This window comes from Ornithorhynchus anatinus, chromosome 17 (assembly GCF_004115215.2).
Source record: "Ornithorhynchus anatinus isolate Pmale09 chromosome 17, mOrnAna1.pri.v4, whole genome shotgun sequence".
Classification (NCBI taxonomy): Eukaryota; Metazoa; Chordata; class Mammalia; order Monotremata; family Ornithorhynchidae; genus Ornithorhynchus; species Ornithorhynchus anatinus.
The window spans coordinates 42,459,027-42,531,115 of record NC_041744.1 but is presented as its reverse complement, the minus strand read 5'-3'; the positions used below and the strand labels follow the sequence as shown (position 1 = coordinate 42,531,115).

The 72,089-nt window shown below is 43.3% G+C and overlaps 2 protein-coding genes across 2 annotated transcripts in view; one reads left to right on the top strand and one right to left on the bottom strand.

Annotated features, from left to right (window-relative positions):
* Nucleotides 1-7,468, top strand: part of LOC114817955 (natural killer cells antigen CD94-like) — a 17,558-nt gene extending 10,090 nt beyond the window's left edge. Inside the window, exons 5-7 of the mRNA XM_029082672.2 lie at nt 1,164-1,291; nt 3,504-3,610; nt 7,125-7,468. Of these exons, the coding sequence (XP_028938505.2) occupies nt 1,164-1,291; nt 3,504-3,610; nt 7,125-7,236 (347 nt within the window). The 3' untranslated portion in view covers nt 7,237-7,468. The remainder of the gene's footprint in view (nt 1-1,163; nt 1,292-3,503; nt 3,611-7,124) is intronic.
* A 6,385-nt stretch (nt 7,469-13,853) lies between these two features.
* Nucleotides 13,854-42,120, bottom strand: LOC114817932 (killer cell lectin-like receptor subfamily B member 1B allele B). Its single transcript, XM_029082603.2, has 8 exons — nt 41,969-42,120; nt 31,086-31,185; nt 23,385-23,593; nt 22,157-22,252; nt 20,951-21,046; nt 18,477-18,604; nt 17,201-17,301; nt 13,854-14,491 (listed from the first exon to the last, which is right to left on the bottom strand). The coding sequence occupies exons 3-8, from the start codon at nt 23,590-23,592 to the stop codon at nt 14,335-14,337; spliced, it is 786 nt and encodes a 261-aa protein (XP_028938436.1). The 5' UTR covers nt 23,593; nt 31,086-31,185; nt 41,969-42,120; the 3' UTR covers nt 13,854-14,334.
* Nucleotides 42,121-72,089: the final 29,969 nt, after the last annotated feature.

Here is a 72,089-nt window from a genome sequence, read left to right as displayed (position 1 = left end):
CTGGGACATGGGACATTTCCAGGTGGCTTATCATCCTTTCCTGATATAAAATCAGAAAATAAATCAAAGGGAGGAAATGAATCACCTTGGTTTCTGTTCTTACAAGGCTTCCCCTTTACATCTTAGACACCTGGAATTCAGAATTTTCCTGCAGAAAATAAACCTGCTGAGTTGGTTTAGCCCTCTCATCTCCCCATCCTCCTCCCCATCTCACCTCACAGTGGAAGGAAGACAAGCAGATTGGGTGACCATCTTAAAGCGTTATTCCCTATTGCTTTACATATGTGTTTCACCCTACCGGTATAACATAGTACCGGGTTAACATAAGTGGCTTGGTTTGCTTTGATCTGGTCTCGGTCTCTGCCTCTACCATCCATCTTCTGCCCTCTATCCCCTGCCTCCTGCAGTTCATGCACACATAGTTCTTTTGCTTTCTGTTGTGACTCCTCAGGCAGGGCTGGGGAAATTTCCAAAATAATCCTGGAGAGTCAGGGGGAGCGGCCCACAGCTGCTCAGAACAGAAGCCACGGGGGCTTTTGCCTTGTCTTCACTCAGGGCTGTGAAGTGGCAGTTACTTAATTTAGCTCAGATGGTGAGCACTGTTTATCTAATATGCAATAATTTATATTACACCCAGTGGGGTGGTCCACACCCCATTCTATCTTGGCCCTTTCCCAATCAATACACATGGGCTTCTCTGTCTTTTGTCAGTGAGCTATTTAGCAAGCCAAAGTAACTAATCAGCCAAGCTTCCTTATCCTTTGTAGTGGTTTGTGTGATATTATGTCTCATTTTCCCTACTTCTGCACATCCTGAACCATTACCCAATGACAATTCTACCAGAATGGGGAGAAAGAAGGAAAGGGGGGCAAAAGATAAACCAATAGATTAGGGTCTAGTCTATTTGGGCATTGAGAGACCTTTAGGATGAAAAAAAACACGTTGTAGGGAGTTAGCCAAAGAGTCCAGGTAGCTGAATTATCATCTTTGTAGGCTCTCACCCAAGTCTCCCAAGTTGCAATGGAAACAAGCAAAGATGTTTCCAGTGGTGACTGGAGGGTTTGGGATGGTCTGGGAACCAAGATGGCCTCCCTCAAGCAGGAATAGAAATGAACATGGACTTGTTTTTGTTTTCTATAAAATTGTTGTCAAATCCAAAAAAGGAAACTGGACCTGCATGACAAAGAATTGTTACCACTTCTCCACTAGAAAGGACACCTGGGTCAACTGCAAAAAATACTGCTCCATACTGTCTAAAGATCTGCTGAAGATAGACAGCAAGGATGAACTGGTAAAGTGTGGGTTTCTATTCCTGGGGGCACCACATCAATTTTAATGCTTTTCCCTTCTCTTTTCCTTTGAAGTTTCATACCATTTTAGCCTATGTATATCACAGCAGAGTCTAAGGATTAGACTCACCCCTGTAAAACAGTTGGGATTCTACCCACTGAGACTTAATGTAACATTAATTGAGCATCACTCAGTACTCCAGGGTGATGTTCAGTGAATGCTGTTGACTAGTCAATACTACTGACTAACAGCCTCGGGCCCCAGCCATAAAATAACAGGACCTCAGATCTCCAAGGACATTGCAATCTGATTATGAGGCAATAAGGCATGAGGACCATAGTGGAATGCGGTGTCAGCTTAAGTAGGAGAGACCTCACACCTCTGTTTAAGGATCCCTCTAACTGACTATAAGTTCAATTCAATTCAATTCAATAGTATTTATTGAGCGCTTACTATGTGCAGAGCACTGTACTAAGCGCTTGGGATGAACAAGTCGGCAACAGATAGAGACAGTCCCTGCCGTTTGACGGGCTTACAGTCTAATCGGGGGAGACGGACAGACAAGAACAATGGCACTAAACAGCGTCAAGGGGAAGAACATCTCTTAAAAACAATGGCAACTAAATAGAATCAAGGCGATGTACAATTCATTAACAAAATAAATAGGGTAACGAAAATATATACAGTTGAGTTGACTATACAGTTGACTATATGATACAGTTGACTATAAGTGGAAGAAGGCAGTGGTAAACCACTTCCATACTTTCTTACCAAGAAAACTCTATGGATATACAAACCAGAACAACTACAGATATGGCAGAAGATAGGACATTCTCTAGAAAATATGTCCATAGAGTCACTATACTCTCTCAGGATTGCACCTGTAGAGTTTCCAGTACTCTACCAGTCTTAACTATGGGAAGGAGAGTTGAGCAGCAGCATACCCATTCCATTCCTTCCTTAATCCATTCATTCAATTGTATTTACTGAGCGCTTACTGTGTGCAGAGCACTGTACTAAGCACTTGGAAAGTACAGTATAGCAATAAAGAGGAACAATCCCTGCCCACAATGGAGGCAGGGGAGGGAGGGGGAACGGACATCAAAACAAGTAAATAAGCATCAATATAAATAAGTAGAAATATAGATATATGCATATATACAGAAGTGCTGCGGTGCAGGGATGGGAGAAGAGCAAAGGGACAGAGTTGAAGTGACGTGGAAGGAAGGGGAGCTGAGGAGAAGGGGGATTGGTCTGGGAAGGCCTCTTGGAGGCAGTGTGCTTTCAGGAGGACTTTGAAGAGGGAAAGAGTGATAATTTGGTGGGTTTGAGGAGGGAAAGCATTCCAGGCCACGGGTAGGACGTGGGCCAGGGGTTGGTGTCAAGACAGGAGAGATTGAGGGACAGTGAAAAAATTAACACCAGAGGAGCCAAGTGTGGGGGCTGAGATGTAGAAGGAGAGAAGGGAGGTAAGGTAAGAAGGGGCATGGTGAGGGACACCTGTAAAGCCAATAGTGAGGAGTTTTTGTTTGATACGGAGGCTGATAGGCAACCACTGGAGATTTTTGAGGAGGGGGGTAATGTGTTCTGAACATTTCTGTAGAAATACAATCTGGGCAGCAGAGTGAAATATGGACTGAAGTGGGGGAGAGGCAGGCGGTTAGGCGATGGCTAGCAAGTGGAAAGTAATCTGCTACAAGTCAAAACTCACCTGTGCTGGGCAGCAGCAGCATGGGAGATAGTCGAGGGCAGAGACTCAAGTTTACTGTGCAGAAGAAGACAGTGATAAACTATTTCTGTATTTTTACCAAGAAAACTCTCTAGATCCATTACCAGAATGATTGCAGATGGAGATGGGGCATCCTGGGAGAGATGGGTCCATGAGGTGGCTATGGGTTGGAGAAGACTCAACAGCATAAAGACTCACTGTGGATCAGAAAGGTCTTGACAGCATTTGATGATGATGAGCTGACTGTAAAGCAGCTTTGAATTTCATGATGTTCTATAGGATTTCCATAGCTTGAAAGAAAATGTAGCAGCTGTGATGTGACCACCCCAGTAAAAGGAGAAAGATTTTTTTTTTTCAGAGAGGGGGCATGGTGGGCACTGATTTTCTGTAGAAGGGAAGCATGGGAGTGAATATGGGGCCTTCATCTTTACTTTTCCACCTTACCCAGGACACAGAGTTAGATGACGATTCTTTTCCATTTCAGATGGCCATACAATCCAAAATGAATCACTTTCACTGGATCGGTTTAACAAGAGCAAGAGATAAGAGCAGCTGGAATTGGCAAGATTGCTCACCTCTTTCTCTTGACCTGTGAGTTTCTGGCCCATATCCCATATCCTCAATTTAGTCCATATCTCTGGCTCCACGGCCCTGGTCATGACACACACGGTTTTCTGAGACCACTTATCTGTTGCCCTTCTTGTTTCCGGCCTCCAACTTTACCGAAATTTACTGCCGACTGAAAAATCCTCTTTTCCTGCTACATCGATCCTGTCATCCTCTATTTTAAAGTCTTGTATTTGCTGCCTTTTCAAACATCATTATCCAGCTATGGTCCTTGAGCTCCACTATAGACTGTAAGGTCCTTGTAGGTAAGGTATGTGTCTACCAGTACTGTTGTATTGCATCCCCCCAAGCACTTAATACAGAGCTTGTACACAGTAAGTGCTCAGGCTCCCTCTAAATTAAGCCCACCTCCCACCTACCATTCCCCTATAGACTTCTTAAGGTACCTTCACTCTCTCTCCTCCAATTCGTTTCTTGATCCCCTTTGATCTGAGTCCTGTCCCCTTTACCCCATAAAACTGCCCTCTCATATATCACTAATGACCCCCTTCTTGACAAATCCAACTGCCTTTACATCATCCTAATCCTCCTTGACCACTCAGCTGCTTTAAACATGGTAGATTGCTCACTTCTCCTAGAAACATTATCTAGCCTTGGCTTCTCTGACTTTCCTGGTACTCCTCCTATCTCCCTGGCTGTTGGTTCTCAGTCTCACAGGCTTCTTCTGCCTCCCACTCCCTTGACTGTGGCTATTCCTCAAGGCCAGACTACTTCTTTTGTTTTGTTCTATTTTGCTTTGCTGTCTGTCTCCCCCATTTAGACTATGAGCCCGTTATCGGGCAGGGATTGTCTCTATCTGTTGCCCAATTGTACATTCCAAGCGCTTAGTACAGTGTTCTGCACATAGTAAGCGCTCAATAAATACGATTGAATGAATTGAATGAATGAATAAACTGTCAGGGTTTTCAAAGTTGGAAGACAAGGAGGATTTGAGGTTGCTACTGAGGGAGTGAATTGCTGGAACAGGGAGAATGGTTGAGTGATCACCTGAGATGGGAAAACTAGGAGGAGGAGTGGGTTTAGGGGGAAAGATGAGTGGTCCTACTTTGGACATACTGAGTTGTGGTGCCAGAGGGACAACCATGCAGAGATATCTTGGAGGAAAGATGGTTGCAGGATTGCAGGCTAGAAGAGAGGTCAGGGCTAGAGAGATAGATTTGTAAGTCACCTGCAAAGTGGTGGTAATCATGGTCATGTGAACCGATGATCAATCAATCATATTTATTGAGCACTTTCTGCGAGCAGAGAACTGTACTAAGTGCTTGGGATAGTACAGTATAACAGAGTTGGTAGACACATTCTCTGCCAACAACGAGTTTATAGTCCAGATGGGAAGACAGACATTAAAATTAAGGGTACAAATCCAAGTGAAGGGTGATGTGAAAGGGAGAGAGAGTAGGAGAAATGAAGTCTTAGTCGAAAAAGTTGTCTTGGAGGAGATATGATTGTAATAAGGATTTGAAGGTGGGGAGACTGATTATCTGTCGGATATGAAGTGGGAGGATGTTCCAGGCCAGAAGCAGGATGTGGGCAAGAGGTCTGTAGCGAGCTAGACAAGATCGAGGTACAGTGAATACGTTGGTGTTAAAGGAGCAAAGTGAATGGACTGGGTTATACTAGAAAATCATTGAGGTGAAGATCAGATAGAAAGGGGCAAAGTTATTGAGTGCTTTAAAGCCAACTGTAAGGAGTTTCTGTTTGACAAGCCAGTGGATGGGCAACCACTGAAGGTCCTGGTGGAATGGAGAGACATAAGCTCAATTGTTTTTTCAGAATAACGATCCAGGCAGCAGAGTGTAGTATGGACTCTGGAGTGGGGAGAGACAGGAGGCAGGGAGGTCAGCGAGGAGGCTGATGTGATAGTTAAAGTAGGAAAGGATAAGTTCTTTGATCATTATAGTAGCGGTTTGTATGGAAAGGATAGGATGGATTTAGTGATGTTGTGAAGGTCAAACTGACAGGATTTAGTAATGGATTAAATAAGAGAGTTGGATGAGAGAGAGGAGCCAGGGAAAAGGCCAAGGTTATGGGCTCGTCAGACAGGGAGGATGGTAGTGCCACTGATGAGAAATTCAGGGGGAGGACAGGGTTTGTGTGGGCAAATGGGGAATTTGGTTTAGCATATGTTAAGTTTGAGGTGTCAGCAAGACAAACAAGTAGGGATGTCCTGAAGGCAGAAGAAAATATAAGCCTGCAGAGAAGAAGAGCAATCAGTGCTGGAAATGTAGATTTGGGGTCATCTACATGAAGATAGTAGTCGAAGTTATGAGAATGAATGACTTCTCCAAGAAAGTGGGTGTAGATGGAGAAGGGGAGGGGATCCAGAACTGAGCTTTGAGTCTTACAGTTCCTCCAACAGACAGTCCTGGTACAAACTCATATCACATTGCAGCTAGAATATTGTTATTAGTCTCCTTTTTTCGCCTCATTGTCTTCTGTCTCTTCCCTCATCCAATCTTTTTTACCCACTGTTGTACAGATCATCTTCCTAAAGTGTCACCTGGCCCACATTTCTCCTTTCTCCAAATGCCACCCTGCATCAAGTAAAAACTTCTCACAATCAGCTTCAAGGCTCACCACCAATTAACTGTTCACTTTACCCATTACTCTGAACCCTCACTCTCTTCATTCCTTCAAACAGCACGTTGCTCTTGACTTTGACCCTCTATTCCTTTACTTTTGCTATTCTCCAAGCTTGGAACTTTCCCTACCTCTCCCCTATTTTCCTACCACAGCTTTCCCCACATTCAAAGCCCTCTTCAAATCCCAACTCCTAAAACAAGGCTTCCCTGATTAATTCTCGGGACCCCAAGTCATATAAATCCATCAGTTATTTTTTTTAAATGGCATTTGTTAAGTGCTTACCATGTGCCAGGCATTCAACTGAAAGCTAGGGTAGATACAAGATAAACAGGTTGCATAGGGTCCCTGTCCCACATAGGGCTCACAGTCTTAATCCTGATTTTAAAGATAAGGTAACTGAGGCACAGAGAAGTTAAATGACTTGCCTAAGATCACACAGCAGACAAGTGGTGGAGCTGGAATTAGGACCTGGGTCCTCTAACTTGTAGGACCATGCTTTTTCCACTTGGCAACTTTGCTTCTCATTTGTAGCATGGTTGCACTTATTGATATCCATTCTCAGCCCTTGTGTGTGTCTATGAGGATACATGAACACACAGTCATATCCATTCAACTGTTCGTCCAAATGTCTATCACAATTTCCCTATTTTAAAATAGTTTTTATGTCTGAGTCCCCTGTTAGAGAGTAAGCTCCTTATGGGCAGAGAACTTGCCCCCTTGTTTTTGTTTTTCCCAAGCTCTCGATACAGTAAATCCCACTTAGTGTTCAATTCCTACTTTTACTATTACCTCCATCTCCATTTGTTCTACTATGTAGACCTAGTGTTAATAATTCTGGTCTTTTCTTTTGATGCCAAGATGTTTTGTTAATACTGTATATTTTCCTATTCCATAGGGGTCTGACTGAGTCATCTAATGATAATAAATGTGCAATTATAAGTCCATCAGTTGTCTCTGCTGTACAGTGCACATCTAAGTTCTTCTGTCTGTGTGAGGATAATCATTAAAGAGTCTCGTACTGAAAAGGGAAGCAGGTCAGAGACATGAAGATCTTTATACTACAGTGTCTCCAGACTGGAATTCCTTGAAAGTATCAATTTCTCTTCAAAATCTTCAGAAATCCAGCAAGTTATCAAGTGATCAGTATCCTTTTCTCCTATTCTTTATTGTTTTTACTTTTTGCCTCCCCTTCTACCTGCTTATGAAGTGGAATAATAAACACTGTACCATGTTCCTAAAGATTTTATCATTGTGTTCATTAAGTCACTCTGAGCGCAGCTGAGGAGATCCCACAGTTCTCAAAGCTTCTTGGCCTGCTTATCCTTCTTGTGGGATGGACTTGATTCAGGTAAGAAGGGCTATTTTCCAAGCTTTCATTTTTACCCTCATTCAATCCACATGTTCAATCTGTCACTAAATCCTGTCTGTTCAGCCTTCATAGCATCACTAAAATCTGTGCTTTCCTCTCCATCCAAACTGCTACCATGTTAATAATAATAATAATCATGGTATTTGTTAAGCACTTACTATGTGCCGGACACTAAGTGCTGGGGTGTATACAAACAAATCGGGTTGGAGAGTTCCTGTCCCACATGGAGCTCACAGTCTTAAATACCCATTTTACAGATGAGAGAACTGCAGCACAGAGAAGTGAAGTGACTTGCCCAAGGTCACCCCGCAGACAAGTGGAGGAGCCAGGATTAGAATCCATGACCTTCAGACTCCCAGGCTGGTGCTCTATCCACTAAGGCATTTATATTATCTCACCTTGGTAACTAACTCAGCCTCCTTGCTGACCTCCCTGCCTCACTCTCTCTCCCCACTCGAATCCATAGTTCATTCTACTGCCCAGGTCATTTTTCTACAAAACTGTTCAGTCCATGTTTCTCCATTCCTCAAGAATCTCCTTATCAGAGGCTTTAAATCACTCTATCACATTGCCCCACTCCTCCCTTTCCTTCCTAATTTCCTAGTACAGTCCAACCCACACTCTTCGCTCCCATAATGTCAACTTACTCACTGTGCCTCAATTTCTTCTCTCTCACCATTGACCTCTCTCTCTCATCCTGCCTCTTGCCTGGAACATCCTCCCTATTCATATCTAAAAGACACTCTCCCCAACTTCAAAAATTAGGAAATCTTATCTCTTCCAAGAAGCCTTCCCCAAATAAGCTCTCATTTTGTCTTCTGCATCACTCTCCAACTTGGATTTTCACCCTTTATTCACCCCTCCTTCAGGCCCAGAGCACTTACGTACATATCCATAAATTTATTTATTTATGTCATTGTCTGTCTCCCCCTCTAGACTCTAAGCTCGCTGTGGGCAGGGGATGAGTCTACCAATTGTATTATATTGTACTCTCCCAAATATTTAGCATAGTGCTCTGCAAATAGTAAATGCTCAATAAATATGATTGAGTGACTGATTGATTGACCCTCCAGTTCCATACTGTATCTTCACAGATATAATGGGTGGCCTTGGAATATCCCGATCTTCTATGATGGTCACAGAGATTCGAGGTAATCTAATGATTGTGATATTTACATAGAACTTACTCTGCGCCCAACAGTGTACTAAATGCTGTGGTAGATTCAAGATGATAGGTTTGGACAGAATCCCTGTACTACATGAGGCTCACAATCTAAGTAGAACCAGAATTTCATCCCCGTTTGACAGATCAGGAACCTGAGGAACAGAGAAGTGAGGAAAGAATGTGAGAAACTAACAAAAGAGATGTTGGCAGGTTTTTTTTTTCATAATTGATTCTTCTTTTTCAAAACCACTCGTAATGCCCTCAGCCTCAGTAGAATTTACTGAGCTCCTATTTTGTGCTCCTATTTAGTTCTGCCACCTGTCTGCTGAGTGATCTTGGTCAAGTCACTTAACTCCTCTGTCCCTCAGTTTCTTCATCTGTAACATGGGGCAAGTGACTTACATTCTCTGTGCCTCAGTTATCTCATCTGTAAAATGGGGATTAAGACTGTGAGCCCCATGTGGGATGTGGACTGTGTCCAACCTGATTAGTTTGTATTTACCCCAGTGCTTCAAACAAGTTCCTGACATATAGTAAGTCCTTAACAAATATCATAAAATAAAATATAGGGAAACACACACCATTTCCTACCTCTGGGCAGAAGAACTAGAAAAGTAATGAAAAGGGTAATTCAATTATTCTGGAGGCAGGGGCTGGGGTAGGGTGGGGGCTGAGGATGGACATTATTGCTCTGCCTCCAGGTTCATCATTTCCCTTGGACAGTTTGGAAAATAAGCAAAAATGTAATTTAGATAAAGCTTTCTCCTGAAGGAGATTAATCTTTCTCATTTGTATCCACATGGAGCATGGATCATATCTACCAACTCTATTGTTGGTACTCAGCTCTCAGTAAATGCTACAAAGTTAGATGAGAAGATTTCTGAAATTAATTTTTATTTTCTTCAAGTAATAGTGCGACTCTAGGTTTTCCCCAACAATAAAAATGCACTGAGGAGAGGGATGATACTTTTTCCATCTTCTATGCCATGCCTCAACCCCCTCAAAAAGTGCTGACTTTTAACACACATTCTCCAATTGGAATCTTCTATGAAATTCAGGAAACCCAACTTTGGGGTGACTGAGAAAATGGCTCTAAACCATTCAATCCATCCTTTCATCGATTGTGTTTATTTAGCACTTACTCTGGGCAGAGTCTGGTATTAAACACTTGGGATAATGTGATAGAGTTAATAGGCATAATCCCCATTCCTTCGGAGGAGCCAAACATTAAAATAATTTACAGATACAGAAAGCAATAGACTTAAAGGAGATGAACATTCAGATCCACTGAACCTTATTTTTCAATTCTCTACAAAGCATGAACTGTATTGTCTAGAGTTCTGATCTTTCTGCAGGTGTCCTTGAATTCTGATCTGACCCAGGAGTTCCTCAATGGCTGAAGGGAATGTGTCAATCTAGGAAGAAAGTAGGTGGCCTAGTAGAAAGAGCACAGGCTTAGGAGTCAGAGACCTGGGTTCTAATCCCCGTTCTGCCACTTGCTTGCTGTGTGACCGTGGGCAAGTCACTTTACTTCTCTGAGCCTCAGTTCTCCTGTTCTCCTTCCTACTTAGACTCTGAGCCCTATTCGAGACAGGGACTAGATCAACTTAATTAACTGCTATCTACTCTAGTGCTTAGAATAGTGTTTGTCATAGAGTAAGTGCTTAACCAATACCATAAAAAGGGAAAACCCCTAATAAAGTCTTTTCTGCAAAGCTCCTTGTCTCCAGTGTCTTCCCCGATTAATCTGTTCAACCATTAATTTCAAAATATGTTTTTTGAGTTACCCCTTCACTGCATCAAGATCTTGGCTCAGTGGAAAGAGCCCGGACTGGGGAGTCAGAGGTCATGGGTTCAAATTCCTGCTCTTCCACTTGTCAGCTGTGTGACTGTGGGCAAGTCACTTCACTTCTCTGAGCCTCAGTTACCTCATCTGTAAAAGGGGATGAAGACTGTGAGCCTCACGTGGGACAACACGATTACCCTGTATCTACCCCAGTGCTTAGAACTGTGCTCTGCACATAGTAAGCGCTTAACAAATACCAACATTATTATTACTTCTTGTACAAGGCCATAAACAATTTGGGGTCAGTGTGTTAGCCACATCAGTGACAAGAAAAGGCAAATATACGATCTGTGGTTTTCTATTCCTGGAGTGGCAAAAAGGTAAGCTAAATGAAACGTTGATTTTTCCAACTTTAAAATGACTTTGTCTTCTATAAATGCAAATGTGTCCAGTGGATCTAGGGATAATATAAACAAAGCTTCAAAGATGTTTGGGAAATTGCTGAATGAGATGACAGCCAAAGATCCTATTAGATAGTGGACATTTTGGAGGGAGACTGTTCTAGGGACATGTCCTCTCCAGCCGGTCTCTTGCACTATGTGCTGCTGAGAACAGGTGTATTGGATTAGAGTGTTTGGATGACTCAACACAAACCACTAATAATAACCAGAACATTTGTTGAACGCTTACTATATGCCAAGCATTGTATTAAGTGCCCTTTCTGCTCCATCCAAACTGCTACTATGCTGATCAAAGAACTTATCCTATCCCAGCCTCCTTGCTGAGCTTCCTGCCTCCTGTCTCTCCCCATTCCAGATCTGATTGATTTTTCTAAAACCCACTTCTGCATCAAATAGAAATTCCTTACCAATGGCTTTAAAGCACTCAATCAACTTGCTCCTTCCTACCTCTCCTTGCTACTTTTCTCCTGTGCAACCTGAACACTTCACTCCTCTAATGTCAACCTACTCACTGTACCTCTATCTTATCCGTCTCACCTCTGACCTCTCGACCACTTCCTGCCTCTTGCCAGGAACGCCCTCCCTCTTCATATGTCAGAAAATTACTGTCTCTACCTTCAAAGCCTTATTGAAGGCAACTCTCCTCCTAGAGGCCTTCCTTGACTAAGCCCTCATTTCCTCTTCTTCCACTCCCTTCTGCATCACCCTAACTTCCTTTATTCACTTCCCCACGGCCCACCCCAGACCTGCATCATTTTTGTACATATATGCAATTTTATTTCTTTATATTAATAGCTGTCTCCCCTCTAGTCTGTTAGCTCACTGTGGGCAAGGAATGTGCCTGTTATATTGTTTTGCTGTACTCTCCCAAGTACTCTGTAGCACTCAGTGCTCTGCAAACAGTAAGCCCTCAATAAATTCAACTGATTGATTGACTGGAATAGATTCAAGGTAATCAAGTTAGAAACACTCTTATCCACATGGGGTTCACAGTCCAAGAGGGAAAGAGAACAGTTATTTCTCTAAGAGGCACTTAGAAGTTAAATGACTCACTCATGTTCCCAACCAACAGACCAGTGGTAGAGCTGGGATTAGAACCCAGGTCCTCTGACTCCCTGGCCCAGATTCTCTTCCAGTAGACCATGCTGCTTCCCTTCAGCACATCCACAAATGCAACAGAAGTGCATTTCCTGCTGGTGCTGAGCAGTGCTCACCTGAAGAGCAAGGCATTGGAATTTTTTTTTTTACCTATTTCCACAGACACAGAGAGCAAGAGATTCTATTTCAAAGACTCTGGCACTCAAAGGTGCTGTATGGCCATCAGCATTATCATGTTCAGACCGAAGGATGATACTTTATAAGGGGAGCCTCACTAAGGCAAATCTCATTTATTTTGTGGACATTTTGAAAATTGACAGTCTGAAAAAAAGCTGAAAATTCTCTCGGAGAGGTTGATAATCACTTCAGGGAATTAAGTTGCCCATATAAACATGACATAAAACTGGTATATAAGTTTCACTTCCACAAATCTGGATGTGTTTCCCATTTAGTGACAGCTTTCCCTGGAAATTGAAAATTCCTGGGTAAGTTTGTAGACCAGTCTCTCTGGCAAGAACTGGGGAGACAAATGCTCTTAGAATCCACAGGTTACTTTAGAGAAAGTCACTGTAAAAACTAGTTTCTGCACATCAACCTTGGTCCAGTTGTTTCATTCTTCCTGAATCTCGACAACTAGAAATTCAATCAATCAGTGATGAATTGAGAACACTTCTTGCAGGAGTTGTAGCTGGTCAACCCAGTATGTAGGGACATCAAGCCATCAAGAAATTCTCAATTTATTCAAAATGTCCTCAAAGGAAATACTCTAAGAAGAGACAGCTCCCTTTACAAATTTCAGTGAAGCAATGGGGCTTAATGGAAAGAGCATGGTGGGCCTTGGAGTCAGAAGACCTGGATTCTAATCCTGGCTATACCACCTATAATAATAATAATAATAATAATAATAATAATAATGTTTGTATTTGTTAAGCGCTTACTATGTGCAGAGCACTGTTCTAAGCAGTGGGGTAGATACAGGGTAATCAAGTTGTCCCACGGGAGACTCACAGTTAATCCCCATTTTACAGATGAGGTAACTGAGGCACAGAGAAGTTAAGTGACTTGCCCATAGTTACACAGCTGACAAGTGGTAGAGCCGGGAGTCGAACCCATGACCTCTGACTCCAAAGCCCACGCTCTTTCCACTGATCCACGCTGCTTCTCATTCTTCTGCTGCTTCTCTACTTATCTGCTGTGTGACATTGGAAAAGTCACTTAACTTCTCTGTGCCCAAGTTTCCTCATCTGCAAAATGGGGATTAAATCCTACTTTTCTCCTACTTAGACTGAGTCTCATGTGGAACATGGACTGTGCCCAACGTGAATTACTTTTACCGACCCCAGTGCTTAGTCCAAAGCTTGGCAAGTAATGAGCATTTAACAAGTACCTTATTGGACTCTAGACTGTAAGCTTTTTATGGGCAGAGCATATCTGCTAATTTCATTGCTTTGTAGTTGCTCAAGACCTTAGTACAGTGCTCTGCACAAAGTAAGCACTCAATAAATACCATTGATTGGATTGCTATTATTACTATATTATTACTATAATTTTCACTTTAATTTAATTCTGAGAACTGGTCAAGGGCATGGGCCAGTTTTCACCATTTCTTATTTCAGACAGGTGACCCTGGCCTAAGACAGGGTTTAAGGTTAGAAATCATGGACATACATTTTTACATGTATTTGAAGAGGGGCCCAGTAAAATATCCTGAGCTGACAAACAGAATGAGAAATGTACGCTTAGTTGACTTCTTTATTTTCAACCACTTGTATACTGAGCTTACAAAATAGAGTAACATGCAATTAACTTGTGTTGCATTTAATCTGGAAAAGCACTAGGATCTTATTTTGTATTATTTGTTTATATCAGAGACATCAGATTATCCAGATTGTCCCAGGATGTGGTTCAGGATTTAACTCAGTTATGATCAGCAAAAATTTCCAACACTTATCCATTATGGTACACCAGACTCAGGAATGGTCAGTACAGTGATAAGGAAGATGTTTTTAATGGAATAGCTGGGTGTCTCAGAGCTCAATGCTGAATATTTTAAAGAGTGGTGAACTCTAAGAGCATTTCCCAGCTCTAATCCTTTGCAACATAGGTTCTCAATTCAATTTCTTTAATTTAAAGGGTGCCCCTCAAGATAAAAGCAGAGCAGGCAAATGAGAAAAGATGAAATTTCTGCAGTGGTCCTAGTTTTGTCACCCTTCAGGAACCAAATGCTCATATCTTGGTCTGGAGCTCATTTTTGGGAATAATCTTTGTAGGAAGAGCATTCCTCTCACACATACAAGAGTATGTGGAAGAACATTTAATTGCAGAGATTCTTGTTGGGCTTAAAAATGCACAATGACCATCTCCACTGGTCACACTGAAGTTTCTGTAAGAAAGAATAAAGAACATAACATTATCTTCGTTCTAAAAGAAAAGACACAGTAACCCCTAACTCAGTAACACATTCCCAGGGAATGTATATGAATTAAAGAAGAGGGATGTTTGAAAAGATGGGTGTCTGAGGTAGAAAAGCTTTTTAAAAGGTCTCAAAATTATTTGATACCACTGTAATTTCTTGACTTGATCCTTTCCTGAGGCAGGGTACCCTGTCCATGGCTTGAATGTCTTTGATAAGACTTTGAGGGAGAAGTATTCATTCAGTCAGTCATTTATTCAGTCATATTTATTGAGTGCTTACTGTGTGCAGAGCACCATACTGAGCACTTGGGAGACTACAATATAATAATAGACACACTCTCTGCTCACAACGAGCTTACAGTATAGAAGGGGAGACAGATATTAATCTAAAATAAATCAATAAATAAATAAGTTCTGTGGGACGAGTGGGAGAATGAAACAGGGAACAAATAAAGGTGACACGGAAGGGAGTGAAAGAAGAGGAAAGGAAGGGCTCAGTCAGGGAAGGTGTCTTGGAGGAGGTGTGCCTTCGATAAGGCTTTGAAGTTGGGGAGAGTCATTGTCAGATATGAGGAGGGAGGGCATTCCAGGCCTGAGCCAGGATGTGGGCGAGAGGTCGCCAGCGAGATAGATGAGATCGAGTTACAGTGAGAAGATTAACATTAGAGGAACTAAGTGTGCAGGCTGGGTGGTAGTAATAGAGTGTGTGGACTGTGAACCTAAACTATCATGGTGGAGAGCAAATGGACTCCGCAATTCTTGAAGCCTACTACTTAGCTAAATGTCTTCTGAGGAAGGAGGAAAGGAATATGGGAGGGGATCATGTCTACTAATTTTATTGGACTCTCCCAAGTCCTAAGTTCAGTAGGTGTCTAAAAAATACAGCTAATCAATCATTTGATTGAATATGAAAGGTAGAACAGGAAGCAAAACTTCACCCAAATGAGGTTGAAGGCGATGGTCTACAGATACCTCTAGACACTTTCATTCATTCAATAGTATTTATTGAGTGCTTACTATGTGCAGAGCATTGTACTAAGCACTTGGGATGAACAAGTCGGCAACAGATAGAGACAGTCCCTGCCGTTTGACGGGCTTACAGTCTAATCGGGGGAGATGGACAGACAAGAACAATGGCAATAAACAGAGTCAAGGGGAAGAACATCTCGTAAAAACAATGGCAACTAAATAGAATCAAGGCGATGTACAATTCATTAACAAAATAAATAGGGTAACGAAAATATATACAGTTGAGCGGACGAGTACAGTGCTGTGGGGATGGGAAGGGAGAGGTGGAGGAGCAGAGGGAAAAGGGGAAAATGAGGGTTTAGCTGCGGAGAGGTAAAGGGGGGATGGCAGAGGGAGTAGAGGGAGAAGAGGAGCTCAGTCTGGGAACGCCTCTTGGAGGAGGTGAGTTTTAAGTAGGGTTTTGAAGAGGGAAAGAGAATCAGTTTGGCGGAGGTGAGGAGGGAGGGCGTTCCGGGACCGCGGGAGGACATGACCCGGGGGTCGACGGCGGGATAGGCGAGACCGAGGGACGGTGAGGAGGTGGGCGGCAGAGGAGCGGAGCGTGCGGGGTGGGCGGTAGAAAGAGAGAAGGGAGGAGAGGTAGGAAGGGGCAAGGTGATGGAGAGCCTTGAAGCCTAGAGTGAGGAGTTTTTGTTTGGAGCGGAGGTCGATAGGCAACCACTGGAGTTGTTTAAGAAGGGGAGTGACATGCCCAGATCGTTTCTGCAGGAAGATGAGCCGGGCAGCGGAGTGAAGAATAGACTGGAGCAGGGCGAGAGAGGAGGAATGGAGGTCAGAGAGAAGGCTGACACAGTAGTCTAGCCGGGATATAACGAGAGCCCGTAACAGTAGGGTAGCTGTTTGGGTGGAGAGAAAAGGGCGGATCTTGGCGATATTGTAGAGGTGAAACCGGCAGGTCTTGGTAACAGATAGGATGTGTGGGGTGAACGAGAGAGACGAGTCAAGGATGACACCGAGATTGCGGTGATTGCGATTGCGATTGAGATTGAGATTGCGAGATAGAGAACACTTCTAGTTCTCTAGACTGTCTGCCAATGTAGGCTGGGAGCATGTCTACCAACTGGGTTGTATTGTATTCTCCTAAGTGCTCAGTACAGTGTTCTGCACATAGTAAGCACTCAATAAACACCATTGACCAATTTGCTTGTCACCAATTTATTTTTATGCTCCCTAGAGCATGAAGGTGCACCCTTAATGGTAGATCCCCTGGGGTCTGAAGTTTCTCAAGAAAGGAATGAAGTGAAATGGAATCTTTCCTTCCAAGTTACACAATAATAATAATAATGTTGGTATTTGTTAAGCACTTACTATGTGCAGAGCACTGTTCTAAGCTCTGGGGAAGATACAGGGTGATCAGGTTGTCCCACGTGAGGCTCACAGTCTTCATCCCCATTTTACAGATAAGGTAACTGAGGCACAGAGAAGTGAAGTGACTTGCCCACAGTCACACAGCTGCCAAGTGGCAGAGCTGGAATTCAAACCCATGACCTCTGACACCCAAGCCCGCGCTCTTTCCACTGAGCCACGCTGCTTCCCATCTATGCCAGAGCTTGTGCTGGAGAGTTCCCCTCCCTGTTGCTGCCTCACGTCACTGAACAAGAAACAGAAATAAAGTAATTAAGACATGATGTGAAAAACCTAGACTTACATGTCTTTAGAAAGCAGTGACCCATCCTGCCATTTCCATGTGCCTTCCTTATAGGATAATCCAATCCAGTGAAAGTGATTGGCTTTGGATTCCATAGCCACCTGAAAGCAAATCCAAATCATCACCTAATGGCTCTATTTCATTCAGTCCTATTTACTGAGCACTTACTGTGTGCAGAGCACTGTACTGAGCACTTGGGAGAGTACAGTACAACAATAAATTGACACAACCCTGCCCAAAACGAGGTTACAGATTGTACTCTCCCAAGAGCGGAGTTCCCTCTGCACACATTAAGCGGTCAATAAATGTGATTGATTTATCATCCTTCTCATTCCCTATAGGAGAGAAAGTCTAAGCATGATGTGTATATGCTCACCCACTTCACACCTACCACTGGGCATTTGCTTCCCTTGCTTGCTGCTCTTTTAATAATAATTATAATATTTGTTGAGCACTCACCATGTGCCAAGCACTGTTCTAAGCACTGGGGTAGATATAAACCTGTCCCATGTGGGGCTCACAGTCTTACTCCCCATTTTACAGCTGAGGTAACTGAGGCACAGAGAAGTTAAGTGGCTTGTCCAAGGTCACACAACAAACAAAATTATTCCAAAATTATCTCAATTTTCCTAAAATGATCTATCTCCAAAATTATCTAGGCCCATCACCTAGCCTTCCTCATTTCCCCTCCCATTTTCCCAGAGATTCATTTTTCACAACTAAGGAAAATTCTCAGGAGCCAACAACCAGACTTAGCATTTGCAGGAATTTAAACCCGTTCTCGGAATTAATTGAACACTACCTATTTTATATATGTTTTACCTCCTGCTCCCTCTATTTGTAAAGAATTTATGTCTACCTTTCACTCCTTTTGGATTACAAGTCCCCCCGAAGGCAGAGACCAGTTCCTCTGTTTCTAAGTACATCCTCACCAGAGTCAGGACAGAGTCGGTGCTTAATCAGTGCCAGGGATGAATTAGTTGGGGTTTCAAAATCACTTTATGGGACTAGAAAGATCTTGTTAAGGATCAGGAAATTCTCTCCCCTTGCATTCTATTTCAATTACATTTATGATTATTGCCTCCTCCAGCCAAAACCCAGAATGCAGTGACACATGAAGAACGCTCTGAAGTATTTCTTCTTTGAACATTTCTAATTTGTGGTTTAATTCCTTGGAAAACCCCAACTGCATTTCAGTAGTCAGGTGAATTCCCAGGTGCCGAAACCAGATGCTCTAATTATTCGAGAATCCCCAGAGTAAGAGCAGACACCCTACCCGTTCATCCTTGCTGTCTATCTTCAGCATATCGTAACCCAGTTCACGGCAGTATATCACACAGTTTGGCCAGGATTTTTTTATAGCAGAAAAGTGATAGCAATTCTCTTCAATACAAGTCCAGTTTCCTTTGTGAGGTTTCCAGCGATTCCATAGGAAAACAAAACACATTTCTAAAGTCATTTTTGGTTTCTCGGGTTTCATCTTAGTTCCCTAGGGCCAAGTCCTGTTGGGAGATTGCTCATGAAAAACGCTCATTGCCTCCCAGGGTCAAAGGGGATGGAATAAAAGCTCAAGGTTGCTCTAGAAGGGAGCGTGTGACTCAGGTTCCATATCTGTAAAATGAGAATTTACCTATTCTCACTTTTCCTTAGAGTGTGAGCCCCATGTGAGCAGTGTGGCTCAGGGGAAAGAGCCTGGGCTTTGGAGTCAGAGGTCATGGGTTCGAATCCCAGCTCTGCCACTTGGTAGCTGTGTGACTGTGGGCAAGTCACTTCACTTCTCTGTGCCTCAGTTACCTCATCTGTAAAATGGGGATTAACTGTGAGCCTCACCTGGGACAACTTGATTACCCAGAATCTACCCCAGCACTTAGAACAGTGCTCTACACAGAGTAAGCGCTTAACAAATATCAACATTATTATTATTATTATGTGGGACTGTATCTGATCTGACTGAGGGGAGCAGCATGACCTAGTGGCAAGAACACGGGCTTGTGAATCAGAGGTCATGGGTTCTAATCCCAGTTTCTCCACTTGTCTGCTCTATGACTTTGAACAGGTCACTTAACTTCACTGTGCCTCAGTTACCTCATCTGTAAAATGGGGATTGAGACTGTGAGCCCCATGTGGGACAATCTGATTACCTGGTATTTATCCCAGTGCTTAGAACAGTGGTTGGCACACAGTAAACCCTTAATAAATATCATTTTTACTACTATTATTATCTTGTATCTACTCCCAACATTTAGTACAGTGCTAGATACTTAGTTTTTGTTTTGTTTTGTTTATGGTATTTGTCAAGCGCTTGCTATGTGCCAGGGACTCACAGTACTAAGCTTTGGGGTAGATATAAGATAATCAGGTTGGACACAGTCCGTGTCCCAAGTGGGACTGACAGTCTTAATCCCTATTTGACGGTTGAGGTAACTAAGGCAAAGAGAAGTGAAGTGACAGCAGACAAATTGTAGAGGTGGGATTAGAATCCAGGTCCTCTGACTCCTCGGCCCATGCTCGATCCACTAGGCCACTTTGATTATTATCATTATTATTATTACTATTACCATTTTAGCCTCAAGCTTCTCTATTTTGACCCAAGATTCCATGACTAGATGATTGAAGTTACAATAGTTTCAGAATCCCCAAATCAGATTTTTGTCCTGCTGTTACTGCACAAGTAAATTTTCCAATACTCAATCAGTCAAACAATTGTATTTATTGAGTGATGCATGCATGAAAATGCAAATTTGGAAGGCAGTGGAACTTTTCTATATTGATTAAAGTAAACTTGGTATTACTTAAGCTAGTAATTAATATTCATTCCGTGCTCATATGAAGCATGCCCCCTACTTGGATAATACTTAGATTACAAGACTCATGTAGGACAGGGACTGGGTCCAAACTGATTAACTTGAATCTACCCCAACGCTGAGAATAGTGCTAGACACTTAGACCTTAAACTCGCTGTGGGCAGGGAATGTGTCTGTTATATTGTTATATTCTTCTCTCCACACACACTAAGCACTCAATAAATATGATTGACTGGCTGACTTAGCTCTTAACAATTGTAATTAACAGTAATAATGATAATAATAACATTTACATTATATGGAAAATAGACAGGATTAGGCCTCAGAACTCAACCCCAATCTGATTTGGAGATCTCCATTGGCGGTCTTTTGAATGGCAATCCCTTCTCATATTAAGTGGAAACTCCTGACAACTGGCTGTAAGGCAGTCCATAAGCTCTCTCCCTCTTACTATCTACTCTATTCCCACTACACCCCAACTCACACTCTTTGCTTCTCCCAAGTTAACCTACTCAAGGTGCCTCATTCTCTTCTCTCCCACTTGTAACCCTTGCTCCTGCCTCACCTCTTGCCTGGAATCCTTTCCCCACGGAGACCTGCCAGACTACCAAAGTCCTTCTGAAATCCCATCGCCTCCAGGAGAATTTCCCAGTTAATTTTTCTTCCCTCCAGGTAACATCCTACCAATCGTTCCCTCAGCACTTCACCCCTGTATCACCTATGCATTGTATCTACTGACTTAGACATTTTACTTTCAAAGCATTTACTCCTCCACAAACCTATCTTTCCAGTGTAATCAATTTTGTCTTTCTCCAGTTAAATTTTGAATTCCTTGAGAGTAGGGATCATGTATTCTGATTCTATCGAATTTTCCCAAGTGCTTAGTACAGTGCTCTGCACACAGTAGGTACTCGATAGATACCACTGATTGATTGTTTGACTGTACCTGTGCTCTTCAGTGCTTTGACAATGCTACTAATCTCATGTTGAAGATGATCTCTCATTTTGATGAGGATATCCAGATCCTTCTTCTGTTGCTGAACTGAAATGAGTAATGAAAATTTATAACTGGGTGCAATGGTGGGATTTTTCAATGGGAGCCAACAGTAACCAAAAGCTCAAGGACCAAGGAAGACAGAATGATTGTTCCATTAAAATAACAATGTGAAACAGCTGCAATCTGCCTGCTGGAATCCATAGAGAGCTGCAAATGATACTTGGGCCAACCTCCCTCCTCCCTCCAACTACGGGGGAACCAGGGTACCAGGGGAGTGAAGACTGTTGTGCTTTTTAAACAAGGATGGCTGGCTGAAACAAGAAGGAACTTGAGGATTCCCCACTCCAGAGACTGTTTAATCTGCCCCCTTAACACTATTCATTCTGGACTGTTGAGAATTAATAATTGATGGTGGTATTTCATCTTCCCCCACTTAGACAACTAGGTCCAAGCCCCTTGTGGGACTATGCCCAAATGGATTACCTAATATATTTATTTAAAGAAGCAGAAAGGCCTACTGAAAAGAGCATGGGCCTCGGAGCCAGGAGACCTGGATTCTAAACCCTACTCTACCACTTGCCTCGTGTGTGACCTTGGAAAAGTCACTTAACTTCTCTGTACCGCAGTTCTCACAACTCTAAAATGTGGATAAGATACCTCTTGCTTCTCTCCTTTAGACTGTGAACCCCTTATGGAAGAGAGGCTGTGTCTGACCTGATTAGAGTAGGTGATTAACAAATACTAGTATCATTATTATTATTAATGGTATTTGTTAAGCATTTTTTCATGGTATTTATTAAGCACTTACTGTATGCTTAAGGCACTGTTCTAAGCACTGGGGTAGATAAAAACTAATCAGGTTGGACTATTCCACGTCCACATAGGCCTCACAGTCTTAATCCTCATTTTACAGAAGTAAAGTGATTTGCCCAAGGTCACCCAGCAGAGCTGGAATTAGAACCCAGGTCCTCTGACTCCCAGGCCCGCCTCTTTCCTTTAGGCTATACTAATTCTCATTATTATCATTTACTCGATAGCTTAGCACAAAATGGGCAGCACATAGTAAGTTCTTAATAAATGCCTTGACTAAAGAGATACTGTCCTGATATCTAAAATGGTTGGAGCATGTGTGGCTCTTGCTAGTTTTCTACTTACCCCTGACTCTTAGAACCACCGTTGTTATCAGGAAAACAAGGCAGAGGATCAAAAGAATCCCGACTGCAACAATCAAGGGAGTTTTCCTGAGGAATTCTAAATGAAAAAGGAAAAGCCTATCAGAACAGATGAAGAAGAGCCAGGAACACAGACCTATGGTCAAACTGGGCTGGATCCAAAGTTCTCAGGACAAAGAAAATGGGTCTTCTTCCTCAGAGGTAAGACAACTTTCAACGAAATTTTGGTAGGCAGAGATTTTGTAGTATCTGCGGGTGTGTGCTCTGAAGAGCTTCAAAGGGGATTGAGGGTAGGTTGAAGACTCGAGAGACTAGGCCAGTTTGAAGGCACCTCAAAACAAAGATGGAGAAATACAATAAATACATAAATGAATAATCAGAGGATGAACATAGATGAGTCGCAAAGGGCACAGATCTGGGAGTCAGGAGACGCGACTTCTAAATCCTGACTCCACCACTGTGTGACCTTGGGTAAATCAACTAACTTCTCCATCCTACAGTTTCCTCATTTGTAAAATGGGTAATCATTACCTGTTCTCCCACCCGCTTAGACTGCGGAAACAGAATTTGAGCAAGAAGAATAAGAGAACACAGAACAAAAAGGAGAAAGAACAAATATTCTGGAGAACTAAAGACACAAGGAAATGGAGGAGAGAATGCAAATGAAAATGAAGCTGGGAAAGAAAAGAGACACAATGAAGAGAGCGGGTATCAGAAGAGAAAGAAACTAAGGTCTGGGAGACAGTGAGTGAGCGAGTGCTGCAGAACACTGTACTAAGTGTTTAGCAAAATAAAATACAACAGATTTGGTAGACATGATCCCTGCCTACAGGAGTTTACTCTCTACAGGGAGAGACAGATGTTAAAATAGTTTAGGGATATGAAAAATAATAGCACAATAGGGGAAGTAGTAGAGCTATATCAGTGCTTTTCCTGAATTTTGGAATCATTTGTTAATTTTCTGGATGCTTTTATTTTTGTGAAGTACTTATTTGGAATCTCCGCCCTGGCAATTTCTATGTCCTGGAAACCCTGCGAAATCATCAAACTTCCTATGAGTTCCAAAATCATTTCCATCAAAGAAATAAAACAGAACCTGATAGCAACTGAAAGCATCAGGGAAACTGACTCACAGAATAGGTGAGTGACTTTCCCTCAGCCACCAGCCCGTCTTTAAAGGAAAAGGAAATCAGTTGACTAAGCAAAGCTACCTGATCCATTATTGAGAAGCTGAAGAAAATATGTGGTCAGAGGACCGGTTTGGATGACAGCTTTGTCCTTGGAATTTTCCAATTCTTGGCAGCTTTGCTCCTTGGAACAAGGTTTGAACTTCATGCTTGCATAAACTGTATCTTCTTTCTGGTGCTGCTGAGAAGAATTTTGTCCTCCCATAGTTACGTAAAGCATTTCTTCGCTCATTCTGGAGGGTCAGAGAAGAGAAAATGTATCAACTTCAAATCGCTGCAGTGGGCCGAGGCCTATTACAAATGGAGACTGTTTGAGGACAGTCTCAAGCAATGTGGCAAGGCCATGGACTGCAGGAAGACCACTGCGACAGATAGACCAGCCTAGAAGGCAGCAATCAGGACAGGATTTATTTTTCTCAATAAAGTCTTTGCAAAAGTTAAGAGAGCATGAAGCAGGTTCAAAAACAAAGATGAACCTTGTAAGGAATAAACCTAATAGCACAATGAAGGATCTTTGTGCAATAAGGAAGTCTGGGGTGCACACTTTCCTGCGAGAAGCAGCATGGCTTAGTAGAAAGAGCACGGGCTTGAGAGTCAGAGGTCATGGATTCTAATCCTGGCTCTGCCACTTGTCCACTGTGTGACTTTGGGCAAGTCACTTTACTTCTCTGTGCCTCAGTTACCTCATCTGTAAAATGGGGATTAAAACTGTGAGCTCCCTGAGGCACAATCTGATTACCTTGTATGGACCCCAGCATTTACTTAGCACATAAAGCTTAACAAATACCATCATTATTATTATTCAAAACCCTTTCCTCATCCTATCTTTCCCAACTCTAGTAATAATAATAATAATAAGTATGGTATTTGGTAAGAGTTTACTATATGCCAAACACTGTACTAAGCCCTGGGGTGGATACAAGCAACTCTGTTGAAAACACCACCATCTTCTCTATCCCAGAAGCCTACGACTTTGATATCATCCTTACTTATCACTTTCCATCAGTTCTCACATTTAGTCCACTACCAAATCCTGCCAGTTCTTCCTAAACTATATCCCAGATTTCTCTGTTCCTCTTCACCTGGATAGCTACCAATCTTGGTCCAGTCATATTATGATTAAATTATTGCATCGTGTATCTCCAGTCTAATCTAGACTTTATCCCGCTGCATGGAAAATCTTCTGGAGGTATTAGTACATTTTTCTCTGCTCTTCTGTAATCTCCATTGGTTTTCCATTTCCTCCAAAAACTCCTCTCAACAAACTCAATACTTATCCATCAACTCTCCCCTTCTGACATCAATCTATCAGTGGTATTCACTGAGCATTTATGGTGTGCAGAGCACTGTACTAAGTCCTTGAGTGAGAAGCAGCTTGGCCTAGAGGATAGAGCACAGGGCTGGGAGTCAGAAGGACCTGAATTCTAATCCCGACTCCTCCACTTGTCTGCCGTAACCTTGAGTGAGTCACTTCACTTCTCTGGGTCTCAGTTATGTCATCTGTAAAATGGGAATTGAGACTGTGGGCCCCATCTAGGACAGAGACCGAGTCCAACCTGATTGCATCTATCGTAGCATTTAATACAATTCCTGGCACATAGTAAGCTCTTAACAAATACCACAATTTATTATTACAATATAATAGCTACAGTGTGGGCTAGTGGAAAGAGCACAGGCCCACGAGTCAGAGGACCTGAGTTCTTATTCCGGCTCTGCCAATTGTAAGTCAGTTAACTTCTCTGGGCCTCAGTTATCCATAAAATGGGGATTAATGAGGATTAAATGGGGATCCTCCGCCATCCAACTTAGACTGTGAGCCTCATGAGGGACAGAAGCTGTGACCAACCTGATAAACCTGTGGCTACCCCTGGACTTAGGACAGTGTTTGACACATAAGAAGTGCTCAACAAATACCATTTTTTTAAAAAAAAGATAGAGTTGACAGACAAGTTTTCTGCCCACTTGGAACTGAAAGTCTAGAGGGGAGACTATATATGAATTATGGATATGTTCATAAATGTTGTAAAGCTGAGGGTGGGATGAGTAGTGCTTAAAGGATATAGATCTAAACTATAAATTCATTATGGGCAGGGAACATGTCTGCTAATTCTCTTGTATTGTACTCTTCCAGTGCTTAGAACAGTGCTCTGCACATAGTAAGTGCTAAATAAATACCACTGATTGACTGCACAGGTGATGCAGAAGGGAGAGGGGGTAGGGGAAATGAAGGCTCCATCAAGGAATTGACATATGAGTTTTCTTCACCCACTTTTCACTGGCTCATTTTGCTCCTGCCAAGCAGATATTCTAACTTTACCTCTTCTTTACTCTATCACCTCCCTCACTTTCCTCATGTCCGATTTCCTTTCTGGAAATCCCTCCCCAACCCATATCTGACAGGCTCTTTCCAGGTTCCAAACCTTCCTAGAATTCCACTTCCTTCAAAAAGCCTTTCCTGACTGATTCAGTCAGTCAGTTGTATTTATTGAGAGCTTGCTGTGTGCGGAGTATTGTACTAAAAGCTTGGGAGAGTACAATACAAGAATATTCATTCATTCATTCAATAGTATTTATTGAGCGCTTACTATGTGCAGAGCACTGTACTAAGCACTTGGGATGAACAAGTCGGCAACAGATAGAGACAGTCCCTGCCGTTTGACGGGCTTACAGTCTAATTGGGGGAGACGGACAGACAAGAACGATGGCAATAAACAGAGTCAAGGGGAAGAACATCTCGTAAAAACAATGGCGACTAAATAGAATCAAGGCGATGTACAATTCATTAACAAAATAAATAGGGTAACGAAAATATATACAGTTGAGCGGACGAGTACAGTGCTGTGGGGATGGGAAGGGAGAGGTGGAGGAGCAGAGGGAAAAGGGGAAAATGAGGGTGTAGCTGCGGAGAGGTAAAGGGGGGATGGCAGAGGGAGTAGAGGGGGAAGAGGAGCTCAGTCTGGGAACGCCTCTTGGAGGAGGTGATTTTTAAGTAGGGCTTTGAAGAGGGAAAGAGAATCAGTTTGGCGGAGGTGAGGAGGGAGAGCGTTCCAGGACCGCGGGAGGACGTGACCCGGGGGTCGACGGCGGGATAGGCGAGACCGAGGGACGGTGAGGAGGTGAGCGGCAGAGGAGCGGAGCGTGCGGGGTGGGCGGTAGAAAGAGAGAAGGGAGGAGAGGTAGGAAGGGGCAAGGTGATGGAGAGCCTCGAAGCCTAGAGTGAGGAGTTTTTGTTTGGAGCGGAGGTCGATAGGCAACCACTGGAGTTGTTTAAGAAGGGGAGTGACATGCCCAGATCGTTTCTGCAGGAAGATGAGCCGGGCAGCGGAGTGAAGAATAGACCGGAGCGGGGCGAGAGAGGAGGAAGGGAGGTCAGAGAGAAGGCTGACACAGTAGTCTAGCCGGGATATAACGAGAGCCCGTAATAGTAAGGTAGCCGTTTGGGTGGAGAGGAAAGGGCGGATCTTGGCGATATTGTAGAGGTGAAACCGGCAGGTCTTGGTAATGGATAGGATGTGTGGGGTGAACGAGAGAGACGAGTCAAGGATGACACCGAGATTGCGGGCCTGAGAGACGGGAAGGATGGTCGTGCCATCCACGGTGATAGAGAAGTCTGGGAGAGGACCGGGTTTGGGAGGGAAGATGAGGAGCTCAGTCTTGCTCATGTTGAGTTTTAGGTGGAGGGCCGACATCCAGGTGGAGACGTCCCGGAGGCAGGAGGAGATGCGAGCCTGAAGGGAGGGGGAGAGGACAGGGGCGGAGATGTAGATCTGCGTGTCATCTGCGTAGAGATGGTAGTCAAAGCCGTGAGAGCGAATGAGTTCACCGAGGGAGTGAGTGTAAATGGAGAACAGAAGAGGGCCAAGAACTGACCCTTGAGGAACTCCAACAGTTAAAGGATGGGAGGGGGAGGAGGCTCCAGCGAAGGAAACCGAGAATGAAACACATTCCCTTCTCACAACAAGCTTTCAGTCTAGAGGGGGAGACAGACTTTAATATACATAAATAAATTACAGGTATAAAAATAATAATAATAATTGTATTTATTAAGCACTTACTATATGCCAGGCACTGAACTAAGCCCTGGGGTGGATACAAGAAAATAGAGTTGGACATGGTCCCTGTCCCAGCTGGGGCTCACAGTTTCAATCCCCATTTTACAGTAGAGGTAACTGAGGCATACAGAAGGTCACACAGCAGACAAACGGTGGAGCCAGGATTAGATATGTTCATAAGTACTATGGGGCTGGGTGGCAGGGATGAATGAAAGGAACAGGTCAGGGTGACATAGAAGGGAGTGAAAAAAAAAAAAAGAAATGAGGAGTTAGTCAGGGAAGGACTCTTGGAGGAGATATGTCTTCAATAAGGCTTTGAACCTGGGGAGAGTAATTGTCGGATATGAATCACAATCACTCTTCCCCCTTCGAAGCCCTATTGAAGGCTCACCTCCTTCAAGAAGCCTTCCCAGTCTGCCCCCTTTTTTCTCAGCTCCCCTCCCTTCCACGTCACCTCAACTCCCTTTGCTCTCCCTCCTATGCCACAGAATTCTTGTATATATGTACATACATATAATTCTATTTATATTGATGCCTGTTTACTTGTTTTGATGTGTATATATAATTTTATTTATTTATACTGATGCCTGTTTACTTGTTTTGATGTCTGTCTCCCTGCTTCTAGAGTGTACACCTAGTGTGGGAAGGGATTGTCTCTCTATATTGCAGAATTGTACTTTACAAGCCTTTACTACAGTGCTCTGCTCAAAGTAAGTGCTAAATAAATGCGATTGAATGAATGGGTGAAAGAAGAGAGAGTGTATTCCAAGCCAGAGGCAGGAGAAAGTGGTGAGAATTTGGTGATGAAATAGATGAGATAGCGGTATGGTGAGAATGTTAGCATTAGGGGAGCAAAGTGCGTGGACTGGGTTGTAGTAGAAGAGTAGCTAGGTAGGGTAGGATGGGGCAAAGGGACTGAGTGGCATTGGTGAGGAGTTTCTGTTTGATATGGAGGTGGAAATCACTAGAGGTTCTTGAGGAGTAGGGAAACATGGCCTGGGTCAGTGAAGCAATAGACATGATTGAGGTATAAAGAGGAGGTTGGCATTGTTACAGAAGATCAGTGAGGGAGTGGTAAGGATTTTCTGTTAATGTGGAGGTGGATAGGCAACCTTTGGAAGTATCTGGGGAGGAAGAACTATGGACTGAATGTTTTTTGGTTTTGATCCAGGCAGCAGAGAGAGGTGTGGCCTGGAGAGAAAGGAGATAGGATGCCAAGAGGTGAGCAAAGAGGCTGATGCAGTGGTCAAGATCAATCAGTCACACTCAATTGTATTTATTGAGTGCTTACTGGGTTCAGAAGTTATTGAGTGCTTACTGGGTTCGAATCCCAGCTCTGCCACTTGTCAGCTGTGCAACTTTGGGCAAGTCTTTTAACTTCTCTGTGCCTCAGTTACCTCATCTGTAAAATGGGGATTAAGACTGTGAGCCCCACGTGGGACAACCTGACAGGGGTGTCTATCCCAGCGCTTAGAACAGTGCTTGGCACATAGTAAGCGCTTAACAAATACCAACATTATTATTATATTATTATGGTGATCAGGGAGGGAAGAAAGGAGGTGGGGCAAGTGTTTTGATAAGGTGCAAAGGAATGGGATTGGATGCGTAGGTGAAGAAGGTGGATTTGGAGAGAAGGCAGTAGATCTCCTCTTGGAATAATGCTGGGAAAGATGGGAGAGTTGAAAAAGGGTGGGGGGGACTGGAGAGGTGCAGAGGAGATTTTAGGGAGATCACACCTGATAGTTCCAATTTTCTCAACAAAGTAGGTGGCCAGGTCATTAGGGGCAAGGGACAGGGGATACACTTAGTACAATTCCTGGCGCATAGTAAGTGCTTAACAAATCCCACAATTATTATTATTAATAGATATCTAGATACCCTTTATTAATTTTTCCTAATCTTTTTGCTGGTGGAGAAATTTCAGGAAAGAGAGGAAACAGAATAATAATCATTAACAGTTATAGTATAATCAGCAATCAACAGATCCCCTAAGTGGGGGGTTAAGGAGAAAAGGAAATGGAGGCAGTGGGTATACACAGCTAAACTGAGATGTTTGGAGAGGAATGGTAGGAGATAAATGGATCAATACCTGGAAGAAGCCATGGGGTAAAGGGAGGATCTCTTTTAGAATATGGGATATGTGAGCATGTTTGAAAGCACTGGGGAAGAAGTCATTGAAAAGTGAACCGTTGAAGATGGTGGTTAGAGAGAGGGCAAATAGGGGTTTTTTTGGTATTTATTAAACACTTATTATGTTCCAGGCACTGTACTAAGCTCTGGGGTAGATAGATACAGGTACTCCTATCCCCCCTCTGCCACTTGTCAGCTGTATGACTGTGGGCAAGTCACTTCACTTCTCTATGCCTCAGGTACCCCATCTGTAAAATGGGGATTAACTGTGAGCCTCACGTGGGACAGCCCGATGACCCTGTATCTACCCCAGCGCTTAGAACGGTGCTCTGCACATAGTAAGCACTTAACAAATACCAGCATTATTATTATTAGATACGAACTAATCAGATTGGACACAGTCCATGTCCCACATGGGGTTCACAGTCTTCATCCCCATTTTCCAGAAGAGGTAACTGAGGCACAAAGAAGTGACTTGCCCGAGGTCACACAGCAAACAAGTAGCAGAGCAAATACTGGAATCCAGGTCATCTGACTCTCAAGCCAGTACTCTATCCTCTAAGCCACAGTGCTTCTCCTTTTCAGAAGTGTTTCGATAAGGTGTGAAGGGCTAGGCTTGGACACATAGGTGGAGGGGGTAGATTTTGAGAGGGGCAGAGAGATCACCTCTTGAGATACTGCTGAAAGATGAGAAAAACAAAGAAGGGAACAAAAGGACAGAGACGTTTTAATAATAAATGAATAATCATGGTATTTGTTAAGCAGCTTACCATTTGTCAAGTACCCTACTAAGCTCTAGGGTAGATACAAGATAATATGGTCCCACATGGACCCACAGTCACATTCTAAGTAGGAGGGAGAACAGGTATTGAATGCCCATTTTGCAGATGAGAGAACTGAGGCACAGAGAAGTTATGTGAGTTGCCCAAGGTCATATAGTAGACTGGTGGTAGAGCCAGGATTGGAACCCAGGTCCTCTGGCTCCCAGGCCCATGCTCTTTCCACTGGGCTATGCTGCTTCTCTCCTGTTTAGGAACAGGGGAGACTTTAGGGAGATCATGCATGTTGTCTTAGATTTGATTAATAAAAGTTCACAGCTATGTCATTAGGGGAAAGAGATGGAGGGGGTGAGAAGAGGGGGCAGGGGGTTTGAAGGAGTGAGTTAAACTTCTGCAACAGCTGGTATGGGCAGTGGGCATGGGAGTCAATAAGTATTGTTGGGCAGAGGAGAGGACAGAATTAAAGTAGGAGAAAATTAATTCAATATGGATAAGATCAACCTGTTATCTGTATTTCCCCCAGCAGCACTCTGCAGCTAATGCACTGGAACAAAGAAAACGTACTATGGAGGTGATTCAGAGCTGCAGATTAGTAGTAAGAGACTGATGGAGGGACAGGAGAGCAAGGAATTTGAGCTCAGTGGAGAGGGTGGTGTTGAGGGCATCCATTTTTGCATCACAAGAAGGTGGTTGGGGTATGTCATTTCCTTTTCTAGGGTCCTTCTTTTCGGAATGATTGGATTTAGGGATGGGGCAAACCTTACCTTTTTGTTAGTACTTTCAGTTGATGGTTTTTGACCTGAGACGTGGGTGAGCTTTCTGTTTTTTGGAAATAACTTCTTTCTCACTTATCTCCTGAGGATTCTGGGAAAGCAAATTATTAAGTTTTAGATTATTCATTCATTCATTCAATAGTATTTATTGAGTGCATACTATGTGCAGAGCACTGTACTAAGCACTTGGAATGTACAAATTGGCAACAGATAGAGACGGTCCTTGCTCATTGACGAGATGGGATCTTCAGACCAGTGCTGAAAGTAACGCGGAAAGGGTCAACTCAGCTACAGTACCCAAACGATGTCCCAGGGTAAGTGTTCTGGTATGAAAATTGCTTTGCTGAAGGTTTAACAATGACTCTTCAAGGCAGCTGCGGGAGCATCCCCCCTACCACCCCTTTCCTAGTATTGCTAGGCTTCCAGGCTGTGGGTGGTCATGACTCTACTAGACTGTAACCTCCCTGAGGGAAGGGATTTGGTCTAGTAACAATGATAATAATATTATTATGGTATTTGTTAAGAGCTTACTGTGTGCCAGGCTCCGAACTAAGCGTGGGGTAGATACAAACTAATCATGTTGTCCTACGTAGGGCTCACAGTCTCAATCCCCAATTTTACAGATGAGGTAAATGAGGCACAGAGAAGTGAAGTTACTTGCCCATGGTCACACAGCAGACAAGTGACACAGCCAGGATTAGAACCCATCACCTTCTGACTCCTTGGCCTGTGATATATCCACTACACCATGCTGCTTCTCCACACCATGCTGCTCTCTACCAACTTTATTGAATTGAACTCTCTCAAGCACTGAGTTTTCTGCACAGCCAGGGTGCAATAGATGGTACTGATTGACTGACTGCACAACAAGAGACAACAGGGCTGGGAGAGAACTGGAAGCTTCAGCCCCTCCAGTCCCTTCATTAATTAGTTCATTCATTCATTCAATCACATTTATTAAGTACTTACTGTGTGGAGAGCACTGTTCCAAATGCTTGGGAAAGAACACTACCATAAAAAGTGACAATCTCTACAAGCTCACAGTCTGGGGTGGGGGGGATTTTGAATTCTCTCAGTTCTTTTGATCACCAGGAGCCATGGACCAGTGTCTCCCATCTTCTCTCTACCCTGAGGTTCTGGAGCTATAGGATCCTGGCTGCCCTTGGGGCTCGAGCAAGTCCGGGTTGGAGGAGGAATTGAGCTGGTAACTCCACTATTCACCCCATGCTGGCAGGAAACCTCCTCTGGCCTGGCCCAGGAACTTAGGCTGTCATCTAAACCCTTCCCCTGAGGGTGAGTTGACCCCTTTCGTGCCAACCCTCCCTCTCCTGGCACACGACACCCATGTGGTTCTTCTGCCACCTCCACCTCTCTCTCACGTCTACAGCAACGTCCACTAGCCATCTCCAGTGTTACAAATAGAAAAGCTCTTTTGTCTCTCATCCTGAGAACTTTAGCCACTCTAGAGCACTCCACAGGCCTCTCTCTTCCAAAGATGGATGAACAAATCCTCTAGAAACTGGCCATTTCCTCACATCAGGGCTCCCAGCATGTTCTGGGCACTGTGCTGCTTTTCCCCCTTCCCCTCCCCTCAGCACTGTGCTCATTTGTATGTATTATTTATTACCCTATTTATTTTGTTAATGGGGTGTAAATCTCCTTGATTCCATTTATCTTGATGATGTTGCCTTGTTTTTGTTTTGTTCTGTTTTGTTCTCCCCCACCCCCCGTTTCAACTGTGAGCCCATCACTGGTCAGGGATTGTCTCTATCTGTTGCCAAATTGTACATTCCACGTGCTTAGTACAGTGCTCTGCACATAGTAAGCACTCAATAAATACTATTGAATTAATGAATGAAAGGAGGATGGTACTGGTCTGACCTCTGTCTCCACCAGACAGGCAAGTGAATCAAGTGTGTCCGCCACCTTATCACTGTGAAATCCAGGGACCCAGATATCCTCCCCTACCACCCTGTGGCCTCCCTGGGGTCACACACTGGCTCTCCTCCACATCATCAAGGAACCTCCATCCCAACTTTCCGTGCACCACCGTGGCACGACAGAAAAAAGCAGCCGCAAAATGCCGCTTCCACAGGAACTCAGGAAGGCTATCAGTTGCTCCTCTACCTTTCACGGTGGTTGTAGAGGCGGCTGTAGAATCTGAGTTGTGAGGAGCAAGAAATTCTGCTTTTCTAATTACAGTTCCCTACTGATCCTTGTTTTGGTCCCCATGCCGCCTTAGGGTTTCATTTCCTCTCTCCTTATATTCCTGTCTACAGTCCCTTCTCCCCCCTTCTCATTTTTACTTTGAAAGTCCCCCCAGGGACCAGGCCTTGTTTAATTCCTATGTAGTCTTTCCCAATGCTTAATACAATGCTCTGCACTCAGTAAGCGTTTTATAAATACTATAACTATTGCCCCCTGTGAGAAAAATATACACTTCATTGATGAAATGAATATACTAAATAAATCCATGTTGATTCAAAAAGAACCTGGTTACAAATAATTCCCCAAACAGATAAAAGAAGAAACGTTGCTATTAGAAAGTACAGAGTGATAGTTTGCTTTTGTAATATAAATACCTTCCCTTTCAAGAGAAAAAAGGGCAGATTTGATTTAAATAACTTGAAGGAAGCATGGACTAAGGAAAAGAGCATAGAAAAGAGACCATAACCTTGGCGTTATCCTCGACTCTTTTGTGTCATTCAACTCACATATTCAATGCATCATTAAATCCTGTTAGTCCCACCTTCACCACATCACTAAAATCCACCCTTTCCTCTCCATCTGCTAAACGTTAATACTATCCCACCTGGATTACTATATCAGCATCCTTGCTGACCTCTCAGCCTCCTGTCTTTCCCCATTCCAGTCCATACTTCACCCTGCTGACTGGATCATTTTTCTACAAAGTGCTCAAGACATGTCACCCCACTCCTCAAAAAACTCCAGTGGTTGCCCATCCACCTTCACATTGAACAAAAACTCCTCACCATTGGGTTTAGAGCACTCCACCACTTTGCCCCCTCCTACCTCACCTCTCTTCTCTCATCTACAACCCAGCCTGCACACTTAGCTCCTCTAGTACTAACCTTCTCACTGTGCCTTGATCTCACCTGTCTTCCCGCCAACGCTGGCCCACATCCTGCCTTTGGCCTGAAACGCCCTCCCTCCTCTAATCGGACAATTACTCTTCCCTGCTTCAAAGCCTTACTGAACGCACATCCCTCCAAGAGGCCTTCCCAGACTAAACCCCAACTTTCCTCATCTCCCACTCCCTTCTACATCATCATGACATGCTCCCTTTGTTCATCCCTCCTCCTGGCCCCACAGCACTTATGTATCTGTAATTTATTTATATTAATGTCTATCTTCCCCTGACTCTAGACTGCAAGCCTGTGTGGGCAGGGAATGTGTCCATTTATTGTTGTATTGTACTCTCCCAAGTGCTTAGTACAAATAAATAATTACGGCATTTGTTAAACGTTTACTATGTGCCAAGCACTGTTAATCGTGGTATTTTTTAAGCGCTTACTACGTGCCAGGCACTGTACTAAGTGCTGGGGTAGATACAAGCAAATCGGGTTGGCCACAGTACTTGTCCCACATAGGATTTACAATCTTAATCCCCATTTTACAGATGAGGTTACTGAAGCACAGAGAAGTGAAGTGACTTGACCAAGATCACACAGCAGTCAAGTGGTGAAGCTGGATTTAGAAACCATGACCTTCTGACTACCAGGCCTGTGGTCCATCCACTAGGCCCCTGCTTCTCTCGAGTGCTCTGCATATAGTAAGCGCTCAATAAGTGTGATTGATTGAATGAATGAATAGACTTGCTAGCCAGGAGACTAGTCTCAAAACTTGCTTATCAAAACCTTGAGCAAGCCCCTAACTTCTATGGGCCTCAGTTTCCTCATCTATAAAATTGGAATAAATTTCCTGCTGCCTGAGACTGTTAGCCCCACAGAGTCTGTATTTGAACTGAATATCTAGGCTCCACCACAAAATTTACCACAATGCTTGGAATACAATAGATACCTAATAAATGTGATTGTTATTGTCGCAGGCCCAAAGGAAATGGTCCCAAGTTCATCAGGGAGGTAAAACTGTGGCCCAATTAATCTCAACTCTTCCTCTTGCCCCCAACCAGTATACTAACACTATTGTTCTGGAATGCAGAAAAATAGTGTAAATGTGAGATGGAGAAAGGTGCTTTTGGCACACGCTTATGTTTTCCCTAAATGCATGTCCCATCTGTTCTAAAATAACTTTAGGATGAAAATTGTAAGTGTGGTTTAAGAAGGGAAAATTGGAGGAGATCGAGAGCAGAAAGTCTCTCTGGACATCTGGGCACTGGAAGATCCGTGCGGCTCTGGCACCTGAGCAGTAGAAACAGCTTTCTGCTACTGCTGCTAAAACTTCTCTGTCCCACACAGAACCGTTGCTAAAAAGCCAGAGACCAGCCTCTACACTGAGGCCCTCCCAAATCAGCTCTGACTACCGTGTCCCGGAATCCTGCATCTCATTCTGTCCCATCTTCTTGCACTCTCTCCCTAATATTACTAAGAGGTCCAAGGGACCGGGACTGTGTCTGACTTGATTATCATGTACCTACCATAGGTGCTTAGCACAGTACTTGACACACAGTAAGCACTTTACAAATACCTCTTTTATGGGGTAACATCCTGCCACCACCAACCACCACCAAATACTACTCTTTCTTCAGCCTTACTTCTCGCTGAAGGTTTCCTTTAATTCCTCCTTGCCACTTTACCATTGCACTTGAGAAATTCCCTTTCAAATGCAAATTCAAAGACTGGCGTTATCTAGATGCCATAAACACTTAGATTATGCCCCTCCCCACCCCAACCCCTTACCTCTGGCATTTTTGTACCTGTTTCTTTTCCATCTGCAATTTACTTTAAAGTCCATCTTTCCCATTAGGTTGTGAGCTCTCTTTGAGGGCAGGAATTGGGTATGCTTACTTTTTCATACTCTCCCAAGTGCTAAGTAGATTCATCTGCACATAGTGAGTAATCAATCAATTCCATTGATAGATTGATTTCCACTACACATAATTTATTTTAATGTCTCTCGCCTCTTCTAGATTCTAAACCCCTTGAAGGCAGGGGATATTCTACTTACTCTACTGTTTTTTCAGAGCATTTAGTACAGTGCTTTGCACACCGTCAGAGCTCAATAAATTCCACTATTTGATTGACAGTAATTGAGATGGGACCCAACCTAATGCATGGACTGAAACAGTCTGAGGAGGATGGCACCATAACATTTACTAAAAAATAATTTAAAAATAATAGTTCGATGAAAAACTTGGAAGAAGGTGGGAAGCAGAGTATCCTAGTAGATAAATGACAGATTTGGGAGCCAGAGGACCTAGGTTTTAATCGGAGCTTCGCCACTTGCCTGCAGTGTGACCCTGGGCAAGTCATTTAATGCACAGGTTTGTGTTGGCACCGTAGGATCAGGACCCAAAGGTGGGAATCTGTGAGCCACCTTCCAACACAGGGAGACATTTGAACTCCAAAATGAAGTGGGAGCCCTCCTGTTACCAGTGTGTTAAATGGTGAGCCAAGGGATTTTTGTATTTTTTGTCATCTTGCAAGGTAAGGAGATACTTATTAGTTCGGAGGACATTTACAAATCATGCCGAATATTCATATTAAATTTCTGGAGTCCAGAGTTTTGGAGGTAATTCCAGATTTTTGCTGAGGCCATCATTTTGTTTCATCGTACGTTGTTCAATCAATTAATATTTATCGATCACCTACTGTGTGCCGTGCACCCTACTGAGCACTCCAGATGCTATAGTTGAAGTGAAACATATGTTCTCTTCCTTCTTAGTCTAATGGAGGAGAGAGGTAAACTCAAATTATTTACAAAGATTGGGTAAGAAAGAACAAAGATATCCTTGACGATAATGATAATAACAAGAGCTTGGAAAAGTGAATAGATTAATAAGTGAGGGGTTACTAAGGATGGTGTGTAAACATAAGTGGTGTGGCTATTCGGTTATGTGCCCTGAAAATTTTCTGGGAAGAGGTGGAATTTCAAGAGGGCTTTGAAAACTGGGCAAACTGGTGGATTTGAAGAGAGAGAAAGTTCTAGATGGGAGAAAGCAGGGAGTTGGAGATAATATCGAGAAGAGCGAGCAGAGTAAGGAGGTTCACTTGTGAAGGGCAAAGAGTGAGCTCAAGTGTAATGGGTAAAGAGGAAATAGCACCATCATCAGTGGCATTTATTGAGCGTTTACTGTGTGCCAAGATCTGTACTAAGCTTGGAAGAGTACAACAGAGTTTGTAGACAGTCTAGAGGGAGTCTTGTCTTGTCTCATGTTGTCGAGACATCTCAGACCCATGGGGCACCACGGACACAGCTCTCCCAGAATGCCCCACTTCCACCTGCAATCATTCTGGTAGCATATCCTTAGAGTTTTCTTGGTAAAAATATGGAAGTGGTTTACCAATGCCTCCTTCCATGCAATAAACTTGAGCCTCCGCCCTCGACTCTCTCTTACCGCCTCTGCCCAGCACAGGGGAGTTTTGACTTGTAGCAGATTGCCGTATACTTGCTAGCCACTGGCCAAGCTAAGAATGGAATGGGTAGGCCTCTGCTTGACTCTCCCTCCTGTAGAAGAGACTAGAAATGCTCCAGGTCAACCCTGAGAAGGGTCTAGAGGGGGAGCCTGACATTAATATAAATATTTTGTAATATATAATTATTATAATATAATTACAAATTATAATTATATATAATATATAATTTATAGATATGGACAAAAGTGCTGTGCGGCTGAGGGTGGGTGAATATCAAATACCCAAAATATATATGGAAAGAGCCACTGAAGAAGGTGGAAGGTAATTGTTAGGAGTTTCTTCTTGTTTGAGAGAAAAATAAGTAGCCTTGGGAAGTTATTGAGGAGTGGAGAAATATATGCCAAGCATTCCTTTTAGAAAGATGGTTCAGGTGGCAAGAGTGAAGATAAAATCAGCCAATCATATTTATCAAGCATTTACTGTACACTTTCTGAGCACTGTACACTTGGGAGAGTACAATGTAACAGATTTGGAGACATATTCCCTGCCTTTAACAAGTTTACAATGTATAGATGGAGAGAGAGACATTAATATGAAGAAGTAAATAAGTGACAGATATATAAATAAGTATTAAGGGGCTGAGAGTGGGGTGAATAAAGGGTGCAAATCCAGCTATAAGGGTAACACAGAAGGGAGCTGGAGGAGGGGAAATGAGGGCCTAGTTGGGGAAAAAGAGGAGAAAGGCTAGAAGCAGAAAGATCAGTGAGGATGCTAATGTAGTATTCTAGTTGAGATCACCGGAGGTTGGACAGAGGTGGTGGCTGGTTAAGGGTAGAGGAATTGTCCAGTGGGGACCTCATGAAACCTGGACCTTCAGGTGCATTATAGCAATATACCCGAACAGGTAAAGAAATTATAGTTTCTCCACCGTCAACTAAAATCTTGGGTTTAAAAAGTGGATTGATTTAAAAATATGGTTGATGGAGACCCTAGTAGGGGGAGGAGCTCAAGATGTGTAGAGGTTTTGAGAGAGCATTTATCTAAAGCAAAACATTGGGGAAAGTATTCCTTGTTAGCACCATATTTTTGAGGAACACAAACTGGTTTTATCGTGGGGTACACTTCTCTAGACGCCTGTTTCTGTTAGCTTTTTCTCAACGTGCTTATTGCCGGACACACTAGGACATTTGAAAATGTGAAGTTAATGCGAAGGGATCCTTCTGATTCTTAAAATTTTAGATGAGCGAATCATCCCCAGCAATTTTCAGCCTTCTGTCTTTGAAGATGCACCATTTCAGCTTGTTTTATAGAAAATGATTGGCTGTCACCTATCCTCTACATATGTCCCTGACAGACGCATGAAGAGCAGAAGTTCCATTGCCCTGAAGGGGCAGGAATGGGCATTAACAGAGACCTCAACAGCACAGGACAAGGGGCCTCTCTAAGACCGGTAGTGCCTGGATCCCCTCAGCCACTCATGCAGCATGGCAGAGTGGCTAGAGCACAGGCCTGGGAGTCAGAAGCATGGGCTAGTGGCAAGAGGACGGGCTTCAGAATCAGAGGTCATGGGTTCTAATTCTGGTTTCGCCACTTGTCTGCTGTGTGACCTTGGGCAAATCACTTAACTTCTCTGTACCTCAGTTACCTCATCTGTAAAATGGGGATTGAGACTGTGAGCTCCACGTGGGACATTCTGATTACCTTGTATTTACCCCAGCACTTAGAACAGTGCTTGGCACATAGTACGTGCTCAACAAATACCATAATTATTATTATTATGGGTTCTAATCCCAGCTCCACCATTTGTCTGCTGAGTGTGACCTTGGCAAGTCGCTTCTCTGGGCCTCAGTTCCCTCATCTGTAAAATGAGCCCCACATGGGACAGGGACTGTGTCCAACCGATTTGCTTGTATCCACCCCAGTGCTTAATACAGTGCCTGGCACATAGTAAGTATTTAACAAACACCATTATTATTATTATTATTATTATTATTATTATTATGTCCAGCCCTTTTGTTTAAATGTGGAGTTCATCTTCAGTCATATGAGAGCATACAGTTATACCTATGGATGGATAAAATCTCCCCATTCATGACTTATAAAAATACTAATATGGTGCAAATTTGAAGCACATCAATTAGGTAGTCAGATGATCGTTCTGTCCTTCTAGTCACAGATGTCTCTGCCAAAAGTGAAGCTGCATTCACGAGGGTCAGCGACTTGCAGAGAAAATCTCTTCCACATTTGCATACTTGGCTCATGAAAATACAGTAGGTCCCGTTTTTGGTCCCCTGCTGTTTGGGCGAGCACTGCACAGACCCCAATTTTTAGGAGGGGAAAAATATGTCCTACCACCTGCAGGGCAGCCACCTGAGTTTATTAGCTTATTTATTTTGTTAATGAGGTGTACAACCCCTTGAATCTATTTATTGCAATTAAGTTGTCTTGTTTTTGTCCGTCTCCCCCGATTAGACTGTAAGCCCGTCAATGGGCAGGGATTGTCTCTATCTGTTGCCGAACTGTACATTCCAAGCGCTTAGTACGATGCTCTGCACATAGTAAGCACTCAGTAAATACGATTGAACGAATGAATTGAATGAGGAGTTTTTGCAATGGTGGCGAGGGTTGGCCCACTGATCCTTCCACCCAGAGCAGACGGGGGTCACAGGACACATTATTTCCGAGAACACAAGCAACGTGGCCTAGTGAATAAGGCGTCGTCTTTGGAGTCAGAGGACCTGGGTTTTAATCCTGGCACCGCCAAGTGCTTGCTGTGTGACCTTGGGCAAGTCACTTGACTTCTCTGTGCCTCAGCTTCCTCAACTGTAAAATGGGGATTCAGTACCTGTTCTCCCTCCATGCGGGACAGGGACTGCATCTGACTTAATTGACCTCTACCTACCCCAGCGCTTAGAACTGTGTTTGACACACAGCAAGCGCTTAACAAATACCATAAAACCAAACAAACAACTTCTCTCTGCCTCAGTTTCCTCAATACCTGTTCTCCCTCCTACTTTAGACTGTGAGCCCCATGTGGGACATGGACTCTACCTGGCCTGATTAACTTATATGTACCCCTTGCTAGGGCATTAACTTTGCAGCGCTTAGTAAGAGCTTAACAAATACAATTTAAAAAAACAGAAAATATAATTTGGGGTTTAGCTGGTCTCGGTCTCCTCAGAAGGAAATGTAAGCCCTACAGATCTTATAAGCTGTTCACAGTCTGGATCCCACCATGGCATGACGGATTCTGAGCCCTGAATTCTCCCCACTGGAATAATCATACAAAGACTTATGCTCTTCCCTCTAGGACTCCCACCTCATCAATACCACAAATCTGGGAACTCTGCATAGCCTTCCCTGAAATATCTGTCCTTTTAAATTCTCCTCTGTCGTGTGCAACTGTAAATGCAGTTTCCTGAGTGACTGGCTATCTGGTAGAATGCTGGCATTCTCCTCCTTGCTCAGGATACTCACTGGGTATTCCCTCATCATCCCAGAAAGATTTCCCTATCCATTAAAATACTATAACTGATTGCAAGGCAGTCCAGGCACCCACAGATAAAACAAGCATTTGGCTAAATGGGAGGAATAAGAGCATTTTTTCCAAGTTTTCTTTCATTCATTCATTCAGTTGTGTTTATTGAGCACTTACTGTGTGCAGAGCATTGTACTAAGCACTTTGGAGTCTTTGTATCTATTTGCAGCGTGGCCTAGTGGAAAGAGTATGGGCCTGGGAGTCAGAGGACTGTGTCCTAATCTCAGCTCTGCCTCTTGCCTGCTTTGTGACATTGAGCAAGTCACAACTCCTTTGTACCTCAGTTTCCTCAACCACAAAACAAGGATTCAACCCATGTTCTCCCTCCTTCTTGGACTGTGAGCCCAATTGGGACTGAGTCTGATCTGATTATCTTCTATCTACCCCAGTGCTTGACATATAATAAGTGATGACACATTTCATCATTATATTTTTACCACTAATATTTTGCACACTCTAGACCTATCTACAATCACTGCTTTTCTTCCTCAGGGTAGAATTATCCCATAGGCCCTGTCTGCTTTTTTACATAATCTCTCCCCACTGATCAGAGCAAGGAGTTAGCCAACAAAGCCCGATTCTGTGAGCCTCTTAGACTATTAGCCCTGGGTGGAACAGAGATTTGAGTGCAATCTGATTATCCTGTATCTACCCCAGCATTTAACATGGGCTTGGCAAATAATAAGCTCATAATAAATACTGAAATTATTATTTTTGTCATTATTATTATAATTATCAGCTCTGGCAGCAAGAAGGCTAGCAGCGTTAGCTGGTGTTACCTGTGTCTGTGCCCTGGAGATCCACCGGCAGAAGAAGCTGATGAAGAGAAGGCATGGAAGTGCTTTTTATTCCTGGTTTGGCAATTCAATCCCTGGGATGTCGAGAGACCACCTAATGTTTCTATGTGGCTGATTAGAATGCAGAGGGACAATGAGAGCAACCTCACACAACAGGAAGTTTTCAACACAGCTCAGTGTGGAACTTAAGTGCTTACTATGTTTGTCAAGAACTATTCAAAGAGCTGGAGGAGATACAAGCTAATCTCATCAGACAGTCTCTGTCCCACATGAGGATCACAGTTAAACACCTCCTATGTGCCAGGGTTAATAGAATAAAATTAGACACAGTTCCTGTCCCACATGGAGCTCAAAGTCTAAGGAAAGGAAGAAGTGGGATTTAATTCTCTTTTTGGAGTTAAGAAAACTGAGGCCCAGGGAAGTTGCCCAAGATCATACAACAGGGAAGTGGTGGAACCAGGATCAGAATACAGAGAAGCAGAACCAAGATTAGAATACAGAGAAGTGTCGTCTAATGGGCCTGGGAGTCAAAAGGACCTGGGTTCTAATCCCTGCTCCACCACCTGACTGCTGTGTGACCTTGAACAAGTTATTTCACTTCTCTGGACCTCAATTACCCCATCTATAAAATGGAAATTCAGTCTGGGAGCTCCATGTGGGACAGGAAGTGCATCCAATCTGACAACCTTGTATCTACCCGAGCATCTAGTATGGTATCTGGAACGTAGTGAGTGCTTAACAAATACTATTTAAAAGAAGGTCTTATGACCTCAAATCCCGTGCTTTTCTATCTCCAAAGCCACACTGCTTTGAGTCTCTGAGTCTCTGAGAAATGTTTATGTACTGGAGCTGTAATGTGTCGTATCATTTACAATGGACAAAAGAGGAAAAAAAAAAACCAAAGAGAAACGGTTTTAGCATTTCCAACCTGGAGAAGCTTTCTATAAAAACACACAGAGGTCCTTAAAACTCCGGACATTTTTGAAGAAAAAGATGCATAAACATGATGGGAGATTTGGCCATTTGGCCATTTTCCCTGAAAAAATGCTACCGAAGTGCCCCAGTATTTACAGGTCCCCTTCCCCAACTAGCACTGTACTAAGTGTTTGGGAGAGTACAGTATAACAGTCTCACAGACATATTCCCTTCCCTCAACAAACTAAAAGTCTCATCGTTTAAGATTAGTTAAAATTAAGCAATATAATAAAAAATCCACTATCACCTGGAGTAACTAAATTTCAGGACCCCTAAAATATTCCCTTTTACTGGTACCATTCCTCTGGAGCCATGCAACGTCGTATAGTGACAGCTTTCCAGAAAGCCAAGATCAACATCAGCTTGATGGGATGACAAACTGGACTGGGCAGGGTAAGGCCAGGGTAATTTGGAAGGAGGGGACTGACTTGAGCAAAGGCAGCATTTACATTTGAGAGCACAAGGCTGGCTTGAAATCAGAAGGAAGTGTAAATCACACCTCCGCCCTTTAAACCCATTTCACACTCATGAGCAGACCCTAACCGGAAATGTCATCTTCAAAAACAGACTGGCTCTATTTATATTCATCCTACAAGCTTTCAAATAGACACTAGGTTGAAAGCTTCTTGAGGGTAGAGATCCAATTCTATTTTATTGTAGATTGTCACCGCTCCCCCCCACAATTAGTCGGTCAGTCAATAGCATTTATTGAGCGCTCACTGTGTGCAGAGCTTTTCCAGAGCTTGGGAAAGTACAAAATAACAGACACATTCCCTGCCCACAGTGAGCTTACAGTCTAGAGGGAGAGACACACTACTATAAATAAATGAATTACATATATGTACATAAGTGCTGTGGAGTTGAGAAGGGGGATGAATAAAGGGAGCAAATCAGGGGAGGCAGAAGTGAATTGAAGAAAAAGAAAAGAGGGCTTAGTCAGGGAAGGCCTCTTGGATGAGATATGCCTTCATTAAGGCTTTTGAAGTTAGGAAGAGAATTATCTACCGGGTATGAAGAGGGAGGGCATTGCAAGCCAGAGGCAGGACTTGGGTGAGGAGTTGGCAGTGAGGAAGACTAGACTGAGGCACAGTAAGAGGGTTATCATCAGAGGAGGACAATGTGTGAGCTGGGTGGTAGTAGGAGAGTGCAAGGTGAGGTAGGAGGGGGCAAGGGGAATGAGTGTTTTAAAGCCAATTGAGAGGATTTTCTATTGGATGAGGATGTGGATGGGCCACAGCTGGAAGTTCTTGAGGAATGGGGAAACATGGCCTGAACTTTTATGGAGAAAAATGATCTGGGCAGCAAAGTGAAGTATGGACTGGAGTGGGGAGAGACAGGAGGCTGAGAGGCCAGCAAGGAGGCTGATGCAGAAATCAAGGTGGGATAGGATAAGTGCTTGAATTAACGTGGTAGCAGATCGGATGGAGAGGAAAGGGTGGATTTTAGCAATGTTGTGAAGGTGGAACTGACAGGATTTAGTGATGGATGAAATGTGTGGGTTGAATGAGGGAGAAGACTCAAAGATAACAGCAGGGTTATGGGCTTGGAGATGGGAAGGTTGGTGGTGCCATCTTTAGTGATGGAAAAGTCAAGGGGAGGACAGGATTTGGGTGGGACGATAAGGAGTTCTGTTTTAGCCATGTGAAGTTTGAGGTGACCTTGTCTCTAAGCTCTGGGGTAGAGACAAGATAATTGAGTTGGACACAGTCCCTGTCCCACATGGAGCTCACAGTTTTAATCTCCATTTTACAGTTGAGGGAACTGAAGCACAGAGAAGTAAAGTGACTTGCCCAAGCGCACACAGCAGACATGTGGGGGAGCCGGGATGGGAACCCATGACTTTCCGACTCCCGGTCCTGTGCTCCATCCATTAGGCCATGCTGCTTCTCATACATAGGCTGCTTACATAGAAAGTGCTTAACAAATAGCATCATTATCATTATTATTTTAAGTTCTGATGCTAAATCTATTAGGTTAAGAAAGGAGGAGTAAAACGAATACAGATTGTCAAAAAAGATGACTGGTGTTTTCAAATTTTCAACTGCAAATGACCTGACTACTGGGAATATCTGCTCTTTATGTTGTTTATTAAAAGAGTCTGTGGTTACACTTCGGTAGCTTCCACCTTCTGCTACAGCTTCTGTCATCACGATCAGCAGTGGCAATAAAGACTCATAAAAACACTTTCCCCTTCACTTCTTCCCTCCCTGACTGACATCTTTAACCGTTCACTTGCCAATGACCTCTTCCCCACTGCTTTCAAACATGCTCATGTATTCTCCTATCCTAACCCCTTGCCTCTCTTTCCTAATAACAATAGAAATAATAATTATTGTGGTATTTGTTAAGCGCTTGTTATGTGCCAGGCACTGTACTAAACCCTCGGGTGGATACAAGCAAATCAGTTCCTGTCTCATGTGGGGCTCAGTCGCAATCCCCATTTTACAGATGAGGTAACTGAGGCCCAAAAGAATCAAAGTGACTTGCCCGAGGTCACACAGCAGACAAGTGGTGAAGCCAGCATTAGAACCCATGACCTTCAGACTCCCAGGCCCATGTTCTATCCACTACACCATGCTGTTTAGTTATCACCCCATTCCCCTCATACCATTCCTCTCCAAACTCCTTGAGCAAGTAGTTTACCCTCTCTGCCTCCACTTCCTCTCCCCCAGTTCTCTCCTTCACCCACTCCAATCTGGCTTCCACCCCCTTCACTCCATGGACACTATTCCCTGAAAGGTCACCTATGACCCCCTTCTTGTCAAATCCAACGACCTCTACTCCATCCTAATCCTCCTCAACCTCTTAGTTAACTTCAGCACTGTTTATCACCCCCTTCTCCTGGAATCATTATCTAACATTATCTAGGCTTCACTGACATGGCTCTCTCTTGTCTCTCCTCCTATCTCTTTGGCCACTCATTCTCAGTCTCTTCCTCAGACTCTTTCCACCTCTTAACTGTAGGACTCCATCAAAGCTCAGTTCCCTTCTATTCTCCATCTACACTCACTCCCTTGGAGAACTCATTCACTCGCATGGCTTCAACTACCACCTCAATGAGGATGATGCACACATCCAGAGCCCTGATCTCTCTCCCTCTGCAGTCGTGCATTTCCTCTTGCTTTCAAGACATCTCTACTTGTATATCCTTCCATCATCTCAAGTTTAACACGTTCAAAACAGAGCTCCTTATCTCACAACACGTAAACCCTGTCTTTCCTGTTTCATTCATTAAATAGTATTTATTGAGCGCTTACTACGTGCAGAACATTGTACTAAGTGCTTGGAATGTACAATTTGGCAACAGATAGACAATCCCTGCCCAATGACGGGCTTACAGTCTAATCAGGGGAGACAGATGGACAAAAACAAGACAACTTAATCGCAATAAATAGAATCGAAGGGATGTACACCTCACTAAAATAAATAGGGTAATAAAAATATATACAAATGAGCACAGTGCTGAGGGGAGGGGAAGGGCAAGGGGGAGGAGGGAAAGGGGGCTTAGCTGAGGAGAGGTGAAGGGGGGCAGAGAGGGAGCAGAGGGAGCAGAGGGAAAAGGGGAAGCTCAGTCTGGGAAGGCCTCTTGGAGGAAGTGAGTTCTCAATGACTCAGTGACTTTCCCATCACTGTAGATGGCACCACCATCCTTCCTGTCTCTCAGGACCATAGCCTTGGTGTTATCCTTGACTCCTCTCTCTCATTCAACCCACAAATTCAGTCTTTTACTAAATCCTGTCAGTCCCACCTCAGCAACACTGCTAAAATCCACTCTTTCCTCTCCATCCAAATGGCTACCACGTTAATACAATCACTCATCCTATGGATTACTGCATCAACCTCCTTGCAGACCTCCCAGCCTCCTGCCTCTCCCCACTCCAGTCCATATGTCACTCTTCTGCCCAGATCAGTTTTCTACAGAAATGTTCGGGACACGTCACCCCACTCATCAAAAAAATCCACCTCTAGTTAGAACCAAAACTCCTCATCATTGGCTTTAAAGCACTACATCACCTTGACCCCTCCTGCCTCACTTTCATACTCTCCTGCTACAACCTAACCTGCACACTTTGCTACTTTAGTGCTAACCATCTCATTATGGTTCAATCTTGCCTATCTTGCTGCCGACCCCTCGCCCACATTCTGCCTCCTTACATCCAATGGAGTTACTCTCCCTTCCTTCAAAACCTTCTTGAAGGCCCATCTCCTCCAGGAAGCCTTCCCTGACTAAGCTCCGCTTTTCCTCTTCTCCCACTCCTTTCTGCATCACCCTGACTTGCTCCTTTTGTTCTTCCCACCTCCCAGCCCCATAGGACTTATGTACATATCTGCAATTTTTTTCTATTAATGTCTGTCTCTCTCCCTGCCCCAGACTGTAAGCTTGCTATGGCAAGGAAAGTGTCTGTTTATTGTTGCATTGTAATCTCTCAAGTGCCTAGTACAGTGCTCTGCACATAGTAAGCACTCAATAAGTGCCATTGATTGAACTAATGAATGAACCTCAATCTTATCTACCTTACTGCTGACCTCTTGCCCACTCACTGCCTCTGGCCTGGAATGCTCTCCTTCTTCATATCCGATAGACAATTACTCTCCCCCACTTCAAAACCTTATTTAAGGCACATCGCCTCCAAGAGACATTTCCTAACAAAGCCCTATTTTCCTTTTCTTCAACTCCCTTCTGCAACACTCTGACTTGCTCATCCCCTCCCAGTCACCAAACATTTATTTACATACCTGTAACTTATTTATTTATATGAATGTGTGTCTCCCCCTCTAGACATTAAGCTTGTTGTGGGTAGGGAATACGTCTGTTATACTGTTATATCATACTCTCCCGGTGCTTAGCACAGTGAGGACTCAATAAATACAATTGACTGACTGAAAGCTCTACCTCAAACTTAAATGTCCAAAACAGAAATCCTCATCTTCCCAACCAAAGCCTGTCCTCCTGATGTCTTTGCAAACACCATAGACAGAACCGCCATCCTCCCTGACTGACAAGACTGTCATTTTGGCATCTTCTAGACTCATCTCTGTCATTCAACCCACATATTCATTCACTCATCATTCAATCTTATTTGTTGAGCGCTTACTGTGTGCAGAGCCCTGTACTAAGTGCTTGGAAAGTACAATTCACCAAATCCTGTTGGTTCTACTTTCAAAACATTGCTGAAATGTGCCCTTTTCTCCATCAAAGCTGTTACTATACTGTTCCAATCTAACCCCACCTTGAATTATTGCTTCAGCTTTTTTGCTGACTTCCCTGCCTCCTTCTTCTATTCACTTCAGTCCATATTGCCTTCTGTTATCCAGATCATTTTTCTGAAAAAAATTCTGTCCACGTCTCCTGACTCCTCAAGAACTTCCAGCGGTTGCCCATCCACCAACGCACAGAAGGGAAACTATTTACCCTTCATTTCAGAGCACTGAAGCACCTTCCCCCTTCCTATTTTATCTCACTGATATCCTACCCAGCGATCTCCCTAACACCAATCACCCTTTAAGCACTCAAAACTAGCCCCACTCTCAGCCCCACAACATTTATGTACATAGCTGTAATATCTAAACTGTCCAAGTGCTTAGTACAATGCTTTGCATACAGTAAGCACTCAATAGGATTGACAGATTAGGTACCAAATAAGCCCAATATAAATATACTTAAAGTATACAAAGTATATGAAGCAGCCTGGTATAGTGGATAGAGCCTGGGCCTGAGAGTCAGAAGGTCAGGGGTTCTAATCCCAAATTTACCACTTGTCTGTTGTGTGACCTTGGGCAAGTCACTTCACTTCTCTGGGCCTCAGTTACATCATCTGTTAAATGGAGACTGGGACTGTGAGCCCTATCTTGCACAGGGATTGTGTCTAATCTCAGTTGCTTGCATCCAACCCAGTGCTTCATACAGTGCCTGGCTCAGAGTAAATGTTTAAAAATTATTATTATTATTATCATTATTATTATAAATAAACTAAGTACTTAGAAATGTTAACATGCTGGTCCTTGCATGAGCTCTGGAATCTAGACTCCTTCCACCTGTCCTACACTATCACATCTCTCCTGGGGCCCCATCAACTTAATTTTCTGTTGATGTTAGGATTCTCCTGTACAAGGCTGTTCGCTCACGGGCTATAAGCCTAATGGATGAAGGAAAAGACAAACCTAATTAAAGAGAAAATCTGCTCTTCAGAGAGTGGTTGACTTACAAATTTCACCTCCCTGCCTCTTCCCTCAGACAGTCTGCATGCAAATTAATCTTTGAGGTGCATCTTAGAGAAGCAGCCTGGCTCAGTGGAAAGAGCACGGGCTTTGGAGTCAGAGTTCATGGGTTCGAATCCTGGCTCAGCCACTTGTCAGCTGTGTGACTTTGGGCAAGTCACTTAACTTCTCTGTGCCTCAGTTACCTCATCTGTAAAATGGGGATTAAGACTGTGAGCCCTATGTGGGACAACCTGATTACCCTGTATCTACCCCAGCGTTTAGAACAGTGCTCGGCACTTAGTAAGCGCTAAACAAATACCAACATTATTATTATTATTATGAATCATGAACTTGAACTCAGTCATCCTCCTAAGGAGTCGAGGGTTATGCAAGATAAAAGAAGCATATTTTTCTGTTGGGACTCACTTAAAGACACCAAGAGACTTGGGTCACATCGATGCTCTTCAAATCTTTCCCAACATCTTCCTGCCAATTGCAAGGAGGATGATCGCTGGCACAACGGGGACAGAGTGAATGATCAGTTTACAGAATGAAGAGTTTGGGTACAGCTGCCCGCTGAAGCCCTTCTTTGAGTATTCTCCTCCCCTGAGGAAGGGTGAGAAAACATGTTAGTATCATACCTTGAATTCATTAGACCTTCTGTAAAGTCAGTGTAAGTCAGTATTAGTTAAATCAACTCTTGAGGGTTATTGTTTAAAAGGGAAATAAGCCTCACCCCTGAACTCGAGACTGGCCTCATTCATGGGGACTGGGAGCCCTAGAGTCAAGTCCCAGCTCCAACCTTGACTTGCCGTGTGACCTTGGGCCAGTCACTTAACCTCTCTGGGCAACAATTCCTTCATCATAAAATGGGGATAAGATAGATTGTGAACCCCAGTGTGGGAGAAGGATAGATATGTCCAATCTTCTAATCCGAGTCTAGCTTGACATTTATCATACACTAAGCAGTTAATATATACTTTCCATAATAATTTTGGTATTTGTTAAGCGCTTATTATGAGCCAAGCACTGTTCTAAATTGTAAGCTTGTTGTTGACAGAGAACATGTCAAGGGTTTAGTACAGTGCTTTGCAAACAGTAAATACTCAATAAATGCCATTGACATCATTATTCCTATTTTCATTATGATCATTATTGTGATATATCTCTTAAGATTTATGGGGACCAAAGTTATAATTTATGGATCATTACTCAATTTGCTTAGCATAGGAAAATAGGAAGATTTATTTAATATTTGGTTTTCTATATGCTATACCCCTGGCCACTCACAAGCTAACTGTCCTCGTTCACTAGTAGGAACTAGACTAGAAGTAATGAGAAATATACCCAAATCACCAGCACTACAATTAATTCCTCTGGGCAGCTTCTCAGTCCTGCCGTTTTAGGACTGATTCATTCATCCCCAGTCAGAAACTCCACTATTACAACTATTATAAAAACTATTACAACTATGACCGTACTAATGGGTGATCCACAATCCCTCTCATTTTGCCAGTGAAAAGCAACCTGATGCCCAACTCCACAGTGAATAGTCTTTCATTCTTTACTTTTGTTCTTTCAATTTAAAAAAAAATACAGGAATTCTCATGGTTTTTCCAAAGAGAAAGCACTTAAAAAATGGAATACATAATAATACTCAGAAATCTCCCCTCTTATTTGCAAAAGATTTGGGAATCATGATCTCTGGGATGAAAAGAGAGGAGCTGTAATCTGAGATATTTACGGGTCAGTATTCCCTCCTTGATTACTGCATCAGCATCTTTGTTGATCTCTCTTGCCTCCTGTCTCCCCCAACTTTAGTTCCTACTTCACTCAACTGCCTGAATCATTTCTCTGCAAAACCATCCAATCCGCGTTTCCCCACTCAAGTACTTTAAATGGTTGCCCATTCACCTCCACATCAAAAAGAAATTCGTTGTCACTTGCTTTAAAGCACTCCATCACCTTACCCCCTCTTACCTTACTTTCTTGATTTCTTACTACAACGCCACCTACACATTTTTCTTCTCTAACATCAACCTAGTAACCATACCTGGATCTCATCTATCTCACTGCCAATCCCTCACCAACAACTTGCCTCTGGCCTGAAACTCTTTCACCCTTCATATCCAATAGACAGTCGCTCTCCTTCAAGAGAGCACGACTCCTCCAAGGGGCCTTCCTGATAAAGCCCTCATTTCCCCTTCTCCCACTCCCTTCTGGATCACCCTAGCACTTGAATTTACACCCTTTACCCACCCCACCCTTAACCTCAGAGCAGTTAAGTACATATCCATAATTTATTTACTCATATTAATCTCTCTCGCATCTTTTATGCTGTACGATCCTTATAGGCAGGGAACATGTCTACCAACTCTGTTATACTCTACTCTCCAAGTGCTCTACACACAATAAATGCTCAGTAAATACATTGATTGATTGACTGAGTGATCAGAACAAAGAGGTGACCTGTCATCCCACATACAGAGATTGATGTATGCTTTTGAGGATAATCTGATACGGTAATAATGATTTAAATGAGATTGACTAAAATCCTTGCTCTGGTTGAATCCAAACCAAGAAATGGGGCTACTTATACAATAACAACAAAAATAATGATAATAAAAATAATAATAGAATTTGTTGAGTGCTTACTATGTACCAGACACTGTACTAAGTCCTGGAGTAATAATAATAATTATGGTATTTGTTAAGTGCTGGGGTAGATACAGGGTAATCAGGTTGTCCTACATGGGGCTAACACTCTCAATCCCCATTTTACAGATGAGGTAACTGAGACACAGAGAAGTTATGTGACTTGCCCAAGGTCACACAGCAGGCAAGTGGCGGAGCCAGGATTAGAACCCACGTTCTCTGACTCCCAAACCCATGCTCTTTCCACTAAGCCATGCTGGATAGATATAAGCAAACTGGGTTGGACACAGCCCCGTCGCACATTTACAGTCTTAATCCCCATTTTACAGATGAGGTAACGGAGGCATAGAGAAGTGGCTGAGTTGGGATTAAATTGGGATTAGCCTCCCCTTTCCTTCGGCTCCTCCTCCTCTCCCCCCGACCCTCTGCTCTTCTCCCTTTCCCTCCCCTCAGCACTGTGCTCATTTGTATATATTACTTAGTACCCTATTTGTTTTGATAATGAGGTGTACATCTCCTTGATTCTGTTTATCTTGATGATGTGTTGTTTTTGTTTTGCTCTGTTTTGCTATGCTGCCTGTCTCCCCCGTTTCGACTGTGAGCTTGTCACTGGGCAGGGACTGTCTCTGTTGCCGAATTGTACATTCTAAGTGCTTAGTACAGTGTTCTGAACATAGTAAGCACTCAATAAATACTATTGAATGAATGATTAGAACCCAGGTCCTTCTGACTCCCAGGTCCTTGCTTAATCCACTCTGTGGCTCCTCCTTTTCAGACTCTCCCTTCTTTAACGTATCTATAGATCTTAAAGACTTTCCTAAATTGGGTTTCACATTGCTGTGAGGAACAGTGTGGCCTAGTGGAAAGACTATTGGCCTGAGAGTTGCAGGACCTGGGTTCGAATCCCAGCTCTGCCAGTTGCTTGCTTTGTGACCTTGGGCAAGTCACTTAACTTCTCTGGGCCTCAGCTTCCTCAACTATAAAATGGGGATTAAATACCTGTTCTCCCACCGATTTAGATTGTGTGCTCCATGTGGGACAGGAACTGTGTCTGACCTAATTGACCTCTACCTACCCCAGCTCTTAGAACAGTGTTTGACACATAGTAAGTGCTTAACAAATACTTTTTTTAAAAAAAAAAAAAAAGACTGGTTTCATGAAATGGGAAATGAGAAAAAAATTTTCCCAAAAATGGGAAAAACATCACCATGAGCCTGTCAACAAATTTCACCTGTGTCCAACAGGGTCATTGTTGAAAATAACAAGATTTCCCCCTCCAGGTGACCTGCCTTACCCCAATTCTGAGTTTGTATTTTCCCATAAAGTACCACCCTGTTGGTTGCTAATGATAAATGCAATTAGAGCTCTCACAATTGATGTGAATGCATTTATGGTGTTTGGTGAAGTTCACTTGGTAATCCCCTGCCTACAAGCTACCACATTTTCTACTGAATGTGAAAGCATCCCAATATTTACTTCTCCCACTGTTACCAGTTCAAGGGGATGAAACATCAGATCTTCTGTGAAACAGTTTCAGCCCATAAAATGGCACTTGCTGCTCATGCTCAGATACAGTGGAGAAGTGTTAAGAATCAGCATGGGATAAAGACCAGGAACAGAACCCAAAGATATTCCCATCAGTTCTACCTTGTCATTTATGTTTATGAGATTGGAGCTAACTCTTTTTCAAAGTTTATTCTTCATCAGAAAAATAATAGCAGTTCCTTCAACACCAGCATTATTTTCTTGGGCTGGGTGGATGGGTTGGTTAGATATTATTATTAATAATGACAATAAATATTCTATTTGTCAAGCACTTACTATGTGCCACTCACTGTTAAGCACTGCACTGAGGTAAGAAATACTCAGTAAGTACAAGATAATAAGGTAAGAAACAGCTCCTGACCCACATGGGGTGTGTAGTCCAAGTGGGGGGAGAACGGGTATTTAATCTCTATTTTGCAGATGAGGAAACTGAGGCACAGAGATATTAGGTGATGCATTTCTCGGTGATAACCCAGTGGTTAGCCAAACCTTGGAATGTCTTTCCTCTTTGGCTTGGTAACCTAGAAACCCTCCCCAGCTCTGCTTAAGTGAGGTCATTTCTAATAGACATCAGTTTGGGTCTTGGAATGTAAAAATATGTCCTGAGATCAGGGAGGGAAACAATGAATCCATGTTTAGAACGCTACTAGAGAATAATCATTTGACATGGTTTCTAACAAATCACTGACCACTGAGAAGGAAAACAAGAAAAAAGTGAGATCAATCAATCAATCGGTTCATCATATTTATTTAGTGCTTACTATGTGTAGACCACTGTAATAAGTGCTTGGGAGAGTACAGTATGAAAGAATTAGTGGACACGTTCCTTGCCCATAACAAGCTTACAGTCCAGAGGGGGAGACAGACATTATAAATAATTTATAATATATGGTGTAAAAATATGTACCTAAATACTGGGAGTTTGGAGGTAGGACCAGTTTCAAATGTCCAAAGGACACAGGTCCAAGTGCTTAGATGACACAGAAGGGAGACAGAACTGGGGAAAAGAGGCTTTAATCAGGGAAGGCCTCTTGGAGGAGATGTGACCTTAGTAACGCTTTGAAGGCAGAGAGTATGGTGTGCTGGAGTATATGAAGGAGGACAGAGTTCCAGGCCAGGGGACGACATGGGAAAGGGGTCAGTAGTGTGACAGATGAGGCCTGGACACAGCGAGTGAGCTGACGGTAGAGGAGCGGAAAGTGTGGACTGAGCTGTAGTAGATCAGTGAGGTGAGGTAAGTTGGGGCGAGCTGATTAAGTGCTAGATTTTGTCTCCTTGGCTTAAGACAATAAGGAGATCTCACACCCAGGGAATAGTGTCATCGGTCACCAAATGTCTGACATCAGTGGAGCTAGAAATGCAAAATTCAAATGAGCATCACCTGAACAAGGAACACTAACTAGCTCTGAACCTTTTAGTTTTGTCTCCTTTCATGTCTTGAGAGTTTCAACTCAACTATCAAGGTCCTTACACTTCAGGATCAAAGGGTCTATTGTTTCACTGTCTCCAGAAAGTTATTCTACAGCTAGAATTCCTGGTAGCAGAGGGGAAAACCACCGATCACTTTATTAAGCAGTCTTTTGACATCCAGAATACAGGCAAATATTTGGTGAGCATCTTCATCATATAAAAATGGGCCACAGTGAAAATGCGTGATTCAAACTGAATGTTGATTCCAGGAAATCTGTGAGGTCTAAAAGTTTGGATCTCCAGGAGATGGGGAGTTAAAGAGTAAGTTGGGAATAAGATATCAATCGATCAATCATATTTATCAAGTACTCTGGCCGTGCACAGAGAACTGTGCTAAACACTTGGGCATGTACAATACAATATAGTTGATGGACATAATCCCTGACCACAAGGATCTGAGCATTTGGTAAACTTCATAAGACAGATCAAATGCAACTATTCACGAGGGCTGGGAAGAAACTGTTTCTGTATAAGGAAAAAATCAGGACCTATTTTAACCAAAAATTCAAAAATCCATCTTCAGTAGTCTTAAAATAATAATTATAATAATTGTGGTATTTGTTAAGCGCTTACTCTATGTCAAGCCCTGTACTAAGAGCTGGGTTGGATTCTGAATTTGGTTATGTTGGTGGAATCCTTAAAAATAGATCAGTTGATTTTCTTCAGTGAGTGTAATACTTCAATGAAAAATACGGAAGAAAGTAATTTCAGTAAAACTTTAATTTACTTGGTAAAATGATGAAAAAGGAAGCAATATATTGGGCCCCTCTTGATTCTCCTTCATTCCTAGCCAGGGAGACAGATCTTCTGGTATCGAGGTGACTTAAGGATTCTTTCCTTATTTTTTAATTTCAAAAAAAAAAAATCCCAGGGGCAGAATTATGGGTAACAAGCACACATGTCAGCTATTCTCATGTCACTTATGACATTTGTTTTCTTAGTGAGTAACTTACTTTGGGACAGACATTAGCTAAACAGATCACAAATGCCATGTCCCATACAAGACTCACAATCTAAAGGGGAGAAAAGAGCCCATAATTTATCCTCATTCTTTAAATCCCAGTGAAATTAAGCCACTTTTTTTAATGGTATTTGTTAAGCACTTACTATGTGCTAGGCTTATTAAAGGCACATCTCCTCCAAGAAGCCTTCCCTGACTAAGCCATCCTTTCCTCTTTTCCCACTCTCTTCTACATCACCCTGACTTAATACCTTTATTCACCCTCCCTCAGCCCCACAGCACTTATGTACATATTTGTAATATCTTTATTTATATTAATGACCATCTCCCCTTCTAGAGAGTATGCTTGTTGTGAGCAGGAAATGTATCTGTTCATTGTTGTACTCTCCCAAGTGTTTAGTTCAGTGCTCTGTAAACGGTAAGTGCTCAATAAATTCTATTGAATGAATGAATGAATGAATGAAAAGCACTGGGGCAGATACAAGTTAATCAAGTTGGACACAGTCCCTGTCCCACATGGGGCTCGGAGTCTTAATCCTCATTTTTCAGATGAGGTAAGTCACAGAGACAGTAAGTCATAGAGACAGTAAGTGGCTTGCCCAAAGTCACACAGCAAAGTAACGAAGCTGGGATTAGAACCCAGGTCCTCTGATTCCCAGGCCCATGCTCTTCCACTAGGCCATTATGAGGTAATGGTAGTATTACTAGAATTAGCTCCAAAGAGGAGCAGTCCCCCAGGGTAGCAAGGTATCTGTCTTTAATTTTTCAGAGATTAGTCCATTTGAAAACTTCCCAAGGTCACAGAGCAGGAAAATATAAAAGATGAATCACGGATGCTCGGCTAGACAACTGAGACCACTTGCCCAGAATATGATGTGATGCATCAAAAGTGTATTATTGGAACCATAAATGTACTAATTGTTATATTTGTAAGCATTTATCATGTGCCATGCAACTGTACTAAGAGGAGGGGTAGATAAAAGATCATCAGGTCAAGCACAGATCCTGTCCCACACAGGGCTCATAGCCTAAACAGGAGGGAGAACAAGTATTGAATTCCCACTGTATCGGTAAGGAAACCGAGTCATAGAAAAGTTAAGTGATTTGCCCAAGATTACAAAGCAGGCAAGTTGTCGGGTTGGGATTAGAATCCAGGTCCTTTGACTTCCAGACACGCTCTTTCCACTAAGCAACACTGCTTCTCTAGGCCATGCTGCTTCAAACAAGTCTCCAGAGCCCCCAAGCAGTGAAAATGATATTCTAGCTACTTCTTTACCACATCATCTAGTTTCCTTACCTGAGCCAGATTCTTTGTGGAGCATTTCAATTTGGCTTTTCAAATCCTTATACTTTTGAGTTACATTTTCCACTTCTACCCTGCATTCAGAAGAGTCTTCTGAAGCTTGACTCCCTGGTATTAGAAGACAATAATGACACTTTTCATTGGACTTTTATAAATAAATCTTTGGACCACAATTTTGGGAAATATTTACTTGGCATCTAAAAAGGTATTAAATGGGTTGCAGTTATTATAATAATAATGTTGGTGTTTGTCAAGTGCTTACTATGTGCAGAGCACTGTTCTAAGCACTAGGGTAGATACAGGGTAATCAGCTTGTACCACATGAGGCTCACAGTCTCCATCCCCATTTTACAAATGAGGTAACTGAGGCATAGAGAAGTTAAGTGCCTTGCCCAGAATCACACAGCTGACAAGCGGCTGAGCCAGGATTCGAACCCATGACCTCCAACTCCCAAGTCCGGGCTCTTTCCATTGAGCCACGCTGCTTCTCTATTGTACATTTTTACTAAGGACTATCTTAGTCCAGATCACATCAGGCAACGTACCCTGAAAGGAGTGATCGGCATTATCAAAAGATGGAGACAGATTGAGATGAACTAGGACAGAGAAGAACACATAGAACTTGCTCAAGGAGGTCATTAGAGATATTGGTGCATTTGGTCTCAGCTTTAGGCCCTTTTTATTCTCCATCCACCCTCTCCCTTAGAGAAGAGCACAGGCCAGAGAGTCAGAAGGACCTGAGTTCTGTTGTGTAACCTTGGGCAAGGCACTTCACTTCTCTGAGCCTCAGTTACCTCATCTGTAAAATGAGGATTAAAATTGTGAGCCTCGTGTGGGACAGAGACTGTGTCCAACCCAATTTGCTTGTGACCACCCCAGGACTTAGAACAATGCTTTAATCCGTCATCAAAACCTGCCAGTCTCACCTTCACAACATCACCAAGGTCTGTCTTTTCTTCTCCATCCAAACCGCTACCTTGCTCATACAATCATTCATTCTGTCCCAACTGGATTACTGCATCAACGTCCTTTCTGACCTCCCAACTTCCTGTCTCTCCCCACTTCAATCTGTGCTTCACTCTGCTGCCTGGATTATCTTTCTAAAGAAATGCTCTGGGCATGTCACCCCCCTTCTCCAAAATCTTACAACTTCCATATGAAGCAAAAACTCCTCACTAGTGGCTTCAAAGCTCTCTATCACCTTGTCCCTTCCTACCTCACCTCCTTTGTCTCCTTCTCCAGCCCAGTCCGCACACTCCGCTCCTCTGCCGCTAACCTCCTCACTGTGTCTCATTCTCACCTGTCCCACCATTGAATCCTGGCCCATGTCCTCCCTCTGATCTCGAATGCCCTCCCTCCTCAAGTCCTCCAATCACACCTCCCCCCTTCAAAACCCTACTGAAGGCTCACCTCTGCCAATAGACCTTCCCGAACTAAGTCCCCCTTTTCCTCAACTCCCTCTCCCTCCCCATTGCTCTGACTGGCTCCCTTTGCTCTACTCCCCCCTCCCGCCCCACAGCACTTGTGTATACAATTACATATCTATAATTTTATTTATCTATCTTCATGTCTGTTTACTTGTTTTGATGTGTACATAGCTATAATTCCATTTATTTATATTGATGCTACTGATGCCTGCTTACTTGCTTTGATATGTCTCCCCCCTTCTAGACTCTGAGCCCACTGTGGGCAGGGATTGTCTCTATTGCTGAATTGTACTTTCCAAGTGCTGAGTACAGTGCTCTGAACACTGTAAACGTGCAATAAATATGATTGAATGAATGAGAACTCATTTGTTCCCATGGCTTCAGTAGCCATCTTTATGGGGATGAGTCCCAAATCTACATCTCCAGCAATGATCTCCCTCATTCTCTGTAGTTTTGTATTTCCTCCCTCCTCCGGGACATCTGTACCTGGATGGCCCACTGACACCTGAAATTTAACAAGTCCAAAACAGAACTCTTCATCTCTCCACCTAAACTTTTCCCCCTACTTTCCTGTAACTGTAGACAGTACAACCATTCTCCCCTCTCACAAGCCTCTACCCTTGTGTTTATCCTTTTTTGAATGAAATTTATTAAGTGCTCACTATGTGCCAGGCATTGTACTAAACGTTGGCAAAGATACAAAATAATCAAGCTGGACACAGTCCCTGGCCCAGATGGGGCTCACAGTCTTAATTCCCATCTTACAGATGAGGTAATTGGGGCACAGAGAAGTTAAGTGATTTGCCTAAATTCACACAGCAGACAAGTGATGTGGCAGGATTAGAAACCAGATCCTTCTGACTCCCAGCCCAATGTTCTATCCACTAGGCCATGCTACTTCTATCCTCAACTCATCTCTCTCATTCAACCTACATATTCAATCTGTCACCAAATCCTGTCAGTTCTATCTTCACAGCATTGATAAAATCCACCCTTTCCTCTCTATCCAAACTACTGCTATGCTAATCCAAGCACTTATCCTATCTCACTTTGTCTACTACATCATGCTCCATGCTGACCTCTTTACCTTCTGTCTCCTACCTCACCTCCCTTCTCTCCTTCTATGGCCCAGCCCACACACCCCACTCCTCTGCCCCTAACCTCCTCACTGTGCCTCATACTCACCTGTCCCACCATTGAATCCTGGCGCCACTCCACTCCACTCCAGTCCCCACTCCACTCCAGTCTGTACTTCATTCTGCTGCCTGGATCATTTTCCTAAAAATCCATTCAGTCTTCATCTCCCCACTCCTCAAAAACATCCAGTGGTTGTCCATCCACCTCTCCATCAAAGGGAAACCTCTAACTATTGACTTTAAAGGAATGTTAATCCTATATTTTCCTCCTCAAGTACAATGTTCTTATGCTAGGGTGACTCCTACCTATACAAGGGCAAGGGCTAGGTGGCAAGATAGTCAAGACTGAGGTACAGGGAGTAGGTTTGCTTTAGAGAAGCAAAGTGTGCAGGCTGGATTTTACTAGAAAATTGGTGAGGTAAAATAGGAGGGACCAAATTGATTACTTTAAATCTGATCGTAAGAAGATTCTGTGTGATTTGAAGTTGGATGGGCAAACATTGGGTTTTTGAGGAAGGGGGAGATGTGTAAGACTGTACACTCTAGACTGTAAGCTCGATGTGGGCAGGGAACGTAACTATGAATTCTGCTATATTGTGCTCTCCCATGAGCTTAGTATAGTGCTCTGCACACTTTTAGTGTTCAATAATTCAATTAATTGATGGATTGATTGATGTGCACTTTTTGAGAAAGTCATCTGGGCAGCAAAGTAAAGTGGGGAAGGACAGAGGCAGGGAGGACAGTTGCAGGTGGGCTACGAAAAATGTTTGGAAGAATGTGGCAGCAGTTTGAATGGGGAGGAAAAGGAGGATTTTAGTGATGTTGTGAAGAAAGAATTTACCAGATTTGGTGACAGATGAATGTGGTTTGAATGAAATAAATGAGTCAAGGTCAGGGAGGATGGAGGTGTCTACAGTGCTTGGAAAGTCGGGGGGAGAACAGGATTTGGATGGAAAGGTGAGGAGTTCTGTTTTGGAAATGTTTAGTCTGAGGTGTCAGTGAGATATCTAACTAGAGATGTCCTGAAGGCAGAAGGCTGAAGAGACGTCAGAGTCAGAGGCATATATTTTGGAATCATCCACGTAGAGATGGTAGTTGATGCTGTAGGAGGGAATGAGTTCTCCGAGGGAGTGGGTGTAGATGGAAAACAGAAGGGAACTCAGAACTGATTCTAGAGAGATTCCCACAGTCAGGGTTTCGGAGACAGGCCTGCAAAAGAGTCTGAGAAGGAACAGCTAGAAAAATAGGAGGAGAGCCATGAGGGGCCAGTGACAGTGAAACGAAGGTTAGATAATGTAATGTTTCCAGGGGAAAGGGGTATTCCACAGTGTTGAAGGCAAATGAGAGGTCAAGGAGGATTAGAATGGAATAGAGGCCATTGGATAAATCTTTATAACAAGAAATATCAGTCAACATGGTATCTTCTAACAGTCTAACCCCTAACCCACAAATTCCCATTATGCAAGATTCTCTAAGAACACAACCTCCATGTTATAGAATAATTCTACACTTTAAGGCAAGAAGCACTAGGTGCCCAAGTAGTCAAGAGAGGAATCCAAGTTCTCATCAGATCAGCCACAATCTCCATCTGACACAGGACTCCAGCACAGGACCGGCCAGAGCCGGCACAGGCACAGGACTCCGGCACAGGACCTTATAAAAACCATCGCCCCTGCCCTCCTCCCCTCCTTAACCGCTTTATCTTTAACCGCTCACTCTCCAATGGCTTCTTCCCCTCTGTCTTCAAACATGCCCATGTCTTCCCCATCCTAAAAAAACCCTCTCTCGATCCCACTTCCCCTTCCAGTTACCGCCCTATCTCCTTCCTTGCCTTCCTATCTACCCTTCCTTTCCAAACTCCTAGAACGAGTCATCTACACTTGCTGCCTGTAATTCCTTAACTCCCATTCTCTCCTGGACCCCCTCCAATCTGGCTTCCGTGCCCTGCACTCTACCGAGACTGCTCTCTCTAAGGTCACCCACTACCTCCTTCTTGCCAAATCCAATGGCTCATACTCCGTCCTAATCCTCCTTGACCTCTCAGCTGCCTTTGACACTGTTGACCCTCCCCTTCTCCTCCACACTTTATCTTACCTTGGCTTCACGGACTCCGTCCTCTCCTGATTCTCCTCTTATCTCTCTGGCCGTTCATTCTCGATCTCCTTCACAGGCTCCTCCTCCCCCTCCCATCCTCTAACTGTTGGGGTTCCTAAAGGGTCAGTTCTTGGCCCTCTTCTGTTCTCCATATACCCTCACTCCCTCGGTGAACTCATTCGCTCTCACAGCTTCAACTATCATCTCTATGCAGATGACACAGATCTACATCTCTGCCCCTGTCCTCTCCCCCTCCCTTCAGGCTCATATCTCCTCCTGCCTCCAAGATGTCTCTACCTGGATGTCTGCCCGCCACCTAAAACTCAACATGTCCAAAACTGAGTTCCTCATCTTCCCTCCCGAGCCCTGTCCTCTTCCTGACTTCCCTCTCACTGTGGATGGTACGACCATCCTTCCCGTCTCTCAGGCCCGCAACCTCGGTGTCATCTTTGACTCGGCTCTCTCATTCACCCCACAAATCCAATCCATCACCAAATACTTCCGGTCTCGCCTTTATCATATCGCCAAGATCCGCCCTTTCCTCTCCACCCAAACAGCTATCTTACTGTTACAGGCTCTCTTAATAAACTGGCTGGATTAGTGTGTCAGCCTTCTCTCTGATCTCCCTTTGTCCTGTCTCTCCCTGCTCCAATCTATTCTTCATTCTGCTGCCCGGCTCATCTTCCTTCCGAAACGCTCTGGGCATGTCACTCCCCTTCTTAAAAACCTCCAGTAGCTGCCTATCAACCTCTGCACGAAACAAAAACGTCTCACTGTAGGCTTCAAGGCTCTCCGTCACCTTGCCCCCTCCTACCTCTCCTCCCTTCTCTCTTTCTACTGCCCACCCCACACGCTCCGCTCCTCTGCCGGCCCCCTCCTCACCATCCCCCATTCTCTACTATCCCACCGTCGACCCCTGGGCCAAGTCCTCCCGCAGTCCTGGAATGCCCTCCCTCCTCACCTCCGCCAAACTAATTCACTTCCCCTCTTCAAAACCCTACTTAAAGCTCACCTCCTCCAAGAGGCCTTCCCAGACTGAGCTCCCCTTTTCCCTCTGCTCCCTCTGCTCCCCCTCTACCTGCCCTTCACTTCTCCTCAGCTAAGCCCTCTTTTCTCCCCTTTCCCTCTGCTCCTCCCCTTCTCCCTCCCCCCCCCCCACCCCCGGCACTGTACTCGTCCGCTCAACTGTATATATTTTCATTACCCTATTTATTTTGTTAATGAGATGCACAACACCTTGATTCTATTTATTTGCTATTGTTTTAATGAGAAGTTCATCCCCTTGATTCTATTTATTGCTTTTGTTTTTGTCTGTCTCCCCTGATTAGACTGTAAGCCTGTCAAAGGGCAGGGACTGTCTCTATCTGTTACTGATTTGTACATTCCAAGCACTTAGTACAGTGCTCTGCACATAGTAAGCACTCAATAAATAGTATTGAATGAATGAATGAATGACTCGCAGTCTAAGAGAGAGGGAGAACTATAATTTTATCCCCTTTTAACAGATGAGGAAACTGAATCTCAGAGAGGTTAAAGTGACTTGTCCAAAAGCAGAGCCTTCTGAATCCCGTGCTGTGAGCAGCGTCCTGTGGGTCGTGCCCAAGAGCGTAGGAGGCCGACTGTGGAGGTGATCCAGGGCTGTGGGTTAGTGGTGTGAGATCAACAAAGAGATAGGGAAGTGAGAGAGTTGAGTTCAGTAGACAGAATGGTGTTGAAAGCATCAGTTTGGTCATCGAGGGAAGGTAGTTTGGGTCTGGAGGCTAAATGGGACATGATGAGCTGAGAAAATTGCTTTGGATCAAAAGATCTGAGGCCCCTTTCAGGGAACAGTGCAGATTTGCAAGGAGGAGGTGGGTGAGAGAGAAGTCAGGCGAGGAGAATGTGGTTAGATAGAGGGACCGCAGGAGACCGAAACATCTGTATGGAGAGTTGAAATGAAGAAACCCAAAACAAGGAGAGCAGTGGAAACATTTTAAGGATCCAGTATGCTAAAGCTTCAGACTAGGCTGCATCCCACATAAAAATTTGGAGTGAAATGCTTAAGGACAGATCAACATGGCATACTGCTATCAAGAAAGGAGTGACTCTCTTCCAGCAAAAGAGAAACAAGGAGGCAAGTGAGAAAACAGAACACAGTACTGCAAACATTAAGCATGACAACACCTTGAGGGACAATCTTTTTGTGTGCTCATTGTGGCCCAGACTCTGGACCCCACAACTGACCTTTTCAGTCACACACACTCACACGGAGAAGCAGTGTGGCTTAGTGGAAAGAGAATGGGCTTGGGAGTCAGAGGACATGGGTTCTAAACCAGGCTCTGCCACTTGTCTGCCATGTGATCTTGGGCAAGCCACTTAACTTCTTTGTGCCTGTTAACTCATCTATAAAATGGGGATTAAGACTATGAGCCCCATGTGGGACAACCTGATTACCTTGCATCTACCCCAGTGCTTAGAACATCACTTGGCACAGAGTAAGCACTTAAATACCATAACTATTGTTACGGTATTTAACTAACTACTACTTGGAGGAGGTCACCTCCTCCAAGAGCCCTTCCCAGACTGAGCTCCCCTTTTCCCTCTGTTCCCTCTACCCCCCTTCACCTCTCCTCAGCTAAGTCCTCTTTTCCCCCCTTTCCCTCGGCTCCTCCCCCCTCCCTTCCCATCCCCTCAGCACTGTACTCCTCCGCTCAACTGTATATATTTTCATTGCCCTATTTAATTTGTTAATGAGATGTACATCACCTTGATTCTATTTATTTGCTATTGTTCTTGTCTGTCTGTCTCCCCCGATTAGACTGTAAGCCTGTCAAAGGGCAGGGACTGTATCTGTTACCGATTTGTACATTCCAAGCGCTTAGTACAGTGCTCTGTGCATAGTAAGCACTCAATAAATACTATTGAATAGATGAATGAACTATTATTATTATTATAGGTGCACTTCTCCATCAACATTCAGTCCATGTTTCCTCACTCCTTAAGAACCTCCAGTGGTTGCCCATCCACCTCTGCATCAAACAGAAACTCCTTAGCATCAGTTTTAAAGCACTCAATGACCTTGCCTCCTTCTATATCACCTCACTGCTCTCCTACTACAACCCAATCTGCATACTTCACTCCTCTAATGCCCATCTACTCACTGTATCTCAAACTCATCTATCTTGCCATCGACCTCTTGCTCACATCCTATCTCTGGCCTGGAACACCTCCCTTCTTCATATCTGACAAGCGATTACTCTCCCCTCCTTCAAAGCTTTATTGAAGGTCCATCTCCTCTGAGAGGCCTTCCCTGACTAAGCCCTCTTTTCTTCCACTCCCTTCTGCATCGCCCTGGCTTGCTTCCTTAATTCATGCCCTTTCCCAGCCCCATAGAACTTGGGTGCATATCTGGAATTTATTTATTAAGTCTCTCTCCTCCTCCAGACTGTAATTGCATCGTGGGCAGGGAATGCGTCTGTTATATTGTTATATTGTACTTTTCCAAGCACTTAATACAGTGCTCTCTATAAGGTAAGTGCTCAATTAATTTGTAAGAATGAATTCTCATTCTGATTTGGATGTTTCTATAGAATTATTAGGAATGAAATGAGCTGTTTTTCAAGGTAAGTTATCTATCAATTAAAGGTGCTAGGCAACCTCCAAATCCCCTTTTGGAAACACTGAACTTCTCTTTGTTTCTTCTCTGAAAATTTTGCTTTATGCAGCAGATTTTAAAGCTGTCACATTCCCACTCAGGAAAACCCATGGACCATATTCAAACAGTGGGTGAGATGGCATTTTCTATGTGCTGAGAATCTTACTATGCAGTTGGGAAAGTATAATATACTAGAGTTGGTAGAAAAGATCTCTGTCCACAAGGAGTTTAGAGTCTAAAGAGGGAGACCAACATTAAAATATATTACAGGTAAGGGAAATAGAAAGAAAGACACATATGTAAGCCCTCTGCTGCTGGGGTGGGTATGAAAGCTAATGCAGCTATTGGCTGTATTTTACTGAAAAGTTCAAGAGAAAAGTAAGACATACAACATATTCCATTTGAAATGGATCCCAGAAATTAGGAAAGAAATAGGTCTTTATGTTCTGTTTGTCTTTTTCACCTTTTAGAAGAGACCTGGAGGGTAGGTTATTTCCCTATATGACACACTTAACAGTGACATGACTAGTGAGCTTTTAATATTGACCATTTGCCATAGAGAACCAGACTGGTGACACTGTCTACTGGATCCCTTCTCAGTGTTTCTTGTTTGAAGTAGATTTTGTCTTCCAACACAAGAGGCACTTTCAAAATCAACATAATTAGGTGCCTCAACTATTGGAAGACAAAATGTACTTCAAAGAAGAAGCACCTAAATATGTTGATTTTGAAGGTTGGTATTTGTGGTCTGAAACCTCCACCCCTAGAGAAAGGCTAATTAAGGCCCCTGAACTGCGCGAGGCTTTCACCTCAATAACATCAACAATCTGGGAGGAGTCAGACAAAAATGTTTTTAAAAACCCACTGAATAAATGACTCATATGAATAAGGAAGACATAGATACTAATTCCCCCACAGTCTTCTCCAGAGCTTATTGTCTCATTCATAGTTGGGGTCACATATTGAGAGAGGAAGAAAGGAGGAGCAAATGATTCATTTTAGTAAATTACTTCATCATTTTGGGAAGTTCAAACACTTGGTCTGTGGCTCAACATTGAATATAGCAGGATACCTGAACAGCACCTTACAGTAAACTGGAAGGGAGTGATTGTAGAAAAGATGAATGAAAGAAATGCTTTAAAAGCCCAGTGAAGCAACTCTTCAAATAATGAAGCCTAACAGTGGGCATTTGAGAGACATCCACAGGAAACAGGGAAGCTGGACATACAACAATCAGAAATTGGGTAAAAGTCAGAGAGGACACTAAGGGAAGATTGTAACAGCAAGAGGAAGAAAACAAGACAGCACCAGGCATTGAGTGTAAAAGAAAATGAAACAGCACAAAAGAGGCGATGTTTACATGAGCAGGATGTGGGAGGGATTTTATCTGTGAAATTCTTCAAATCTTTACAGTGACATCGCTATCCATCTTTATTTTTGATTATCTACCTCAATCAGCACTCTGATAGGATCAATCAATCAATCAAATGTATTTATTGAGTGCTTACTTTGTGCAGCACATTGTACTAAGCACTTAGAAGGGTACAATATGCCAGAGTTGGTAGACATGTTCCCTGCCACAGTGAGTTTACAGTCTAGAGGGGGAGGCAGACATTAATATAAATAAATAATAATGAAGAAACTTTTTCTGCTCGGAACTGGGTGACTGTGTGTCTACCAAACTCAAGCTTTCCAGTGGAGCCAGAGCTAGGAACAATAATAAAAATAAAATAATAATAATAACTGTGGTATTTGTTAACAGCCTACTCTGTGCACTGTACTAAGCATTGGGGTAGATATGGTAATCACGGGGCTCACAATCTTAAGAAATCAATCAGTTGTATTTATTGAGCATACACTGTGTACAGAGCCCAGGAGTAAGCATTTGGGAGAATAAAATTCAAAGGTAGGAGGGAAAACAGGTATCAAATCCCCATTATGCAGATAAGGGAACTGAGACATAGAGAAGTTAAATAACTTGCCCAAGGTCACACAGCAGGTAAGTGGTGGAATCAAGCTTTCCCATTCCTTTAGAAACTGCAGCCGGCTTTCTCTTCTGCTGACTGGGAGACCTCTGAGGATTCACCTCCATATAAATAATAATAATAATAATAATAACAATAACACTTATAGTATTTGTTAAGCACTTACTATGTGTCAAGCACTGTTCTAAGAGCTGGGGTAGATACAAGATAATCAGGGTGTCCCACGTGGGGCTCACAGTCTTAATCCCCATTTTACAGAGAAGCAGCATGGCTCATTGGAAAGAGCCCGGGTTTGGGAGTCAGAGGTCATGGGTTCAAATCCCACCTCCGCCGCTTGTCAGCTTTGTGACTGTGGGCAAGTCACTTTGTTTCTCTGTGCCTCAGTTACCTCATCTGTAAAATGGGGATGAAGACTGTGAGCCTCACTTGGGACAACCTGATTACCCTTTAACTCCCCAGTGCTTAGAACAGTGCTCTGCACATCATAAGCGCTTAACAAATATCAACATTATTATTATTAACTGAGGTCTTGCGAAGTTGTGACTTGCCCAAAGTCACACAGCTGACAAGTGGCAGAGCCAGGATTAGAACCCATGACCTCTGACTCCCAAGCCTGGGCTCTTTCCACTGAGCCACGCTGATCACACACACACATGGGGCTCAAGGTCTAAGTAGGAGGGAGAACCTAGGTTTTGAAATTCCATTTCACAGGGGAGAGAACTGAGGCACAAAGATGTTAAGTGACTAACCCAAGGTCATAAACAACCAGAACCCAGGTCCTCTGACTCCCAAGCCATGCTCTTGCCACTAGGCCACGCTGCTTCCCAAAGTGACTGGACGATGGAAGAGCCTATCCTGTTTATGAGCACCACTGAATACAGTGAAGAGTAGTTGACACTCCCTTCTGCACTGGGTGCTGGTAAAGATAGAATCTTGCTGTTCTAATGGGCTTGGCTTATCGCACACAGTAAGTGCTCAGTAAATACTATTCCTACTATTGTTACTTGGCCCATACAGTGTCTTCCTCTATTTTAGAGCCCCACTCTTAGTATCCCCATCTTCATAGTCTTTTCCCGAGAATGGCAACCTCTATCCCGCTGGCTACCCGCTCAACTGTACTGTCTGCCAAGGTGATCCCTCTTTTGACACTTTGATTGAAATTTAGGTCTCACAAATGGGAATGATCACGACGGAAGTTTGCAAGGTGATACTTACAGCCACCAAGGCTCAAGACAGTCAAGGCTAAGTCAGTTGGTGAGGAGATTTGCTTGGGTCAAAGCTGGAAAATATGAGTTGGCTTAAGATAAACCTCGAGCATGACCTCAGATATAGCATGGGTGAGGAGAAATAACTCCTTGAGTAAAATTCTTTATGATTGGGTCTAAGAGATGAGAGGCAGCCACATACAGAACGATTTTCAACCAACTTCAACCAATTAATCAGTAGTAATTATGAAGGGCTTGCTCTGAGTGGGTCTCAGAGATGAGAGGCAGCCACGTACAGAACAATTTTCAGCCAACTTCAACCAATTCATCGTTAGTAATTACGAAGCGCTTACTCTGTGCACAGCACTGTATTAAGCATTTGGGATAATACAAGAGAGTTAGTAGACATGATCCTTGCTCTCAAGGAGCTAAAGCTCCAAAGATATGGGATTTAGCCTAATGGCCAAGAGGCCTGTCCCCTCCTGGAAAATTGTAAATGACCCTGAGGGAGTGAGGTCTGGGAGATAGGTCTACTACTAGTAATATGATTATTAATAATAATAATGATGGCATTTGTTAAGCACTTACTATGTGCCAAGCACTGTTCTAAGCACTGGGTAGATACAAGGTAATCAGGTTGTCCCATGTGGGGCTCACAGTCTTAATCCCCATTTTCCAGATGAGGTAACTGAAGCACAGAGAAGTTAAGTGACTTGTCCAAGTCACAGAGCTGATAAGTGGTGGAGCTGGGATTAGAACCCATGATCTCTGACTCCCAAGCCCAGGCTCTTTCCACTGAGCCATTCTGCTTCCCTAAGCAGCTACTACTAGAAGCGGTATGGCATAGTGGTTAGAGCATGGGCCTGGGAGGCTGGAGGTCATGGGTTCTAATCCGGATCCATCACTTGTCTATTGGGTGACCTTGGCCAAGTCACTTAACCTCTCTGCGCCTCAGTTCCCTCATCTGTAAAATGGGGTTTGAGATTGTGAGCCCCACAGGAGACAAGGGGCTGTATCCAACTTGATTTGCTTGAATCCATCCCAGTGCTTAGTAATGTGCAGGGCACATTGTAAGCACTTAACAAATATCATAATTATCCAGTGCTTAGAAGAGTGCTTAGCACATAGTAAGCACTTAATACCATCATTATAATTATTATTACTACTGGACTGGTCTAAGTACAAAATAGATTTGGCCATAAGAGGTTCAACTTAGCAATGCAAGTATTCTTTATTCAGGTATAATGCTAATTATGATATTTATTAAATGCTTATTACGTGCCAAACAACTATCAGACTAATCAACCAATCAGTGGTATTTACTGAACACTTATAGTGGGCAGATCACTACACTTTATCACTTACTTTCATATTAGATCTATCCCGTTCCCTCGTCTGTATTTCCAAATATTTTGACCCCCTAACTTCCCCCAACTCAGGGGTCCAGGTTGAGGCCTTCTGCACAACCCAAGGGTCTAGCTCTCTTTCTTAGTCATCTTAATTAAGTGTTGAGTCTTCTAAGTGTTGAGAGAAGGCATTTTTATCAGCTCATCCCTTCCCAGTTCATGCTAGAGGAGGGAGGCACTCAGCCTAGTGATTTTACTTACTGCCTGTTCTTTTCAAAGGCTTTTGGTTAGGGCAACTTCCCCACAGAGAAGATCTCTCTAGGTGCTGCCCCATTGTCCTGATTTCCCATGTGGGATTTTGCCCATTTTAGGTGGTTTGACAGGAGAGCTAAATTGAGAAAAACTGAATGCTACTTGGCTGGAAGAGGTCTCAAAGATTCTTGGGCTGGAAGAGGTCTCAAGGAATGATGCAATTTAACTCCCTATTTTGAGGCAGGCTCTGCCTACGCCTTTTTGACACATACAAGCTGTGTTTTTCTTCAGATGATTTCATCACTTCAATTTTTTTCTCTTTCCTGGTCTCCACCATTCAGTGCCAGAATCCATATGACCAGAGCTTAAACTAGGGAATTTGTTTCTGGGGTTATGAGAAGGCTCTCAGAGTGGAAATGGTCCCACTTTTGTTTCAGATTAGTTTCAATGTTTGTCTGAAAACACCCATTTCTGCTTTATTGAGGGGAGTTTTCCAGACAAAAATCTCCTGATTGCCAATGAGTCACTCCTCAATAGAACACAAACCAAATGGAAGCTTATTCCCACCCTCCCTTCTCTTCATTCACTACCAAAGCAGAGGGGGGAGCAATGCTTTTGTACAAAGAATAAACTTACTTTAAATACACGAAACCTTACCATTACGAGAGTTTTAATTATTTTGCTCTCAGCTTTATTTCTAAAGAAACAAGCAACATATGGCAGATAATTTTTTTTTTTGCAATTTCCCCTAGAAATTTGCAGAAATTGGTTTTCAAAAAAGACTCTTTGGCTCTCTTTAAATAGTATGGGGCAGAAAGGGCAGCTGAAACAGGAAATATTAGACTCATGTTGAAGCCGCAAAGGAAGTCAGTCTATGACAGCTACTAATAAGTTAATATGCACTGTTCTGCAGAAAGCTCATGGCCCAAAGAAGCATTACTTATAAGTGTGGTATTTGTTAAGCATTTATTATGTGCCCAGAATAGCACTAAGCATTGGGATAGATACAAGATAATCAGGTCCCACCCAGGGCTCACAATCTAAGTAGGAGGGAGAACAGGTATTGATTCTCATTTTGCAGATGAGGGAAGTGTGGCACAGAGAAGTTAAGTGACTTGCCCTAGGCCACACAGCAGAGAAGTGACTCCCAGACTATGGTCTTTCCATTAGGCCTTGCTGTTTCCCTGGTTTGAATAGTATGCCTTATAGTTACGGTAAGACTGCTATGGGTCTGCAATCTGACCCTGTTGAGAGGCAACCAAGAATGCAAGGTCTGTGGACTAATAATAATTAATTATGGTTTTTGTTAAGTGCTATGTGTCAAGAACTGTCCTAAATGCTGACATAGATGAAAGTTAATCAGGTTGGATACAGTCCCTATCCCACATGGGGCTCACAGTCTGAATAATATCAACACAATACTTAATACAAAGTCTAATAATAATGCCTGATACACATTCTAATAAGAAGAAGAAGAAGAATGATAAGAATGGCATCCTTTAAAGACTGTACTAAAGTTTCTGGGGTAGATTCAAGACCATCAATATGGGTATTTTTTACTTCTCGTTCCTGTCTCAAGAATCTGGTCCATTGCTATTTAAGAATAGTTTCTAGTAGCCGTCAATGTTGTTGCTGTGGAGACCTTTGATGCTTCTCAGCTTTAGAGCATCACCAAGCTGTCTGCAATGTCTTGGTTTCAACTGTCCAACTCTGAGATGCACAGAGCCTGAAACTCTCCACCCTTTATCTCAGTGCTCTATCTCCCTTTCAGTTTTAACAATTGTCCTTATCTTTTATTTGGTTCTTGTGTTTTTTTTGTTGCAATAGTCTTTTTGAGTCATTGCCATTCATTCAGTCAATCGTATTTACTGAGCACTTCCTGTGTGCAGGGCACTGTACTAAGCACTTGGGAGA

Coding starts and splice junctions, on each gene's coding strand:
- LOC114817932 (XM_029082603.2), bottom strand. CDS start 23,592: ATGAGCGAAGAAATGCTTTACGTAACTATGGGAGGACAAAATTCTTCT. Junction 18,605..20,950: donor CAAAGCACTGAAGAGCACAG/GTACAGTCAAAC, acceptor AACCTCACAAAG/GAAACTGGACTTGTATTGAA. Junction 17,302..18,476: donor TAGACAGCAAGGATGAACGG/GTAGGGTGTCTG, acceptor ATTTGCTTTCAG/GTGGCTATGGAATCCAAAGC.